Here is a 71,784-nt window from a genome sequence, read left to right on the forward strand (position 1 = left end):
TCTTGTCCCTAGAGATGAAAAGATGTGGGCTCAGTCAGTTAAGCGGCTGCCTTCCACTTGGGTCATGATCCCAGGGTCCTGGGATTGGCTCCCTGCTCAGTGGGGAGCCTGCTTCTCCCTCTCCTCTGCCCCTCCCCCTGCTCGTGCTCTTTTTTTCTCGCCCACTCTATCTCAAATAAATAAATACAATCCTTAAAAAAAAAAAATGTACAAAATGGGGCCCTGCTTTTCAGAACCCATAATCCAGAGAGGAAGGAAGACACCTCAACAACAATGAGAAACATGGTCGCAGTGTGAGAGGGGCTCTAAGAGATATATATAAAGAGCTACAGGAACCCAGAGGAAAAAGCATCACGCTGCCTGCTGAAGCAAGGAAGGCAGGCTCTGGAGAGGAGGGGACATTGTACCAATAACTATATGCTCCCCAGATAGAAAAAGGGAGGCGGAGTACTTGAGGCAGAGAGACCATCAAAGGCAAAAAGTAGCATAGGATAATTAGCGGCTCAGATACCGATGCCTACGTACCACGGCTTCCAGTACCATCTCTATAATCCCCACGACGACCCTGCGAGTAGGTATTGTTATTCACGGGCACATACAGCTCGTGCCTGTGTGTCTGTGTTCTCACAGTAACTTGCCCATGATGGCACAGCTGCTAAGAAATCAAGCTGGGATTCGACCCCAGGCAGCCTGGCTTCGGAGCCCACACTCTTAGCGACTCTGCTCAGACAGAGTGTTTGGGGCCACCGGCCAATAGTTCTTCATGCGTGTCACAGGCAATGAGACTGGCCATACAAGCAGGTATTAGGTCTGAATGGTCTTCCTTTCCTCATGAGGACTTAGCCGTTTTTGATTCAAGGACCCTGGACCTCTTGGGATTCAAAAATATACGAATGCCATCGTGTGCGCATGCGCCTAAGTGTGCGCACGCACTGAGGAGTGGCACCCATCTTTATAATGACACGTCAACGTTATTTGCTGTTGATGGAACCACATCTCTTTACTGTGGGACTACTGGGTGTCTTACACTTGGCAGGATTCTCTTGGCTTCAACGTCAGTATTTGAATCCTTGTTCATTTTCTGCATTCCCTTGCCAGACTGGGAAGCCCCGGGGGGACAGACCTCCTGTCTGCCTTCTTCCCCGCCATCCCCGGTACACAGCACAGTGCCTGGGACATGGTAGTTCCTCAATAAATATTTGTTGAGTGAATGATTATTTATGGAACGAATTCAGGGCCTTTGGTACATAACTTATGTAGTAAGTAAATGAATTAATTATGAGTTAACAAATCTGGTTTGGTCAATAAAATATGTCACACTCTTAAATCGATAGGATAGGAGGGAATAACATTAGGGTCATTTGAAGATGAAAAACGTAGACTTTATTGGCCCAGATGAGTGGTTTATAAAATGAAGGTGTACTTTTGGAAAAGCTTGCCTTCGGGCGTTTTGATTCAGTGGGTCTGAGGTGGTGCTTGAGCTTCCCAGGTGATTCTGAAGTGACCAGGTCAGTATGTGGGTATGGCACGTGTGAATCCCTTCCTATTCTGTTTTTTGTCATTTTCCGCATCTCACTCAGCTTATGCTTGAACTCCGTGAGCGATGGGAACTTACTACCTCACAAAGTAGGCTGCCCAACCCATTGTCACAACAACAGCAATAATAGTAACAAGGACATCAATACAGTGACCATATACTGAGCGCTTCTTATGTGTTAGTTTACTGCATATATGTTACTGAATCCAAAGGCCAGGCATTGTTTACCCCCATTTCACAGTGAAAGAAACTGAAACTGAAGTTTAGCTATTTGCTCAGTGTCTCAGAGGTGGTGAGGGGCAGGGCCGGAATTCAAGCCACCCTGGCTTGTCTGCCCATGTACTTCTCCGGGGCCTTGGAGCTGGTCCCAGGTGGTGGTGGAGGCATGGGTGGGGGTAACTCCTGGGGAGGAGGCCGAAGGGAGCCAGGCCTGCCACATCCACAAGCCCTGCCCAGGCTCCAGACTCTGCTCCGCCCAGCCCTCTGATCCTCCCCATAGAAGGTAAACCCAGGCAGGATCCCATGAGGGCTGCCTGGGCCTGGTGTCCTGCCGGTTTCAGTTTCTGAAGAGCCCAGCCCTGAACAAACACAGGCGGGGAGGAGGGTTCTGGAAGCCTTCCCAACAGATAGCAGATTAACTCCCTGCTGCCTGGGAGCCACCCACGGCGGGGGGTGGGGGGCGGGGGGGTGAAGGCCTGGGTTACCAGCGGGCAGCCTCCTGGCAGTCCTGCAGTCTCCACTGGCGGGCAGGGCACCCCTGGCTTCCCAGAACCACCTGAAGCCTGAGAAGGCACACAGTGACCTGCCAAGATGCCATGACTTCTGGGCAGCACAAGGTTCCAGTTCAAGCCAGGCTCGCTCCAGGACCTCTGGGCTTGGGGAGAAGAGGCTGAGGGGCCGCCCCAACCCCACCCTCCAAATATAGACGCATCTCCCTGCCTCAGCAGGCCTCTTCCCTCTCTCACGAGGGCGTTCTTGTTCCAACACGTTAGCAAACCTCTTTGAATGTTTGTTTTCTTTCTGAGAAAGAGGCTGAGGGACATTGCCAAGACCAACATGAACTCAAAACACAGGGCATTCTCTGTCTGTCGGACATTTTTCTGGACAGACAGACCTGGGTCTGAAAACTAGTCCTGCTACTTCCTAGCCGGTGACCTTTGTGTACATTTCTTAATCTCTCCAAAAAAAAAAAAAAGAGATAATGATACTTATCTTTAAGATATGTTCTGAGGAGTAGATTAGATAAATATAGATTATACATATTAAGTACTTAGTGCCCTCCATCAATGGCAATTAACATTATCATTAATTATATTATTATTACGAATGACTAATAACCCACTCAGGATTATTACTAATGCTACTGTGAGCATAAGTGTAAAAAAATGGGCTCAATTAAAAATTTTTACTAAGGCAAATAATTTTATAATAGGTAAGTAAAGAAAGAGGAACAACACTGGGTTGAGAAGTATATACACGTGATCTCATTTAGTGTTCAAACAGCTTCACAAGGCGGGTGTTATTATTCCCATTCTACAGAAGAGGAAGTTGAGGTTTCTGTAGGTTAAGTAACTTGCCCATGTCACGCACTGAGTTAGTGTCTGGTATCCTGGCCTCCCTTCTTCATGGTGCCCCCGAAGACCCACGACTTCACACCTGCCTGTCTCAGCAAAGATGCCTCTACCTGCAGGGAATGCCTTCCCTCTCCCCTACCGTCAGCAGCTTAGAGGAAAACAAGCCAGCTCTGGAAACGGGCTAAAGGCCACCTCCTCCAGGCAGCTTTCCTAATTCTCTCCCTCCTCCCCTTGTAGAACTAAATCCTCCCTCTCTCGTTCTCCCGGTGCTTGCAGCATGTGACTACACACTCTTGCGGGCTGTGTCTCTCCTCCAGGGAGCGTGCTCCTCTGAGGCAGACACAATGCACTTTTGTTTTTTTCACTTTAGGAGGGTCTCTATGTGGTTGTGGTTAAGGACCCAGGCTTGCAAGCCCAGGCTCAAATCTTGGCTTTACTGCTTGTTGGCAGTGAGGCTTGAGTAAGTAACTTAACTTCTCTTTCACTTCCTTTATCCATAAAACGGAGATTAACAATAAGATCAGCCTCCTGAGGTTGCTGTAAGGATTGAATGAGTTAGTATATATAAGGAAGATAGGATCCCCGAAGGTCCTGAATGTTGCTTATTAACAGAAAACAGAGACATTAAGAGAACACTACTGAACATGGTAGGAAGCATCAGGAGACCTAAGGTCTCATCAAGAATCTATCTGTAGCCTAATGGACTTAGTGGATTTGGGCCTGTAATTCCTCTCTCTGAATTTATTTTTCCTTCCTCAAAACGGGAAGTTTGGTTCCCACAGCTAGATGGTCTTTGTTAGGTGATATTCATTGGGATTGATGACCAGTTCTTGGCCTATAGGACTTTTCCTTGTGTCATGTTCCAGGGTGGAGGTCATACTCAGAAATAAATGACTGGTTCACCACTGGTTTCCTGGTTGACCCAAACATTCTTGAGCAGAGTGGTCTTTAGCTTCCAAGTGTTTGAATTTCTTCCAAATTTTTTTCTGTGATTGAGTTCCAGGTTTAAAGCATTATGGTCTGAGAATATGCGGGGAATAATTTCAATCTTTTGGTATCGGTTGAGACCTGATTTGTGACCAGTATGTCGTCTATTCTGGAGAAAGTTCCATGTGCACTCGAGAAGAATGAGTATTCTGTTGTTTTAGGGTGGAATGTTCTGTATATATCTATGAGGTCCATCTGGTCCAGTGTGTCGTTCAAAGCTCTTGTTTCTTTGTTGATTTTCTGCTTAGATGATCTCTCTATTTCTAAGAGTGAAGTATTGAAGTCTCCTACAATTAACATATTATTATCAATATGACTCTTTATTTTGGCTAACAGTCAACTTATGTAGATGGCTGCTCCCATGTTGGGGGTGTAGATATTTACAATTGTCAGATCTTCTTGTTGGATAGACCCTTTAAGAATGATATAGTGTCCTTCTGTGTCCCCAACTACAGTCTTTAGTTTAAAGTCTAATTTGTGGTTCACCATTGGAAGCACAAATCTCACCCACTGGCAGATGCCTGCACTAAATATGATGATTGCCAGCTTTTACTGAGCACATACTAATGCCTGGCATTGGGCCAGGTGACATCATGATCTTGTTTGTTTTTTTTTTTCTTTTTTCCTCAAGAACACTCTAAAGAAGGAATTATTATGATCCCTATTTTACGGCTGAGATAACAGAGGCTCAGAGGTTGTAAGTAGTTGGACAGGGAGTAGAATCCTCATTTGTCGGACTCCAATTCCCTACTGCCTGAAAGAAACCTCTCCAGAGCACGCCTGTTCAGATACCTCTGGGGACAAGGAGGCTTTTATCTTTCAAGTTGGTCCATTTATTAAGCATCCCAAGTAGCTAAAAAGTATACAGCTGCCATTTTCACATTAGCTTCATGACCTGGGACTTGGTCCCCAGGCAGACATGATTGGGTGGAGAATCGAGGGAATGAAGATTATAAATTCACCGAAGGAAAGTCATTGGGAACAGTTTCTGAGAGCGTGGCCAGAAGACAGAAGCCCCCCACTCTCACCTCTCTGGGCCTGGCCCAGACCCCTCATCCACTGAGTCCCATCTGGGAGTGGAGCTGGGGGATGCTAAAATATTCCAATCCAGCCTAGGTTGGGATTGGGCTGAACTAAAAACATCAGAAATTTGTGTCTATAATCACTAGTTGATTGAGATACCTTCCTTTGGGGGTGGTGTTTGAGGTACAGTGAGTCAGGGAACACATTAACAAAAAGTTTGGGGCAAGTCAGGACTACAAACCTAAAGGGAGAAATTGGATGCAGGATGACTGACTTTCCCTGGATTTGTTTGGTTTGTTCTCTTTCCAGAAACAAATATCCTGCTTGAATAGCTCCAGAGACTCATCAGTTCCAACAGGATGAAGTCTAACCTCCTTGGGTGGCATTCAAGGCCCTTCACTATCTAGTCTCAACCCACCCCTTGTCTCTTCTCCCACCACATTCCCAGGCACATTCCTAGCTGGAGAATTCCGCCCAGTTCCCTGGATATTCCATGCTTGTTCCTGCCCCCATGCCTTTGCATATGCTGTTCCTTCTGCCTCACTACACACCAGCAGATGTCACATCTAGATGACACCAGCCTTGTTTTAAAAGGTTTCGAATTTCCTCTTCCACTCCCAAGACTTTTCCAAATAGTCCCTGCACAGAGAAAATCTTCGTTGCCTCTTTGGAATTATAACTAAATACACAAATAAGCAAATCAAGGAACATCAGCTGGAAACATTGAGAATTAGGGCTCTGAATGGCTCCCCAAAGCATTGTGGAAAACCCCAAACTCCTAAGGCTGAATATCAGTGTGGTTCGGAAAGTCTTACATTGCTATGGCACTAATTTAAGGATGATACAAGAATGTGCTTTTTTAGTTTGAACAATTTGTTTGCTGTGTTGATGTTATGCTAGATTCTCACAGCAGGACTGAAAGGCATTGTTAGGGGAACTTCTACAAGTTGTTCAGGAAGTTGGCCAGGGTGGGGAAGCCTTCCCTGGGGCATTCTGAACATGCCATTTTTATGACAGGTTCCAGTGTGTAAAGAATGAGATTCAGAGCCCCATTTTTCTTCTTTTCTTTTTAAATTTAAATTCAATTTAATTAACATATAGTGTATGATTGTTTCAGAGGTAGAATTTAGTGATTCCTCAGTTGCATGTCACAGCCAGTTCAGAGTCCCATTTTTCACCATAAAATGCTAGCATGAAGTAAGGTGACCATCTGATCTCATTTGCTCAGGAAATTCTGATTTTAACCCAGTATCCTGACATAATTATCAGTACTTCCCCTTCCATTATCAAGTACCCCCGTATAGAAGATAAATCCTATGTCACTCTAGCACTAGCTAACCAAGCTAGAACTTGCCTACGTGGTTGCTTTTCTAAGGCTTTGCCATCTGTTGGACACAAGTCCCCTCTTTCAGACTCAGCCTTTGTTCCCTGCTCTGTGACAAAATTAATAGCTCACGTGTGCACGCTCAGGGCATTGCGTACTTACCTTCCTTCCCTTCTCCCATTAGACATTGGGCCTGCTCACCCAGGATCACAAGGCATTCTGGGTATCTCCCTGCACAAGTCCTGGACACAATAAATTCTTCACAAGAGGTTGTGGAGTGCCTTATTTTGGGAAAAAAATATTCTCTACGAGGTTTTTGTTTTGCTTTATTTTATCTAATCATCAAAAGAATAAAAAAGCTTTTATGAGAACTTAAGTCTTTAGATGAGAACACTGAACCATAGATATGAATACAGAAGTCTTCAAAAGGAAAGTCAAGAAATGTGTAGGAAGTGACAGAAAGTGCCCAAACATGACTTTTTATTGCTATTGTTAAATGTTAAAGCTACAGCAAGCCTCTTTGGCAGTCCTTTAAATTCAGAATTTGTATAATCATTCTATTTGTGCTCAAAAGAATTGGGAATTATTTTCACTCTTCTGTATCCTTCTGAAACAATTATGTATTACTTTTTTTTTGAAGGAGTATGTTTTTTCTTTAGTAAGCATTTTTTTTTTTTTTTTTAGAGAGGGAGAGAGAGAGCGAGGTGGGGAGGGGCAGAAGGAGGGAGAGAAAGAGAATACCAAGCTGGCTCCAGGCCGAGCATGGAACCCGACCAGGGCCCAATCTCATGACCCTGAGATCACCGCTTGAGCCGAAATCAAGAGTCGGATGCTTAACCGGCTGAGCCATCCAGGCGGTTGATAAGAAAAAGTTAATATTAGGAAAGATACAAATATTGAAACAAAACAAAAAAATCAGTTTTTCAAACCCTTTGAGAAATCATTTAGACAAACCCTTTTATTTTATATTCCAAAGCCAGGGGTAAGGGTGGGGTGGGTGAAAACTAAGAAACTAACAGAGGCCCAAAGAATTTAAATGATCCAGGGGAAGCCTCACAGTAAGTGGTAATGTCAATATCTGGACCCAGTTCTCTGAACTCGTGTCTCTAGATCCTTGCACAATACCTCTCTGATTCTTTTGGACTGATGGAGAGCTTCTGAGTGGGGACAGCCTTGTCTTGTCATACCTGGAGTTAGAATGTAAGCTTCACGCCTCAGTGAGACTTGCTTGGATGAAGTTAAACTCTGCACAGCCCCAGTGTAAAGGAGTCACGAAGAAAAACCATGTGTGGATAGGGTTGGCATCATGGGCTTTGGAGTCAGGCAAGCTGGGCTTCAGATCCTGAGCCCTCACTCACACCTGACCTTGGTAAGTTTACTTAACTTCTCTGAGGCTGAGTGTCCCCATCTTTCAAATGGGAATAGCAGCATGTTTCTTGCAGGAATTGATGAGGTTTAAATGAAATAGCGTTTGTAAAGCACTTAGCAGTTTCTGGAAGTAGTAAACATTCGATAAACTACAGGCATTTTTAGTATAATTATGATCACTACTCTATGACCCAACTTGTACTGAGGGAGAGCTTATGGATTCCAAATATGAACTATTGCAGACCGTTCTTTCTGCTCTACTGCTCAGCTGCTGGTCCCACAGGCAGCTTCACTTAAGTTTGTGTCTGAGGGGTGATGATTGAACTTGGAGTCATCTGTGGAGGAGCCTGCATTACCAGGCCCTCTTGTTACCAGGCATTTTCCTAGGTTCCTAGATTCCTTGATGTTGCCTTTTTTTTTTTTTTTTTTTTTTGGCTTGGGCTTTGCAAAACTTCCTGGTGTGTAGTTTTAGTCATCCTTCCTAGCCGTTTGCAAGAGTATGTCATGGAGCTAGAGAGAATAAAAAATGTCCTGACATGTCAGAAAAAGGGAAAGAGAAGGAAGATGGCTCCCATTTCATTCATTTAAAATGTTGGTTACTAGGTCCTCATTTTTAAATCTTATGGTGACTTTCTTTCTTTCTTTCTTTCTTTCTTTCTTTCTTTCTTTCTTTCTTTCTTTCTTTCTTTCTTTCTCTTTCTTTCTTTCTTTCTTTCTTTCTTTCTTTCTTTCTTTCTTTCTTTCTTTCTTTATTTCTTCTTTCTTTCTTTCTTTCTTTCTCTCTTTTTTTAACCTCCACACAGATATCTATTTATCATTGAAAAGAAAAGCAACCATGGTCCCCTGGAATCTACAAAAGATATCCACTCGTTCAAGCATTCGCCAACTCATTTGATCTATATTATCAGGTACCTACTGCATTAGGTACTGTGCTAGGCATAGACATGCAGGTTATAGGAACTGTTCATGGAATATGAACTCAGATAGACCTGAGTTCAAACCTCAGCTTCTTTCGGTCCTAGAGCTTTGGTCTTGCATGTGTTAGCCACTTAACCCTCTGATCCAGCTCCTTCTTTCAAATTCCCTATCTCAGCGATGACAGCACCATCATCTTCCTGGCCCTGTTCAGAACCTTAGAAATTATTTATTCTCCTCACTAACCCTCTCCCTAATGTCTGATCAATCCCCCAGTGATGCATGATCTAACTCCTAAATATCTCTTTGTCATTAGCATCACCTTTAATCCATTCAACAGATATTCATTGAGAGTCTGCTGTGTCCCAGGGTCTCTGCTGGACATGAGGATACCTGTCCCCAGGGAGCTCTCCGGCTGGTCAGGTGCACCTAGGAACATACACTTTCCCTCTGGTGAATGGGTGCAATGATACTAAAACCCCACTTTTACCACATATTTCCTCACTGCCAGACACTGTTCTACATGCTTAAGCATTAAATGATTTAAGCACAATAACCCTAAAAGGAGGTATTCTTATTATCTTTACTTTATAGATAAGGAAACTGAGGCAACAGAGTGAATAAGCAACTTGTCCAAGGTCACACAGCTAGTTAGCTGTGGAGGCATGATGCAGTGTCTTAAATGCTGGCTTCGTAGCCATTGCTGTTAACCACCATCAAACTCTGCCTCTGCTTGAGGGGATGGGAGAAAGTTTACAGGGTGCCATAAGAAGAGCTTCTAACCAGACTGAAGGTCCTTCTCTGAGCTGTTGTCTATCCTGAACCTTCAGTGTGAGTAGGGGTTAGGCAGAGCAATTCTCCCCATTCCCACTGCCATTACCCACTGCCACACCCCTAACCTCGACCAGCCTCTTCACTGGACCCTCCCCCTGTTAGTCTATTCTTCCCACCTGTACCACAGTGAGCTTTCTAACCAAATCTGATCATATCACTACTCTTACGTTTTAGAATGCCTTTCCACCATCTTCAGGAGAACGTCTAAACTCCTCTGTAGGAACACTGTGTAGCTTTGCTGCCAGCCTTCCCTGGTCTTGGCCACATGGAATAACTTGCGGTCCTCTGAAAGAAACATGCTCACTTTTGCCTCTTTTGGTGGCAAATCCCATTCCTTCAGCTCCTATGGATCCTTCCACACTCAGCCCCCTTTGGGGATGCCTTCCTAGATCCCGCTCCCCATTGATAGTGAAGTACAATCAATGGTATGCCCATAACCCCAATACTCTTAATTTAACTTCTCCCACTGAACTGGAACAAACCTCAGTCTAAGTTGGGTTTACTCAGTGCTACTACAGGCCATGGAGCAAGCCTTTCCCACCCTTTCTCCTCTTCTTGGTCTGAGTCCAGGAAGATTTCCATCTGTACCTTGTCTGCAAGCCAGACTCTGAACCTAGAGTTTGGAAAAACAGGCAAATTATATCCGTCCAGGTGTATCCTGTCTATATACTGAGCTGCAAGGCCAAGTTTGTTCTCAGAATAAAGTGCGTGCACACATGTGCGTGTGAATGTGTGTGCACACACTTTCATTAGCAGGGCAGAGCTCAGGATCATAAAGGCAGCCGTAGAGCAGCGGTGAGAGAAAGAGAGCTCTGGACTTGGCAGCAGAATTTTGAGTCTTAATTCTACTACAGTCACTTATGCATTGAGTGACTTTGGTTTATTCTTAACCTCTTTTAGTCTCCCCCTTGTCTCTAATGAGGGCAATGCATTTACCACAGGTTCACTGTCAAGATCGAATGAAATAAGGAACGTGAGGCAGCCGGCACAGGACCTGGTGTGTGGTGTAGACTCCGTAGATGTTTTCTTGTTGATTTTTCTTGCTGGGGCTACTACTAATAACCAATATTTTATAAGTGTTTTATATGCATTGGGCTTTATGCTAAGCATCTCATATGTATTCTATCATTCATCACAACCTTGAAAGATAGATATTATTGTCCCATCTTAAAAACTAGGGAATGGAGGCTCTGACAGCTTAAGGAGCTACCTTAAGGTCACCATAGAGCGGGTGATTAGGGAGTCTGGGCTCAGATGCATGTCTCTGTATCCTATACTGATGCTTTTGGGACTTCTGATGCAAATATGTCTGTTTGAGTCAACATTTCCTCCCTTATCCGACCAGGAAATTATACTGAAGACATAAGAAGTGGGGGGGGGGGCGGAAGAAGCTGAAGACTCAAGTAATAGAAATATAAGCTTAATTGCATAAGTACCCATGCAAACGTACACACTAAGAAAGATAATGTTAATTGACAGTGGTTTGTTAAGAAAAGGAGTAAGAGGAAGACAAGCACACTGATTGTGTCGTGGCTTAGAGTAATGAACTAATTAATAGATACTGTCCAAAAAGTAGAGAGAACAAAAGGTATTATATAAAGACATAATTAAACTAGTAACCACTACAACAGAAATACAAACCATCCTAAATAGCAGAAAAGCTACACATAAAAAAAAATCAAAATAGTTTATAGCAAGTGGCATAAATAAATTAATAAAAATAAGTAAGTAAAAGCTAGCTAGCCTTACTTCTAAATCCAGCCACAATGGGTAAGAAGGACTGGATTTCTTTTCCCACCTGAAACAACTAAAAATACCAGACAAAATATATGAAATAATGGTTTTCAAAATACTAGACCTCAAGAAGTGAAGGGCAATGATCCTTGAAAGACGAAAACAAATAAGGGGAGCCCTACGACTGCCCCAGATCACTGCCTTGAGGGAGTTTGCAGGCTGCGGCATGAGGGAGGAACTCAGGCAGAGTCTAAAAGACTCCATGTTGAAGAGATGAAGCTGAGTTCAGAGTGACAAAGGCAGATCGAATGCATAGGGCAGAGCACTGGACAGGAAAGAGCCACATGGAAACAGGACTTTGATGATCTGCACAGGATTTTGGTCAGTTCACACATGTGAGGAAGCCATTTGAGACTGGGGAAATAACTGTCCAGAAGAGCCAGAGGGAACCATACCCAACACATGCATTTGTAAGTAATTCATGCGTCAAAGAAGAAATCAAAGGGAAGTTATAAAGTATTTTGAACTGAATGAAAATGAAAACACTACATATTATAATTTGTAGAATTCTGCTGAAGAAATACAGGGAAATTTATGCTTACATTAGTAAAGATCTCAAATAAATTACTTCTGCTTTTATCTTAAGAAACTAGAAACAGGGCGCCTGGGTGGCTCAGTTGGTTGAGCGACTGCCTTTGGCTCAGGTCATGATCCTGGAGTCCCGGGATTGAGTCCCGCATCGGACTCCCTGCTCAGCGGGGAGTCTGCTTCTCCCTCTGACCCTCTTCCCTCTCATGCTCTCTCTTTCTCACTCTCTCTCAAATAAATAAATAAAATCTTAAAAAAAAAGAAACTAGAAACAGAAGAGCAAATCAAACTCAAGAAGAAAGGAAATAAGGATCAGAGCAGTAATCAATGGCATAGAAAACGGAAAAACAATGAACAAAATAAAAAAACCCAAAAATCTGGTTCTTTGAGAAAAAAAAAAAGAAATCAGTAAACCCTCAGTTGGACTGATAGCGAAAAAAAGGACACAAGGACACAAATGTTCAGTATCAGAAACAAGAAAGGTGACATCACTACTGATATTTCTTGTAAAGATTTTATTTATTTATTTATTTGACAGAGAGACACAGCGAGAGAGGGAACATGAGCAGGGAGAGTGGGGGAGGGAGAGGCAGGCCTCCCGCGGAGCAGGGAGCCCGATGCGGGGCTCGATCCCAGGACCCTGGGACCATGACCTGAGCCGAAGGCAGATGAGTAACGACTGAGCCACCCTGGCGCCCCATCACTACTGATATTAAAAGGAATATTGAGGAATATCATAAGTAACTCTATGCCAATAAGGGTGACAAGTTAGATGAAATGGATAAATTCCTTGAAAGATGCAAACTACTAAAGCTCACTTGAGGAGAAACAGATAACCCAAATTGCCCTATATCAAGGAAATTGAATTTGTAGTTGAAAACCTATCCACAAATATAATTTTAGGCCCAATTGATTCCAATGGATGCATTCTACCAAACGCATAGATGAAATACCAATTCTACACAAACTATTCCAGAAAATTGAAGAGGAGGGAATAGTTTTCAACTCATTTTATGATGCCAGAATTAACCTGATACCAAAACCAAACAAAGATGAGAAAAAAAAAAAAAACCGCCAAAAAACAAACAAAAACTACAGACCAATATTGCTCATGAACATAAGTGCAAAAATTCTAACTGAATCCAATCATATATAAAATTAATGATACCTATGGTGAAATGGAATTTATCCCAGGAATGAAAAGTTGATTTATTGATGACACTTATCACATTAACAAAGTATGGAAGAAAAACCATATGTTCATCTCAATAGCTGAAGTATCCATTCCTGATAAAAACTTCCAGCAAACTAAGAATAGAAGGGAACTTTCTCAACCTGATAAAGGGTATTTATGAAAAACCTTTGGCTAGCATTATACTTGATGGTGAAAAAATAAATGCTTTCCCCCTAATATTGGGAAAACAATGGTATGATCTCTCATCACATTTTATCAACATTACAATGGAGTTTCTATCCAGTGCAGTAAGGCCAGAAAAATAAATAAAGGGAGCCCAGTTTGGAGAGGAAGAAATAAAACTCTCTTTATTCTTAGATACTATGATTGTCTGTATAGAAAATCTGATGGAATCCAGAAAAAAAGCTACTAGAACTAATAAGTGATTTCTGCATGGCTGCAAGTTACAAGATCGACGTTAAAAATCCATTGTTTTTCTATACAGCAGCAACGAACAACTGGAAATTCAAGTTGTAGGAGAAAGCATTTATAATACCATCAAATAATGTGAAATACTCAGGGATAAATCTGGCAAAATATGTGTGAAACCTCTACACTGCTAACTACAAAACATGGCTGAGAGAAATTAAAGAAGACTTAAGTAAATAGCTATTTTAATTTAAGTAAAACTAATAAAATTCCTCACTCTTAATAGCCACATGTCAAGAGTCCAAAAGTCCCACATGGCTAGACGTAATCTTAAAAGGTAGTCTCTCTAAAAAGCTCACTATCACCACTACACTATACTGAAGGTGTTAGTCAGTGCAAAAAGATCAATAAATAATTTGAGGTATAAATAGTAGAAAGAAGATAAAGCTATGTTGGTTTGCAGATAATATGGTTGTATACCTGGTAAAAGCAAGAGAACAAACTAAAAGCCACAACAAACAAATAGATCATTCAGTAGAGAAGTGGCATACAAAATTAACAAACAGAAATCAATAGTTTTCATATATACAAGTCACAATTATTGAGAATAGCAGGTATAACACAAAAAAAATTCCACTTAAAACACCAACTAAAATATAAAATACCTAAGTGTTGACTTTATAAGAAATATGCAAGTGGATATAAAGAAAACTTTAAAACACTCCTGAACATCATGCAATAAAACTTAAATGAGAAAATATACCATATTTCTGAATAAAAAGCTGCAATATCATAAATATATCAATTTTTCTTATGTTAACTTTATAAATTTATCACAAGCACAATAAGAATGCTTTTTTTAAATAAAAAAATTCCCTTTTTTTAATACTAGACAAGCTGATTCTAAAATTCCTATGAAAAAAGAAGCCATAATATCCAGGTAAACTAGGGAAAAGTATACCAGTATTGAGGGTGGCTACCTCTAACAGATAGTAACATCTGATAAAGCATCAGTGACTTAAACTCTCTGGTATTAGTGCTTGAATTAGTCTAGTCCAATAGGTCCACATGCTACAACAATTTCATTTATAATGAAAGTGACATCTTGTATCTGGAGGGAAAAGATAACTATTCAGTAAGTGGTTTTGGGAAAAAATGAGTAGTGTTCCTGTTATTATGGCTGCATAACAAACCACCCCAAAACTTAATGCCTTCAAACTATGACATTTATTAAAAAAAAAACAAACAAACAAACAACAAAACACAAGGTATGATATGTATAGTGCTCACAGATTCTGAGTGTCAGGATTTCTGGAAAAGCTCGGCTGGACAGGTCTCCCTTTATGGGAGGTGTCTCATGAAATTGTAATCCAGTATTAGCTGGGGATGCAGTTATCTGAAGGCTTGACTGGGGCTGGAGAATCCACTTCCACGGTGGCTCGTTCACATGATTGGCAAGTTGCTATTTGCTGTTTGCTGAGGTCTCTCCTCTCCACATCAGGGTCCTTACAGTGTGGTGACTTGTTTCCCTCAGAGTTTCCCTCCTGAGACTAAGGTGAAAAATGCAGTACCTTCTATGACCTAACCTCAGAAGACACATGCTACCCCTGCCATCATCTTCTCTTGGTCAGTTACAAAGTTCCACACAGTTCTAGCTCTCTATGACACTGTCAGTGTCACACCGTAAAAAGAGAATATGGGATGGAATATGTATTTTGCTATGGCCATCTTTGGAAAATACAAAGTGTCACAGGGACACATTTGGATACATAACTTTTGTCTATCGGTATCTCATATTATGATTATGACACACTTATTCTAATATAAAAAGTGAATCCATAAAGTACAGGAAGAAAACATGGGAATGAATGAAAATTCCTTTGCGACCTGAGAATCTAAAATTATTTTAAATTATTAAAATGAATAAAATTAAAAATTTAATTCTTCAGTTTCAATAGCCACATTTCAAGGATGCAATAGCCACACGCTGCTGAGATTCAGATGGTGAGGAATAAGTGGAAGGGGGATGGATAGGCAGAGGGAAGAGCATGCGCAAAGCCACAAGGAACTGAAAGAAAGCTAATGAGGCTGGAGCTCCGAGGACAAGCAGAAGAGCAGTGCAAAGTGGGGTGTAGAGGTAGAGCATGCAGGACTGGGGGGGCCATAGGGAATTTGGAGCGGCATGGTCAGACTTCCTAATTAGCGGGATTGCTTTGGCTGCAGGACAGGGAAATGGAGGGGAGGGAGTGAAGGAGGCAGAAGACCAGGCAAAAAATACGGAATAGGAAGTTGGTGGCTGGCCTGGAGTCATCTGCAGAAACCCTTCCCCAATGTAAACATGTCAAACCACCCTTCTAGAATTGGGTTCAATTCCAGAAAGCCGACAGCAAAGTTGAGACTCTTGAACTGAGCATGAGCACAAGAAGATGGTGAAGGGGTTCAAGGCCAAGTGAAACGATGACCCATAACACCTGTGCTATTTAGCTTAGAGACTCAGAAACCAGAAATCGGTGCAGCTGCCCTCCCTCGGCAGGAGGAAGCTGCCAGGTCACAGAGGCCACCCTGTCCCTGGAGAAGCTCACAGCTCCCAAGGCCAAAGAGCGGAGGCTGAAGTTTTCCGGGCTTTCCCGAGGAGTTAGCAGGACTTATTTATTTTGAAGAAGCACAGACTTCCACCGCCGCCCCTCCCCTCACCCGTCATTCTTTTTATAAAGGCATCAATCGTTTGAGTCACTTGGGAATCAAACTGTTTTGGTCGAGAAAATTTCTGTGGGCGCCCGAGGAGGAGTTGGTGCGGCTGCTGTCAGGGAACGGGAGAACATATGGTGGTCTGTTGTGAATGCGGTCTGTTTTTTGTGTTGTTGTTAAACTTCCCCTCGTTAGCACTGGGGCTGTTATGTAAGAGCTTGAGGGTCCATATGGTTTGTTGCGTAAGACGCCAAGGAGGAACATGGCTCTCTGTTGCTCGGCTGCTCGTCCAATTGAAGGTTTGGGGAAACATGTGGCTATGGTGTCACGTTTGCAGGATGGAGGCAGTAGTTCTGGATCTGAACATCTGTTCTACCACTGGTTAGCTGGGCGATCTTGGCCAGGTGACCTAGGCTCTCTGAGATTTAAAGTCTCTGAGGCTTGATTTCCTTCCATGTAAAATGGAGAAAATAGTTACCAACTTCATGGAGTTGCTAAGCGGATACAGAATGATTAATATGAACTACAACATATTGTGTATTCAAAGTTTTCAGGATTGCATGCTTTAGAAATATTTCTTTTAGGGGCACCTGGGTAAATCAGTCGGTTAGGTGTCCGACTCTTGATTTCTGCTCAGGTCATGACCTCAGAGTTGTGAGAGCAACCCCCGTTTCAGGCTTCATGCTGAGTGTGGAGCCTGCTTAAGATTCTCTCCCTCTTCCTCTGCCCCTCACCCATTGCTTGGTGATCTCTCTCTCTCTCTCTCTCTCAAAAAGAAAGAAAGAAATATTATTTCTTTTAAACTTCATAGAAACCCCTGGAAGTAGCTATTATTATCTTATAAATCTTATATATATCTTATACATTTTTGAGTTGTAACCAAACTATAGGAGTTCACACTGAAAGGATACTCAGGCATTGCCCTGGCTCAGTAGAAACCAAGTTCATGATCAACTGGTGTTATCTGTGTAAGGGTGAAAGGCGGTTGTGGGGGCTTGAGGCCTATTCTGGACTAAACTGATCTTCCCATACTTCACAGTTGTGGAAACTGAGGCCCTGGCATGGAAAAGTGACTTGTTTAAAATCAAATAACAAATAGGTATCAGAAGCAGCATTTGATTCCTGGTCAGTCTGATTCAGAGTCCTGGGCTCTTGCCCTAATTTTCTGACCTACAGATTCAAGACAAAGCTTCTCCAAAAGAACAGAAAAGGCAAAGAGAACTAACACTTACAGAGCACCTTCCCTGGGCAGGACGCTCTCTGCAAAACACTTTACAAACATTTCCTTTCGTCCTCATTACAGCCCTATGATGTGGGCAACATTGGCCCCATTTTAGAGAAGAGGAAACAGAGTCTCAGAGCCACCATCTAACTTACTGAAGATCCCAGAGCCAGAGAGAGAGGCTGACCTGTAGCCTCATCCCCACCCCTGCTGGTGATTTGAACCCACTCTCCAGGGCTAAATAGTCATCCATTCAGATTCAAGAGTTAAGCATCCCTGCTCTTCCACCCACAGAACAAGCTAAGAAGCTTGAGGCAAGGGGCTTTACCTGTCTGGGCCTTCGTTTTTTTCATCCTTAAGCAAGAATAGGCAGCATACATTCCTCAAAGAACACTGTGAGGATTACATAAGTTCAAGTGTGTAAAGTGATGAATAGAGAGTCTGGCCCATACTAACTGCTCTTTGGATGTTAGTTAAAAACCAACAAATCCGGCACACGCGGCCTCCCTCCAGTCCCCGGAGAAGGAGAGGAGATGGTATGGCCCACGCAGAGCCCAGGGAGGCTGCAGCCAGAGCCGGCCTCCCTGAGCCTTCCGCCTTGGCGCGGTGTCTGGCACCCCGCCCAGGACTGAGGAGTCCCCATTCCTCCCTCCTGTCAACTCAGCAGAACAAGCTGTTTCAAGGGAAGGTGGTTCCCCTTGAGAAAATGTTCTCACACGCCCTAGAGGCTCTTGCCCTGCACGTCTCAGCGATCAGCCTGGACAGGGCCCGGCCCCACCCTGCGCAACCATTCTCTGCAAAAGTCTGTGTCCTGCCAAGCCATAAAAGGTAGTGTGTGGTCTGAACAGCTGTTGTCTTAGGACACAACAGCCCCCTTTGACTGTGGGATTGCTTTGAACCAGCTTTACTCCTGTACCTCAGTTTCACACCCTTGAATATGGGCTGGTCATGTCCGGTCAACTATTGGAAGGAAGGTTGGGAAAGGCCAGTAGAGATGCTGCCTTCCCTACCTCATTTCTCATGTCTTCCTCAACTGTCTGCAGTCTGATCTCTGTTCCCCTCCACCCCCACCACAAATGCCCTGGTCAAGGTTGCCACTGTAACTGTAACTACCTCCCACTCTTCCTCCTAGCCCGATCCTTGCCAATGTGTTCTCTTGATTAGCCTCCTCTCTCTCTCTCTCTCTCTCTGCCCACCCCTTCTTATTCTCCTCTCAGGGGTCCTTTCTCTGCTGCAGTCCTTGAAAGGTGCAGTTTCTCCAGGATTCAGTCCCCGACCTCCTTTCTCCTCACTTCACACTCTCAGGGGCACTGACCCCTGGCTTCGGGTACCATGCCCACATTCAGGACTCAGTGTATCTTGGAGCTCTCTCCTGCAGCCAGACCATCTCTCCAGGTGCCTCTGGACCTCTCCTCCTGGCTGTCTGTCAGCACCTCCAAACTCAACATGCCCCGAGCTGCACTTGTATGCTCCTCGTCCTGCCCACCTCAGAGAATTGTACCACCATTCATTCACTAAATTTGCAGAGGCACCTTCTGGGTGCCAGGTACTGTCCTCCATGCAAAGAGAACAGCAGGGAACAGAACAAAGGCCCTGCTCTCGTTGCATTTACGTTCCATCTGCCAAGCTGTCCAATGACCTGGGACTCATTGCAACTCCCTTCTTCCTTACCCTACGCTTGCAATTGGACACTGAGTCTTATCCGTTCTACTTTCATCATATCCCTTGCACTGGTCTCCCTCTTTCCAGGCCATTCTTGCTGCCATAGTTCAGGCCACTGCTTCTGATTTGGTTTACCAACCTTCAGTCTTGCCCCTTCTGATCCACTCCAGACTGCAACCAGAGCCGTGGTTTTTAGAAACACAAATCTGGTTATGCTACTCCTTTGCTTAAAGACTCCGGTGGCTCCTTCTCATCACCTTAAGGGTGAAGTTTATGTAGCTGGCTGAGTACCAGTCAGTCAGGGGTCTACCAGAGAGAGAGAACCGGTAGGAGATTAGGAGTCTACCTCTATCTAATCTATCATCTATCTATCTATCTATCCATCATCATCATCATCATCTATCTCTATCACCTATCTATGAAGAGATTTATTTCAAGGACTTGGCTCCTGTGACGGGGTCTTGCCTGCAGGTTGGAAACTCTGGGCCAGAAGCTGATGCTGTAGTCCCCGGGCAGACTTTCTTCCTCCTCAGGGAAACCTCAGTTTTGCTCTTAAGGGCCATCAATGGATTGGCTGTGACCTACCCCGATTAGTGAGGATAATCTTTACTTGAAGTCAACTGACCATAGTTGTTAACCATATCTACAAAATATCTTTACGGCAACATCTAGATTCCTGTTTGATTAAATAACTGGGAATAATAGCCTAGCCAACTTGACATATAAAACTCACCATCACAACATGATACTTTTGGACCTGCTCCATGCTCGTCTCCTTCACCTCTTTTCTCCCCTCTCTCCCCACCGCACACTCGAGGCACAGTCACCCCTTGCACGTGCCAGAGGGCCTCCTGCCCACCTGTCCTCACACAGGCCTGGAATCTTCTCCACCCCTTTCCTCGATAACTCCTATCTGCCTTTGAAACTACTCAGGTGCAGCCTTCCCTGCCCTCCCTGCTGCCCAAGCCCTGGCACTCGGAGCGGAGCACAGTGCCCCTGAGTTTGCAAACCACCACTGTGGCCATGAGATGGAGACTTCCCATTGGATGTGTGATCTGCCCCATTAGCCTGTGGACAGCTCCGGGACAAGAACTCAGTGGCTGTCCCTTTCCATCCCATCACTCTCAATCAACAATTGATTGAGATCCCAATCCCAATCCCAATCAACAATTATTTATTTACTTGTATGTAAGACCCCCTCCACGCCAGTTAGAATGTAAGCTCCAGGGAAGTGGGAAATCATGACTGTCTTGCTCAGTGTAGGATCCCTAGGACCTACCTGTGTACCTGGCACATAGTAGATGACCAATAAACATTTACTGAGTGAATAAACTGAGATTTATTTGAATGAATTGAAAAATAAATACTTAAGTTCTGGGCACTATTTGGGGGGGGTGTACATCATCATATCATATATAACCATCAACAAGGACAAGGGCTTGCTTTCACGGAGCTTATAGTCCAAGGAGGGGAGAGAGACAGCAACTAAATAAATATAACTAATCAGGATAGAGAAAATAAAAATACAAGATGACTGTGTAAATAAGTGAGGGGATATAAATGAATGATTGAATGGCTGGAAAAATATTTACATATATCTGGCTTCCTCAGGTGGAAGCATCACATGGGGTGAGGAGTAGTGGAATGAACACTGGATTCGGAGCAGGAATTAGAAAGGTCTGACTCTGTTCTTTGCTGCTGACATGTGCCTGGGTGAATAGTCTAGCCCCCTAGCACCTAGGTGTGTGATATCACCCACATGTGTGATAATGGCATGATAGCAACTGCTTTGTTTCTCTCCCAGGGCTGTTATATTGCAGGAGACAGCAAGCATAAATGAATTTAGTGACTGTGAAACTCTGTGCAGATGTTGAGGGTCATCGTTGATATTTTAATTGTTGCAAACAGAGCACTTTAGTTAATTGCATTGTTTAGTTGGAGACAGGCAGAAAGGAATTTTGGCATGAGACAGAGCTGGGTTTCAGTTCCATTTCAGCCACTTAGTGGTGAACCGAGGGACCTTGAACATGAATTATTTCACCTCTCTGGGCCTCAGTTTCCTGATCTGTAAAAATGGGGAGAACATTTGTACCCACCTCACAAAGTTATTGCCAGCTTTAAACAAGACAATCCCGTCCAAGGGCTTGGCATTGGGTTGAGCCCCTATGAAGGGCTCAGTTAATATTAGCTATTAATAGTCATTCTGTCAATCATTGGTGGCTGTTCATAAATGGAGCCATTCATGGTTCAGTTTCTCAGGTCTCACATTTCTGCCAGGAAACTTCCCGAGTCTTTATACACCAACACCTGTGATTATGCAAAACTTCATTTAAAACCACCATCAGCGTTCATATCCAGAACATAAACAAATGAAGAATTTGCCGTTCGATACCCTCCCTCCCAACTTTCCAAAAAATTATTTTCTGGAACATAGAGATGCACTCGTTATTTCTATAGAAAACAAGTGTTCTTGGTTTTATGATCATATAACCCTGGAACTGCCATGTTTTTTCATGTAATGCATTTACATTAGAAGCTCCATAAAGGAGTCCTTGTCAAGAGAAAACACAGCTGGTGCCCAATTACAGAGGTGACCGAGACTAATCGGCCAGAGGAGCTCTTAATTAAGCTGGACCCCAAACTACAGGAGAGACAGCTGCTGGGGAACCGACAGGGCCCCACGTGCTTCCCCAAAGGCAGTGAATGAGAAGGGCAGAAAGTTTTCTTCAAGGGGCAGAGAGTTGGTGATTTCAGTGACATCTGAATTTAAGATTTAAAGGCTGGCTTTGCAGAAGCTGACGCCTGATTTTGGCTCACTCCTTTCCATGAGAAGAAGCTCTTCAGACTCTATTCAGGTACCAGCTCCTGTATTATTTGTCATCACTGGACCCTGGGAAATTTCCAGAAGGGGAAATGGTCAGCTTCAGGAAGGCCTCCAGTGATCCATCTGCACTTCTCTTCTGCTGGGTCATCTTCAGATAACTGCTGTCTTCCTTACCAACCCGCCATCAGCACCCCACTCTCACCCACTCTGGCCCATCTCTGCTGCTTTCTCTCCTAAGGGGAAATGGTCAGCTTCAGGAAGGCCTCCGTGATCCATCTGCACTTCTCTCCTGCTGGGTCATCTTCAGATAACTGCTGTCTTCCTTACCAACCCGCCATCAGCACCCCACTCTCGCCCACTCTGGCCCATCTCTGCTGCTTTCTCTCCTCCTCCTCTCACTCTGCCCTCTAGACCCTGTGTTGCACCAAATACCCTTTCCTGAAAGCCTGACTGCTGTGTACCTATCTCCAGACCTTAAGTGGAACCTGTATCCCTTGCTCTCTCTCTGTGGAGATGCCTTGTTTTTTCCATATCCGCCTACCTCAGGGGCAAGAAGCAGGATCAATTTCTTCTTTGTCCCCTAGTGCTACTTAAGCCATAATCCTCTGCCCTCTGTGACACACACACACACACACACACACACACACACACACACTCACACATACAGCACACCAGGCATTTGGTAGCCACATATGGAAGGAGACGCCATACCCACTATGCACTGAATAGTTGCTGTGTGTGTCTATTTGTGAGGCAGGAGGAAGTGTGGTCTAGGGACTCTCGGCCTGAGGATCACCTGGGGACTCCTCAGAAATGCAAATTCTCGGGCCACTCCAAGCCTTTAGGGGAGGGGCCCAACACCTTGCTTTAAGAAGCACCCCCAAGGGGTTCTGATGCTCATCCATGTTGGAGAACCACTGGTGTAGCATTTAAGAGCACAGGCTCTAAAGCTAGTTTGCCAGAATTCAAATTCCACTTCTGACACACACTGGCGTGCCACTTTGGCCAAGTGCCATGCTAGATGCTTCTTTTCTTCATCTGTAAGGTGGGAATAAAACAGTCCGTCCCTATAGGGTGTCCCAAGAGAATCGAAGCAGCTATACATCTAGAGTGTTTAGAACACTGCCTAGCGTATAACAAGCTCTCATGACCGGTGAACTATTATTATGATTAGCATTGAATGGAAATTTTAATGGACCCCTGGTCCTTGGTTGTTTGCATCTGGTTGTGTTCACCTGTGACTTTTTGGTGGCTCTTCTCTACCTGCTTCTTCTCCAGCTTTCCAGTGTAGAGGAAGGTGGGCTTCCACACACACCTTTCTTAGAGGTCTTACACTTCATATTTCCATGTTTGACTATTAAAAAACAGCTTCTAAACCTCATCTCCTGGTAAAATGACAGCCCAGGAAGCTGCAATATGCTTCACCTGTGGCTTGTTATATCCTCCCATAGATCCCCATTCTTCCCCAGGAATGGAAGCTGGCTCCATCTGCCAGAACCTTTGACCTCAGTTTCAGGGACCTTCATCTTTACTCCACTCCAGCCACCCACACTCAGAGCCACACCTGGCTCTTATCTGGGCTGGCTACTCCTCCATCCCTGAGATCTCAAATTGCAGGGTCCCACTCGCTGACCCCTCCCTCCCTGTCGTCACTCCAGAGCTCTTCTCGTACTGGCTCTTGGATCCCCTCCTGAGGGCCAGGCTCTGGACCCTCCCCTCCTTTCCTTCCCAGTCTTTCAGACCTTCCTGTCTTCTCATTCTTGCCATGCCTCTTCTCCAGCCACACTGGACAGATAGCATGAGCAAGAAATAAACTTTTCCGTTTGTCAACCACTTAGAATGGTTTTTGTTTTTGTTCAAAATTCCTGCAGCATGACCTGTCTCATCCTTACTGAGGCACCTGCCTCCCCAGGTGGGGGTGAAGATGAAAGGAGTTTGTGTGAGTAGAGAGCACCAGGCCCAGGGCCTGCCCTGTGATAATTGCTCTAGAAATATTAACTATTACTCTGACCTCTAAAAACCATAGGGCCCATGGCCCTGCCTTGTGATGTGTCTGCAAATCCTCCATTGAATTCCTATACACTAGTGATTCTAAACTTCATCCTTTATCTTCCCACCAAACCCTCGGCCTTTGTGGGGAAATGGAAGCAATCAGGTGGAACTTTTCCAATCATTTCTCTCCAAATCTGCAAGTTTCAATCTCCTTCCTGTTTCAGAGGCAATTGGGTTCTGGGGTTGTGTTCCTGGCCACAGAAATTGGAGGGCAGAAGGAGTGGCTTCTAAGACTGGGAAAGGTTGAAGATTCACTCACTCATCCATGCATCCACCCATCATAGGTGATCCCCCACCACCTAGCAGGAAGGGGCCTGGAGCTTGGAGAAATGTGATTTGAGAATGAAGAGAAGACTGAGATCTAAAGGGACAACCAGGCCGGACCTCTCTTCTTTCCAAGTCAGCACTCCCCGTGCCGTCTCTTGCCTGCCTACCCAGGTAGATGGAGTGGCCAAAGGTGGGCAGTGGGAAGACTGGACTGAAGCTCCCAGACCAGGCATCCTGTGGACACCTGGGTATGTGGAGGGAAGAAAGAGAAGGCCAGTGAGGAGCCTGTGAAGAAAGCCTGAGGAAGGAGGTTGAGTAGGGACACCCCTCTGAGGGTAGTCTCTTGTTATTCTCCTGAGCTACGTGAGCAACTGACACACAAAGAAAGGCCTATGCACTTCCCCTGCCTCCAGGCAGGCTTCTTTGTAACCCCAGGCAGACAGACAGACAGACAAACAGGTGGTGATGTTTCTCCTTTCCAGACAGCATCCTCAGCAGCTGCCGCTGACTCAGCCTCCCCACCTCTGTCTGGGTGTGGTAGGCGGGCAGCTTGGTCCCCAGGGTTGACGGTGTACGTGGCACGAAGCGTCAACTCGCAGACATCTGCAGATATAGAGACCTTTGATTTTTCCCCAAGTCCCAGGACGTTTGCAGCTCTCTCTCCTTCACCTGTCACTCAGCCCCACCAGCCGGCTCTAAACCCCAACAGCCATCAGCCCCCTCCACGGGACACAGGGATGGAAAGTCTTTGGATGCAGCAGGTCCCAGCTGAAAGGGTCCTAGAGATGGGCCAGCATTCCCCTGGAGGAGAAAAAGAACCACCCACCCCTTCTGGAGAGACCTGGCAGTCTTGGCTGCAGCACCTGCTGAGCTAAGTAGGCACAGGGCCCCAGATGCCCTATACTTCAGGTCAAAGAAAATGCTTTAGTATATAATATCAATGTATTTGCCTTTATACGCATGCCATTGCAAAGTGTAATTACACACACACACGTGTGTATGTGTACATGTATGTGTATATTTATATTTATATATGGAGAAAGGGGCCCATGAAGCCACAAGTGCCGAGAGCCCACACAAGTCCCACTGCAGCCCTACTCTGCACCTCTTGGGGGCTGTTTCCGCAACTGGAAAGTGCGGGTCACGGTAGCGTCCACACCGTGGGCCACCACCGTGCCCGCGCTCTCCCTGAGCTAGCTCTCACCTCTGCACTTACAGGCTCGCAGAGTTGGAAAGGCTCCCATGTGTACATACATAACATCCAACTCCATGTTGCTTCCAGGCCTCTCACTGCTGATCACTTTGAGCTTCTACTGCTTTTCCCCATGCACAGCTCTCCAGCTAGAAGCTCTGAGCCTGGTGCTGACTATTTCTGGAACAAGCTGAGCCTCCAGTTCCAGCATGCCTGTGCACACTCAGGGCCCTTTCCTTCGAAAGTACCCCCTCTTCTCTGCCTGCTGGTCTCCTACTCACAGCCCCACTGCATAATTTGTGGGGTCCCAGGCAAAATGAAAATGTGGGGCCCCTTGTTCAAAAATTGTTAAGAACTTCAAGACGGCAAAAGCAGAGTATAAAACCAAGTTCTGGGCTCCTCTGAGCATGGGACTAGATGTGACGGCACTGATCGCACGCCCGTGGAGACAGGTCTGCCTCCTCCTCTTCTGAGGTCAGCCCAAGTATCACGGCTTTTTGCAGCTGCCCTTGCACCTGCAGACAAACAATAGGAAGTCACTAAATGAGCCCTTCTTACGTTCCAGGCACTGTGCCAAGCACTTTACAGCCAGGGTCTCGTTGAACCCTCGCCACCGCCACATGAAGTAGGGAGAACTTTGGTCACCATTTTGCAGATGGGGAAACAGAGTCTCAGTGAGCATGTGGCTGAACTGGCCTTTAAACCAAAGCCTGCCTGAGTCCAGAGCTCATGCTCTCACCATCTGGACTGTACCAGCCCTTCTGACCCCCTGGCCTCTAGATCTTACCTCTGCCTTCTAAATTCTGAAAGCCCCAGGCCCTGGCTTGCTCCCTCAGTCCCTGGGCATCCATCCTCCGAGCACTTCTGGCCCCCTCAAACATCCCAAGAGGCCAAAGCCCTTCTTCTCTGTCCAGAGTAACTTTCAGTTTCCTAGGAGACAGACACCTGGGAATTATCGGTCAGCCTTCTCACACTGCCTGTGACCCCAAGACCAGGCTGTTTGGTCTCTGTAGGGTTTCAGGAGCCCTGTGCCTTACCCCCAGTGCTCGTCTTAGTTTAGAAGCTCCTTCTCCTTTGTCAGACCTCAGAGTCCCCCTCACTTGCCGGTCTTTCACTCTAATCTCTCCGACACCCTGAGGCCATCTTGCCTTGTATCTTATTTTAATCAATCAATTAATTAATTTTTTAGAAAGAGAGAGAGAGAGATAGTATACGTGAGTCAAGGAGAGGGGGCGGGGGGTGCGGGGGAGAGGAGAGAGACTCTTAAGCAGGCTCCACACTCAGTGCAGAGCTGGATACAGTTCTTGATCTCATGACCCTGAGATCATGACCTGAGCTGAAACCAAGAGTCAGATGCCTAGCCAACTGAGCCACCCAGTTAACCTGCCATCTTGTCTTTAAAAAATGCAGACCTGATCATGTCTTCCCTCTTATAGATCCTTCTGTGGCTCCCCATGTCCCTCTGGTCCCTTAGCCTGGTACGTGAGACCCTGCCTCCCCTTGACTAGAATAGAAATGCTCCCACATGATCATGGCTGATTACTTATCTGAAATTCTCAGAGCGAGTCATGCTTTCTCATGCCCCCGTGACTGTGCACATGATGCTCTCTACCTGAAACGGCCTTCCCAGAACTCTTAGAAAACTCCTCCCGACAAGCTGAGACTCAGCCTCACCTCCTCCAGGCAGTCTTCCACACAGGCCCTTCCAAAGGCTGCATTAGGGCTTCTCCTCCTGCCCCCCATAATTCCCAGAGCCCTCCTCTGGCCCAGCACTAACTTGTCTCTACCCTAGGGTTCAGACCCTTTTGAAGGTAGGGACCGCTTCTAATTCATCCTGCATTGCTGGTCTCTGGCATTTAACCTCCTTGGGATCTAGAAAGGACTCAGTAGGTATTTTCTGAATAAAATCTACAGACGAATGACAATGGGGCCAAAATGCATATGACCCTGTTCACCTGTGTGGTGGCATCAGGGGCCCCATTTAAACACAGCTGCCCACAGCTCAGCTCTTCACCCAGCAGAAGACAGGTGTGCAGATTAGACCAGGAGCACTGATGGCTCTGGAAGAAAGATGGACAGATGGATGGATTACCTGTTGTGCTTGTAGCTTCTGAGGGGAGACAGACTTAGTGTACTTAGAAAATGAAGCAACTTGGTTTAAAAACTGAGACCTTAATTTCAGCAAAAAGAGTCAGTTGTATAACAACTTAATGTGATATGGTTCAGCTGTCATTTACACGGTCACATTACCATAAACACAAAATCTAACCAGAAATTATGCTGGAACTAGATTGGGAAGCTGGGGGAGGGGCGGTGGCTCTGTGGGGAAGAGTGCTCCCTCCTCCTCCTCCATCGTAGCAGGTCCATAGGGCCCATGTCAGACAGAAAATGAAGGAAGAGATGTTTAAACACATTATTTAGACATATGGAGCCGAATATTGGAAGCAATACCGGTCAGCGGCTGCCTCTGGGCAGTACGATTGGAGTGTGGAGGGGCATGGGGTTAGGGAGCAGGCCTTTTAGAACTATCCGACTTTTTGCACTTTGCACATGATATTGGTAAAACACACATTATTTTTTTAAAAACACTTGTCTGTAGTTTGGAAGGTAGGGATCTGTTGGGAAGCAGGCATCCCTGTCCTATCGGTCTGACTAATCTGAAACAGCACCATGGGCAGTTCACCCAAGCCCTCCAGCCCTGGAACCGGACTGGGCTGGGCCACCTGGCCTGCCCTCACTGACCCGATCCCGCCCTCCCATGCACCACACCTTCGGCTCCTGTAGACTGGCCTCCTCCCTTTGTTGTAGGCACGACATCTCCTACCTCTCGGCTTTTGCTCAGACCCTGCCTTCTGTGTCTGCTGACACCCCTCCTCCCTTCTGCCTCCCCGGCTCTTCCCCCACCCCCACGCTAAGACCTCCTGAGACAAGTGTGTTGTTCCTTTCTCCCAGGCCCGCTCTGTAGACATTGGGAGCTTTGGTTTGCTGTGCCTGCCCTCCCTTGAGCCTTTACTAGATTCAGGTAGGAAGGCTTGCGGAGCCATGTGCCAGAGTCACCCATACTATTCATAGCCTCTCTGAGTCTGCTGCTTCTTCTGAAAGTTGAGATCTTTGGGCCTACTTGCCAGGATGTTTGTGAGAGTCGCCTGATGGGCTGGTGTGAGAGAGACCTGCTGGCCACCAATTTCCAGTCCCCTCTTCTCTAGACACTTTCCCCTGACAGCAGCAGCAGGTGCAACACGCTAACAGCTCTCAAGTGTTTACAGGAGGCCGGCACTGCCCGGAGTCATGCATTATCTCATTTAATTCCCGCACCGGGGAATGTTATCCCCATTTCACAGATGAGGAGACGGAGGGCTGAGCCAGGGCAAACTGCAGGTGAATATACATGTCACACCCCACATCAGACCACAAGCAGCTCAAAGGCAGGGAGAACTGCACACCCATGTTCAAAGCCGTATCCTCCACAGCAGCCAAAAGCTAGAAGCCCTCCTTGTCCGTCATGGGTAGATGAATAAACCAATGTTGTATGTACGTTCAATGGAATATTACCCAGCTTCACAGAGCAAAGAAATTCTGACACGGGCTACAACATGGATGAACCTTGAGGTTCATGATGCTAAGTGGAATGAGCCAGTCACAAAAAGACAGATGTTGTATGATTCCACTGATAGGAGAATGAAGTCCCTAGAGTAGTCACATTCGTAGACACAAAGTAGAAACCCCTGGTGGTTGCCAGGGGCCAGAGGGCCGGAGGAATGCGGACTCATGTGTAATGGGTACAGAGTCTCAGTTTGGAAAAGTGAAAAAGCTCTGGACGTGGATGGTGGGGATGGATGCCCAACAGTGGGAACGTACTTAATGCCCCTGAACTGTGAACTTACAAAGGGTTAAGATGGTAAGTTTGGTGTTGTATACTTCACCACAAGAAAATTAAAAAATATATATGTAGTTAAGACAGAAGGTAGAATAGAGGTTACCAGGGGCTGGGAAGAGGGGGGAAGGGTGAGTCATTTTTTAATAGGTACAGAGTTCGTTGTGGAGAGGAAAACATTTGGGTATAGATAGCGGGCATGGTCACAGCACACTGTGAATGTATTTAATGCCACTGCGCTGGAAACGTATGAATGGTTAAAATGATAAATATTATATTGTGAACATCATACCCCCCAAACACGACAAGGCACAGAGCCCCTGTGCCACAATGATTTCTCTACACCCAGTGTCTCAAACAGGGCCTGGCACGTATAGGTGCTCAGGAGTGTTTGTCAAAATTGGAATAAGCTTCTGTTGCGAGAAGCTTTCAGCCTGGGAGGGAAGGACCACAACCAGGATTCTTCCTTGAGTCAGCTCCGTAGCCCGTTCTAGCTTCTTTGTGCTCAAAGTCCCACGGATGTGTGCAACCCCCCCCCCCCCCCCCCCCCCCCCCCCCCCCCGCAACACAGAGCCTGTATTACCAACACTGTAATAACATAATGAGAGAGCCGCTATTCGTTCCCGGGCATTTCAAATATACATCATAAGAACTAGCAATTACAGAGTACTTATTCAGTGCTAGATACTGTTCCACGAGTTTCCCTGCCTTACAACAATACCGCTGAGATTGTTAGGATTATAATCACCATTTTGTGCCTGAGAAAATGGAGACACAGAGAGGTTAAATTACTTGCCAAAGGTCACACAGGCAAATCTGAGCTGAAACCCAGACTTGCCCGTGGGCCGTCTGTTTTGCTTGGTGAACCTGATCTGGGTTTCTGCAGTGTGCTGTGCTGTCCCTGACGTTTCTGCATTCTCCCCAGTGCCCCCCAGGAGGGCAGAAAGAGCACCTTCAAGAGGAGGAGGGAAGTAAGGAGCGGGCTTTGGACGGGTACCAGCCCAGGCCTGGTTCAAGGCCTGGCTTGGTTTTTGTTGATTACGTGGCCCTGGACGAGCGACTTCACCTCTAATCCTTTGAGTTCTCATCTGTACCATAGCTGGAGCAACAGTAGCCATCTCACAAGGTTTTGTAGGGATTAAATAAATTAGTAAGTGCACACCTCTTAGGGTGGTGCTAAGGCGTGGGAAGCACCCATGAGGTGGGAAATGGGATCACACTCCCTGACTTCCTGGAATGATCTTGGGCAACTTCGCTTCCTCTCTGTGCCTTGCTGATCTCAGTTATGAAACAGAACTGCTAAAACCAACCCCACAGGTTTGTTGTGAGGATTAAACCAACACTGTGTTTTGTATTTATATCTATTTATAACTCCAGCTCATTCTCCAGAAGTATTTAAAGCAGCTAATGAGAATACAAGATTATTTTTAACTTGAAAATGCAGAATTTGGGGCAAACAGAAAGGGATGGCAAGGGGAAAAAAAAGAGAGAAAATGAGGTAATTTTTTTAAAGGGTCCAGCTGCCCTGGCATGTATTAGGTGCTCAATACATATTTAGTACTGTCTTCAGGTGGTAATATCTGGTCTTGGTGAGTCTGGCCACTCAAGATGCAGTAAGTTACAGCCAGCCTTGGCATTAGAGGTGAGAGGGACTTTACTCTTCTCAGGAAAAGGAAAGCAGAGGTGAGCTTTGGATGTTCAGGTCCTACCTCTCCTTTCAGAGCTCAGACTTTGTTTGCATTACACACTGGGCTTCTGAGTAAGATTTCACTTGAAGAAGGTGTTCCACCACTTAAAAAGAGTGAGAGAGGAGAAAAGGAGAAATTATTAAAAAAAGGAAAGGGAAGAGAAGGGAAGGGAAAGGAAGGGAGGAAGGAAGGAGGGAGGGAGGGAGGGAGGGAGGGAGGGAGGGAGGGAGGGAGGGAGAGGTCAAGGAGGGAAGAAGAAAAGCGCTGGTAAATTCCTTCAATTTAAAGAGACGTACTGAGGCTCAGAGGAAGGCAGCTAAAGCAATTGGCTATTTATATCTTTTGTAGGACTTTTCATGTGGAGAAACACATCAAACACAAAACAAATCCTTTATTAATGGATCTCCAGTCAGCAACCATTTCTGGGGCCCCTACTATGCTCACACCATCATGCTAGGAAAAAAGCTGTGAAAAGACACATTCGTGCCCCGGGACTTCACAGTCTAGAAGCGGCGTCAGAGGTCCAGAGACCAGAGTGAAAGGTGCCACCACGGGCTTGGCCCATTGATGGGGAAGTCAGCCCAAGCAGAGGGCCCAGGACAGCTTCACAGAGGAGGGTGTGCGGAGCTCTGTCTCCAGAAAGGAGTAGGATTTTGTCAGGCAGTCAGTGTGAGGAGAGCTTCACCCTGTTTTCCCGATCTCAGCACGCCCTGCATTTTCTGTCGCTACTTGTTATTACCTGTTTAACTGTCTTTGTTGCCAGGCTCTCAGTAACCTGTGGGCAGGAACCCCGTCCATTTGCCTCTGCAGCATCCAATGCCTCCAGCACAGGGGAAGGAAAGAAGGAGGGAAGGAGGAAGGCAACATGAAGAGCACATGCAAAAAAGCCAGTGGTGGGAAGCAATATGGTTCCAAGAACTTTGGGTTGTTCTGGATGGTGCTAGGCTTCCGCAGATGACTTGAGTCCAGCCAGACATTAACTGGTTTTATCCAGTGATGATGAGAAATCACGTGTCCTGATTTTGGATTCAGAGAAGAGGGAGCTCTTCAATGGTAGAGTTATGGTAGCAGACTTCGTGTTGGAGGAATCTGGAATCCTGGGTTTGAACGAACCTCAGGGCCCTTCGGTATAGCCATTCATCCAGCAGATCGCGAACAGCGTACAACGAACAGGAGAAGTTGTTCCTATGCCCCAGCAACCTGACAATCCTGGAATTGTGGTTAACAGCCTTAACTGTACTGCGGGGCATGCTACAGAATACGTCTTCTGGCTCTTACTAGATAATACCTGTCCAAAGCTTTGAGTGTTCACTTTGTGTGATGTGTTTGACTTACAATTAATTTCATAGACTCTGAAATGTGCTGGATCACAAGACACACCCCAGTTTTAGAGATGCCTAAATCAGTATCTTAGGAAGTATGAGCTCTGGTACAGTGATCCTTAATTTTTCTAATAAGTGACATGATACCATATTTACATTCGAGAAACTAAAGCTCAGAAAGGCTACCACCTGTCTAGCCTCAAAGGCTACCCACTTTGTCCTCAAACCCACGACTCATACTTAGCAGATCCATGTGGTTTCAAGGGCCCCTTCTCTACGCCCTCTCTCCCACCTTCCCATGGCCACCCTGAGATCAGGAGGTTGGTCCATCATCTTTAAAAGTCTTTCTAAGATTTCAGTCAATTTTGCTACCATAGGCAAAGCTCTGCCCCTTTCTCCTATTGCCACCGAGCAGCGTTACTGTTACTTTGCTGCCTCCTTCTTATATTTTCTGAGTGAGCAGACCAGTTTTCCCCATCATTTCATAAATTGCCAAATTAGCCAAGAGCTCCCATGCGACCCACCTCCTCAAGTCTGTCACTTGAGTGGAGCACACCTATTTTCCTCATAGACTTGGGCACCCCTCCAAGAGGTGTGGTGTGCTGGGTGCCTTGGGCACCCCTCCAAGAGGTGTGGTGTGCTGGGTGCCTCTTGTTTGCTCTTCCTCCTCCTCTTCTTCTTCTTTTTCTCCTGTTGTTGCTGTATTAATGAAAGATGAGCATGCTCACACCCCCGGCAAAAATTCTCTGCCGTCACCCATGTATGTCTGATACTGGTGGAGCAAAACCAGGGCAAGTCAGACTAGTCAGTGGGAGAAACCCTGGTTTGAAATCGCCCGGGGCCTTGTCTCTGGCTCGTGCTGGGGCTTAGAAGGAAGATGGGCCCACGCCAATCAGAGTGAAACTAGCAATATAGTGGATGCGAGGAACAGGTGGGGTCTGGCTCATTTATAAATACAGTTGCTAATTTTCACTGATACCCTGGCAGGTAGATGGAAGAGCTTGGTAGGTGCCTTGGAGTCATCAAGTGTGGTCCCTCATGGAGCAGAGGAAGATGGGATGCCCGGAGTCATGAAGGGGCTGCACTGAGGTCACACCGCTTGTGGCGGGAACCATTACTTACATACATTCAGTATTAAGACATATCCTATCGCTTCGGGCAAGTGCAGATGCTGGAAAGAGTGGCCGGCCTGGGCGACTTATGGAGGGTGCAGATTGCACTTGTGTGCCCGACTCCCCAGTGGGCTGCCACGGCCACTGCTGGAGCCGCTCAGCCCCCTCCCCTGGATGCCGCCGCCCTGGCTGTCTGCTTTGGGCTTCCGTTCAGAGGTTTGCATCAAGTTCTCCCTGTTGATACGCCCCTCTGACCTTGTGCTCTAGACGTTTAGGCTGCCCTCGGGCCTCATGAAGGAGCCCTTGCCTTATATCTGTGCTGGAGCCCTGGCTCCTGCCTTGTCCTTCAGCCAGTTTCCCAGAAGGCCAGGTGTGGTCCCTGCTTCCTTCATCCCGAGGCCTTTCTCCTCAATGCTGTGGGACCTGCTGGCAGGCTGCTTTTCCTGCAGCCGGGGATATACCCCCGGCACCTTGGCCCAACCCTCTGGAGTGGCAATGACCCCTCCGCCTGAATTCCACATTGGCACTACAGCCAGGGCATCTGGGAGTCACTGGGTCTGCCCCAGCCCAGGGTCTGCCTCTCTCCGATGGTCATACCCTGATCCTGGCACATAGGATGGCTTTTCAAGCTTGCCATAGGTTTGACTTTAGCTTTTGGAAAACTGTCTTCCCTCTTTCATTCAACCTGTGCATACTGGATGACTGACTCCCAAAGGCAGTCGTTCTCAACCCTGAGTGTGGTTTAGAATCAGCCAGGGAGCTTGATAAACAGCCCCACACCTAGCAATTCTGGTCCAGTGGCTCTGGGGCTTGGCTCTTGGGATCCGCATTTTTGATGCGACCGCTTGGTGATTCCGAGACAGGTGCTAAGAGAAAACATGTTGGAGAAATCTTGTTCTTCTAAAAGAACAGTGGTGGTTCATAAGGATAATAGGAATATCACAGATGCATATTCGATGCACAACGTACAAGGCAATGTTAGTTTGGCTACACCACCCTTGGATTAAAACAAAAACCAAACAAAACCAAATGTATCTCTGAACTAGTATAGAAAACAAAGACTCCGGAGTCAGAAATTCATTGTCCCCTGGACAAGTCACCTAAACTTTCTGACACTGTGTTCACTTGTCTGCTTACTGGGGATCTTAATTCCTACCTTAGAGCATTGAATGACATACTGTAAGTAAAGTGACCATTTTCACGCCCAGAAAGTGTTTGGAGAATGAAGGAAGAAACAAAAGAAACAAACAAAACATTTGCCAAGAAGTGGGTGCAGGACTTTCCATGCACTCTGTCCTCAATTTCTCAAGGCAGCCTGCAAGGAGGGGTACCGATTCCTCCACCTGGGGGTCCCCAGAGGTCCCGTGGCTTGTCCATGGTCACTAAGCTAGCTGCGGGGCTGGAATTCAGACTCAGGTCACTCTCACTTTAGAGATGGAACTCTGACCTGCTATGGCACTGTGCCGGTCAAAGACACAACGGAGAGCTCCTTTGGGATTTGCTCTCCATCCCCTGACATGGCACTGTAGAGAGATCACAGGTCTGGGAATGAGGATGGTGGCTGTTCTGGCTCCCCAGCTGATGGTTGTGTGACCTGGGGTAAGCTTCTCCGCTCTCTGGACTGAGGGGCCACGACTCTGTGTTAGGTCCGGACTATACAGCAGGCTGTTGGGAATACCCCCTGGGCTGCCCTAACAGAAGCACCTGATGAACTAGGGGGCAGAGGAGCAATCTGGCCCCTCCTCGTTCCCCACTGCTAGCCTCTGGCCCCACTGGGGGGCCCCACCTCTTCTCCCCTTCCGCTCTGGGGGCCAGCAAATATTTCCCAGGAGGTGAGGCATGAGTAGGAATTCCTGTGCCTCTCGGCAGAGGGTGACATCTGCTTCCAGAGTTGGGGGGGGGGCACTGCCAAGGACAGGGTGACCATAGATGGGTGATGGTCTCCCTTCGCAATGCCAGTGCCTGCCATGATGGGGGGGACACTGAAACACGGCAAACACCTGAAAACAACAACACAGGCTGGCCACGTAAGTCACTTACTCAGGCTCCTACAGAAAGAAGATTTACTCTTCCTGCTGGGAACATCAGAAACAACCAGACGGCCAGGAACTCAATGAGGTCAGAGCAGGGGCGACCTCCAGGCAGAACTCTTCCTGGCAGTGCAGGGCAGAGGGTAAGAGAGTGGGCTCAGGAGTGAGGTGTCCTTGGTTCCCGGTGCTCACTCTGCCAGCCCCTGGCTGAGTGAACTTCAGCAAGTCATTTGACCGTGGAGGGTCCGTTTCCTAATTTTCTAAATGTGGATAACAATAATACCTGCCTTGTACATTTAGATGAGTGAACAGACATGAAGACTGAAGTTTGCCCCTTGGCAAGTGTGCAGTGAACACCTGTTCTTGCCCAAGCCTCAGCTAACCACGCTGAGGGGGCTTGGCTGTTTCTTCCTTCGTCTACTCCAGTTCTCCAAACTTTTACTAGCAGCTGCTAACTGCCGGGTCGAGTTTTGGGCATTGGGTATACAAAGATACATAAAACATAATCCCTGCCTTAAGGTTTGCGGTCTAAAATTCCTAAAATCGTTGTTGACCTGACCACCCAAATATTAGTACCAGTAGTGATGATGCTAATAATAATAATAATAAACACTATGCCATTTACTGAACAATTCTCACATGCAACCTCAGTGCTGGACACTATATATACATTGTTTCTAACATTCAGTGCAATCCTTTGGGAAACTGAGGAGGGAGACTGAGGCGGGAGGAACCAGGGGTGGGGGGTGGGGGGTGGGACTAAGTTACTCATCAAAGATTCTGCGGCTCCAAATGGTTGAGCTGGGATTCCTGTCCAGGTGCTTCAGCTTCTGATGAAGCCTTCTCCTCCCTAGGCTGCCTCCACTGCACTCACCCCCAGTCTTCCCCCAGGGCATAAAGCTTTCCAGAAAGGCTGGCATTTTCACAGGATCTCGTTCAATCCAAACCACAACCCCGGGAGGTAGGGGCCTTTATTACCAGACCCATTTTCCAAGTGGGGGAACCCAGAGCAGGTGAAATCATTTTCAACCGTAGCTCAACTAGTGAGTTATAAAGACATTGCATGTCTTAAGATCAAAGAAAAGGCAGCTCCTAGGCTGCTGCTTGGTGAGAAGCCTTTTGCAGAGGCGAAAAATATGTGCAAACAAAACCAACAGCTTTCTTTATGTTCCCCAAAGTTGCTAAAAATGCCTGCGGGTTTGCACACAAGCAGACGCTGTGTTCACAATGCGGTGTGGCTTCTGTCGTTGGCTCAGGCAAGAAGAGACCTGGCAGGTATTTCTCACATCTTTGTTAAACACATACACCAGACAAGGGAAGGAGTTCCAAGGTAGTCCCGGGGTGTGGATTTCTGCCAAGTCTCCTTTTATTTGTTGTTAAGTCAGGGGGGAAAAAAAGACACCTCACGGATGAGTCCACGATCCCATGAAGTAACTGTGGTGTGGTGGGAAAAGCATTCCTTGGAGTCAGACAGCCCCGGGTCCTAATCTGGATTCTTTTACCTGTGGGCTGCATGACCTTGGCCAGATTGCTTAGCCCCTCTGAGCTAACCCCAGCTCTGCCCATCTGTAAATCAGGTAGTCCCTTCTGCAGGAGTGTAAGCTCCACGAAGGCAAGGGTTTTTGTTCCGTTTCTGTCTTCCGGGGCCTTAGAAGTACCTGGCACAGAGTAAGTACTCCTACTTAGTAGAATGAGTGAATGAATGAATGAATGAATGAATGAATGAATGAATGAGTTGCTCTCTTGGAGGGTGGTTGTCAGATTGAAAGAAGATTATGGATATGAAATTGCTTTATAAACTGCAAATTGCTATACAAACATGAGGATTTATTACTACACAGAACACGGTCTGGGTTCTATCAAATAAATGTATTCAATCAGCGATTGCATAGTGTGCTTTTCCTTAGGTCTGGCACTCGGTTCAAAGAAATATGAGACTGGCTTCCTTCCTCCAAGTGCTCATAGTTCAGGAGGAAGATATACAATCAAGTGCTAAAATACAGTACAGGTGAGCACAGGGTGCTGTGGGAGCAGATAGAAGACAGTGACCCATCCCACACTGGAAAGGGGTAGTAGGTCAGGGAACGTTCCAGAAAAGGTGTTCTGGGAGAGTCCCAATTTCGAATCTGTTGTCAGAGTTTTCCCAGCAAACTTAGGCCTTTGGGCCACTGGGTGTCCTTATGACACACTCTCGCCTCTCATATTGTCATTTTCATTATAGTCACTCCCTGACATACAATTTCTCTTGTTCCCACTTGACTCATTACACTGTTGGGCAAAACCTCAACTCTGGTCAAAGGTGACTCTCACCTACTCTGCTGTCGCACCTGTGCATTAACCATGGCCTGAGAAAAACATCCAAACAGGCTAATTACTCCCTGGCAAGCTGCTCTAGTTCTCCTCCCTAGGCATGCTCCCGTTCTCAGCGGTTTCAAACTTTCTCCTCTATCCTGCAAACTCCACACCTCCTCGCCCATCATGGCTTTCAGCTGAAGGGCTTGCTGCCCGCCTCCCTTGAGGAATAGAAGCCCTCAGAAGAGAAGTCCTAGCTGCTCCCAACCCTGTCCATCACGGTGCAGCCCCAGGTGGAGTGGTCTTCTTCTGCTCATGGGCAGAAGCCGACAGAGACTTCTGGAGACATAGGATACTCCTCACCCAGGGAATGGCCTCCACCCGTCTGGAGGTGTGAGAGAGAGAGTTCTCCTGTTGAATCACTGGGCACCTGGCTGGGTGAGGCTGGGGGTGGAGAGGTTATGGAGAAGGCAGAGAGAGCCTCGTGCGCCAGGGTGTCGGGGGGAGGGGGGCTCATGGAGGTGGGGGAGGCATCTAAGTGGACATGGAAAGACAGCAGGGCCTGGGATTGTGAGCAGGCAGCCCCCAGGTGGGAGAAGAGCGGAGGCCATATCTTCCAAAGGCGGAGCCCACATACATGGCCTGACTTAGAAGGCGGTCACCAAGAAGCACATTGAGAAGGGCGCTGGTTTCTGAAGAACATGACTGATGCTGCCCAGCGTGACCTCTGCTACGACAGAATTCTTCACACATCTATTTACTTCATTGTCCGTTCTTCTGACAAATCCTCACGAGAGCCTGTAGCGAGGGTCTCCGCTGGGTACCGGGCGGGATTCAAGCATGCAGAAGAGGCAGCTCCTTCCCTCACAATGAACAGAGGAAAACAAAGCCAACAGAAAATCCGTTCACTTATTAAACTTTGACTGCACGCTGACTATGTGTGGCCGGCAGTGAACAAAACTGTCCTAACCCTCCCTCCCCCACCCCTCCGCGCTGGCATGGACCTCACATTCCAGTGGGCTGCCAGGGAAGCAAATGAGGGAAGCACCCCATGTGTCAGGAGGGCGTAGAGCCAGAGAGAAAACTAGGGCGGAGCAGGGCAGAGAGCGTGGTGGGGTAAAGGTGCACACAGTGAAGTGGGGGGCCAGGGAGGGCCTCACTGAGAAGATGGCCTGGAGCAAGGGCGTGAAGGGGGAGCCCGTGAGCCCGTGCACAGGCCCCAGAGGGGAGCATGCCAGGCCCAGGTGGGCCTCAGGAGCAGCAAAGAGCAGAGTGAAGGGCATGGACGGGAGAGCAGCAGGGAAACGGGGCGCTACGGGGTGCCAGGGAAGGACATGGGTCCTACACGACCTTAGGGATTATTATACTGACTCTGGCTTTTATTCTGATTGTGACAGGAGCCACTGGAGGGCTTGAGCAGAGGAGTGACATGATCTGCCTCCTGTCATAACAGGAGTTCTCAGGGGACTGTGTTGGAAACAGCAAAGGGGGATGAAGACAGCGGCAGAAGGATCCTCGATGAAGACTTGTGACAATCCAGGTGAGGTGGTGGCGTCAGACAGGCGTGGCAGGGGTGATAAGACATGGTTGGACCCTGACCATCTTCTGAGGGGAGAACCAGCAAACTTTGCTGACGGACTGGAAAGCAGTGCGCGTGGGAGAGAGGAGTTAAGAATGACTCCAAGGATTTTGGACCTAAGCAAATGGAAAGATGGAACTGTCATTAACGGAGATGGAAAGATGGCAGAAGCAATTTGGGGATGTTTGCTGAAGTAAGACTGATGGTGAACACGTTTGATGCGAGATGCCTAAAGACAGCCCTGTGGAGGTGTGGAGTGGGAGAGGCGGGCTAGAGACAGACCCCGTGGAGTCCACAGCGTATAGCGTACGGATGGTATTTGAGCCCAGGAGGCTGCAGGACATCACAGAGGAGAGGGCCAAGCACTGAGCCCTGGGCCTCCTGTGTAGTGTTTGGCGGAGGTAGGAAGGCGGGGAGGAATCAGCAAAGGAGACTGGGGAGAAGCCACCGAGTTAGGAGGAGAAGCAAAAGGCTGTGGGTCCTAAAAGGCAAACTTAGAGAGAGCTTCACGGAGGAGGAAGTGGTGTGTCATGCCACTGCCTGGCTCATTAAGATCCAGCCTGGGGCTCGGTTATTGGACTGGTGGTGAGGGCTCACTGTTGACCTTGGCAAGAGCCCCTTTGGAGGAGGGCTGGGGTACAAGCCTGACCAGAGTGACTCCCAGAGCAGGAGGGAGGCAAGGATTTGGAGGCAGGGCATGTCTTCAGCTCTTTTGAGGAGCTTTGCTATAAAGAGGAGCAAAGATGCAAGTTGGAGGCTGGGGAAGGATGTGGGCTCAAGAGAAGTTGTGTGTGTGTGTGTGTGTGTGTGTGTGTGTGTGTGTGAGAGAGAGAGAGAGAGAGAGAGAGAGAGAGAGCATGTTTTCATGCTGATAAGAATCATTAAGCCTAGAGGCAAAAATCGATGATTCAGACCAAAAAAGAGAATTGGCTAAAGCGATGGCTTTGATGAGGTGAGAAGGAATGAGATCTGCCACCCAGTGAGGAGCAGGTGTTTGCTAAGAGCACAGACCTGCATCCATCCCAACAAAGGAGAGGTTAGAGCAGAGGGCAGGAGAGGCAGGGCAGCGCCTTCTCAGCGCCGAGGACAGAACAATAGAAACCCACACTCGCGTGGCCCACACTGTGTATGGGGCGCTGCTCTGAGTCATTTACATATATTCACTTCGAACTCTCATCGCAACCCCAGGAGGTAAATACTGTTGTTGGGCCCATTGTGCGTGAAGAGTACCGAGGCAGAGTGATGTTCAGAACACTGCTCAAAGTCGCACAAGTAGTAGGTGGCGTGGCTGACCGCTACTTGCGGTCGCAGTACCAGGGCAGGGATGACGCAGGCGTGGGTGGGTGAAGAGAGGCTGCATAGTTTTGGTGAGCCTAGAGCTAGCCTGTGCTCATGGGTTTCTCCCACAGAGGTGCCTGCTCATTTGTGAAGCACTGTTCAGTCATTACCCACTCCTGGAGTCGGCAGCCAGTAGAGGCAGTGGGTGGGGGCTAGTTCAAGTTCCCAGCTTGGCCTTGGTGCAGTCTGGAAGGACAGATTCCTCCCGCGGCCGTACGTCTTCCACTGACACCTGCAGGGAAGTATTGAGACATTTCCTCTCCTTTCTCTTAGAGACGGCCGTGGGGTTCTGAGCACCTGCAGGGCCACAGTCCTCAGGATTCCTGACTAAGGGAAGGGAGGCAGAAAGAAAAAGGGGGTAGCAACAGACCTGGTTCTGATGGTGGCTGGCTGAGAGACTGTGGCCAGGTCACCTCTGTCCTCTGGGCCTCGGCTGTAAAAGGCAGGAGAGGCTAGGATGATGTCTTGCTTCATGGACTCACGTGTTCCCTCAGCATACAAGTTATGGATGCTAGACAAGGACAGAGCACTAGGAATATGACAATGAGCAGAGAGGACCCATCCTGACTTTGTGCAGATTGTCATCTATGGCAGAGGGGAGGGGACTGAGAATCACGCGATTATAAACCGTAATACAAGCCTGGAAGGAACATTCTAGGGTGCTATGAGAGCACCTTTTCCTAAGCACTTTTGTAATTTTGGGACATCTGACTGAAGCCTGACCCATAAGACAGGAACTGTCTTTGGTCATGGTTCATTCATGCATTTATTTATTCCTTCGACAAATTTTAGTGAGCCTCTGTCTTTCGTAGCAGTGGTTTTGCATTTTGCATTCCCAAGGAAAGTAGAAATTAAGGCGAACAGAAAGATTTAGCACAAAATGGGACTGGGAACCAGTTATTTATTCCACCAAACTGAAGAGAAATTTGATACAAGCTGCTGTGTGGAAGGGACACAAGTGTGGAAGGGCAGAAAAGCACTAGGAATGTTCTGAGGTCCCACGGGAGCCGCACATTGAGGGGTGGGGAGTGAGGTGGACCAGGGTCTTGAATTTGGCCTTTACCACACAGGAACTTAAAAGACCTAAGGGGAATTTTGGAAGATTCTGTAACCTTAGTTTTCGCATCTGTATATGAAAATCACATTTCTGAGTATTATTCTACACTGGGCTAAGCACTGTGCATACATTACTTTTTTTTGGTCCATGCAACAATCTTATGAGGTGGGTTCTTCCCCATCTCCCCTCGAGGGGGAAACTGAAGCCCAGAAAGAAAGAGTGCCCCGGACATCACAGTATTGTAGGAGGCTCTCTTTTATTCTCATAGAACTTAGGATAGGTGGCTGACAGAAGCCTTGAGATCATCTAGCAGAGTGGTCTCCAAACTTTTCTGATTGCTCCTCTCTCTGTAAGTAATATTAGACCTGTCCTCACTCATCATATTTATTTAGAAACATAGCTGTGTCCCACCAGCAATATGAACAGCAAACACTGGTGAAGACCAACTTCTGGGATCTTGGATAAAATATACATAGATTAAGGATTCAAATCCATATAAATCAAATTGCTACTTGCCCCCCATTGAGTCACTGAGCTCTTGGAGACCACTCATCCAGACTGTTGTATATGGGAGGACAGTGGTCGCCAAGGCCATGAATCTTGTCCCCGTTGCTCAGTTAGGAGCAGACCAGTTGGGGAGATTTTTGCCCCCCAGGCAACACTGGGCAATGTTTGGAGATATTCTTGGTTGTCACAACTGGGGTGTGTGTGTGTGTGTGTGTGTGTGTGTGTGTGTGTGTGTGTGTGTGTGTGTGTGTGTGTGTGTAGGAGGAAGGAGGTGATTTCTGGCATCTCGTGGGTAGAGGCCAGGGATGGTGTTAAACACTCTGCAATGCCCAGAACAGTCAGCTCAAATGTCAGCAGTGCTGAGGGTGGGAATCCTGGTGGAGCCCCTGACACTTGGATTGAAATTAGGTAAGGGAGTGGTCTCTGCGGCCAGATGACTGAGTGTGCGCCTGGGCTCTCCCACCAGCTAGCGACTGTGGTCACGTTACTTAACCCCTGACCTCTAGTGTTGCAGCTGAAAAGAGGGTTGATAATACCACTGTGGGGAGGTGGTGGCGGAAAGGAGATCCTTCTCTTGTGAAAGGCCAAGGGCTAATTCTCATCTTGTCCTTCCACGCCCTCCTCCTTAGCGGTCTCAGCTTTGAGGTGAGGCTGACTGATTGCCCAGGGTGGCCAGGAAGGGTGGGCTGAAAGCCGTCAGGAGGGTTGGGAGCCCCAGAAGCAGTCCAGATGCGAAACATCCAGTCTAGGTAGGCTTGAAAACTTCCAGCGCAGGCTTGCAGTCCCTTCAAGAGCTGTGGTGGCATCCAGGTCTGGCGTGAGCTTGGTGTGCCTGTGGAAGGGGTAAATCCAGTCTGTCTACAACAGGGGTCTACAGCCTCCCTGCCTCCCTCAGCCCCCCTGCCTATCTGCAACTTGTTGTTCCACCACTTGGGAACCGTTCCCTTCCTTCCTTCCAGCCAGTGAACAAACTTGAGATGCCATGATGCAGAAACCACAGTCCTGGCCATCACTGACAGACGTGTAACTGGACCCTTATGATCAGTAAGCCAGTACAAGGGGGCACCAGGAGGGAGCTCGGTGGTATCTGAGAGTGGAGGGAGGGTTGGGAAGCGGGATCTTGGAGGGGGTTCCTGGAGCTGCAGGACCCCCCCCCCATCTCTAACTGGCTTAGATGCCTCCACTGCTGGACTGTCCATAGACTAGAGGCAACCTGTGGTCAGGGACTTCTACTTTGTTCCTGGATATAGCCTCAGAGTCTAGAACAGTGCCTGACACATCATGGGCCCTCAATACTTATTTGTGGAGTGAATAAAGAGTATTTTGAAAGATGACTAGAAATTTGCCAAGTGGCTCTGGGAGGGAAGGGAAGGGCATCCCAAGCACAGGGAATAGAATGAACAAAGACAGACTAATGATGAGAATTTTGAAGGACACAGGAGGAAAGATGAGGGTCCTTAGTCACCGGGGCCCATGGGATGATACTGGGGCTGCTCAGAGAGGCTCTGCATGTGCATGGCAAGGTGTTCAAAGTTATCTCAGGATTAGAGAATTTGGGGCAAGGTGTAGATTAAGAAGTAAAATATCTGGAGAGAGCACCACAGCATCCATTCAAGATTTATTGAGTACAGAAGTCCTGGTCGCTGTGCTGGGCTCCGTTCTTGAGAAGGTTATTGAGCTAGCCCAGGAGAGAGGCAGAGGGGGCAGAAACGGGCAGGGAACTCAGGAGACAGACGCACACATCACGGAGCACTTGCACGGGGGACAGACCACGAGGGAGAAGGACTGGTCAAGGAGGACTCTGTGGTTTTAAACCAAGGGAACTGCCCAAGTGCCGGAGTCATGGATGAAAACAGAAGCTATGAAAGGAAGAGTGTGAGTAGACCGGATGCTGTGTGACCTTGGGCCTGCACCTCTGCGAGCTTCAGTTTTTATTGCTATTATTAACATTACCGTGATTACATACCAGGCAGGTACTGGCAGCTCCACACACCCATTTCGTTGAATCCTGTAACAGTTCTACAAAGGAGATGTTATTTTACCAATGGGGAAATTAAGGCACAGAAGTTTCAGTGATTTGCCTGAGGTCATAAAACTAGTAAGGGTCTGGGACAAGTGGCAATATTATTGATCCCAGGACAATTGACCCCAAGCCCATTCATTTCTCCTTCCACGCAGCCCAAAGCTCAGGGGCTGGCCTCCCACCCACCTGCCTTAATCCTGAGATGGCCACACTGCCTTTGGCAACCATCCAGGGTCCTAGGCCCGAGTGGGCACAACAGGGCAGAAGCCCATTGGAATTGGAAACCCCCAATGTTGGTAGGACTAGTTTATTCCCCAGGGACTATTTCTTCAGTTGAGCCTTAAGAGAAAGAAGGTTAAAGCCAACCTTTGTGCTTTGGTCAGGAGGCTCCTTCTTGTAAGTGTGGAATCTTAGCGTAAATGAGCCTGGACTAATCTCTCAAACAGGGGTGATGTTAGTATATCCAAGCCTCATGAGGAAGATTAAATAAGCATTGTATGCAGAACACCTGCTTTGTACCTCTTACACAGTAAGTGCTTAATAAATAAAGGTACAAGGCAGTGAAGTGGAGTGGGGGGTGGGATATGTGGCTTCCTGGAGGTGGTTTGCCTGCATACAGACCCCAGCTCCATCTCAAATTCTACCACCCAGATGCCCAGCCATGAGATTTGGGGCAGGCAGGTCCTAAGCTCTCAGTGCCTTGGTTTCTTCGTCTGTAAAATCGGTATAATACCAGAATCTACTCAGGAGGACAGCTGTAGGGACTAAACAAGTGGAGATTAAAGGCATGCAGAACACTTAGAATGCGCTCTCTTACCTCCTTCCCCACTACAGGGGTGGATCCGGATCAAGCAGAATCCCAAAAGAATCCTGCCTCCTGTTCTCAGAAACGAGCGCCTGCTTGGAGAGCAGTTGCTGAACACAGGCTTGGACGAAGAGGAAGTGGATAGCTTGAGACGGGGCTTGGATTCATTCTTCTCTCCAATATTTCATTTGTACCATGTCAGGCACTTAGTGCTGGGGATGCCTCGATAAGTAAGAGATCACCATCTCCAAGGAGCTCAAGGTGGAAGACAGGCAAGACAGGAAGTGGAGAGCAGTTGCCATGGAGGCCAGAGGTCATTCCAGGGCTGCCCAGAGGAGGGCGAGTTTAATCCTGCCCGGAGGGGTGGGTGGGCTTGTGTTCTCCCAGCAAGCCTGGTCCATTAGGTAACAGGTGGGAGAGAGTTAGGAATTCTAGTTAGGAGAAGAGTATTTGCAAAGATAACTGAATGTTAGCATAATCCCTTGCCCAGTTATTTGCATTCAGTAAGAGGAAGCTGTGGGTTTTATTACCAAAATGACTGATGATGAAAATGATGAAGATAATGACGTCCTTGGGAAGGGCTCAGCATGCGGAGGTGGGGGAGGGAGAGCCATGGGAGAGGAAACAGAGAATGGGGTGGGCACAGTCTGGGTCAAAACAACCCCAATGAGCCAGACCCGGGAGCTCGGATTTTATCCTAGGGGCAGCAGGGAACCTGGGGAGGATTTCAAGCAGGAGAGGCAGATGATGGGGTCTGTTTTAACAAGATCGTACTGGAGGCTGAGTCGAGATTGGGCGGGAGAGAGAAAAGTCTGGGGACACATCAGGAAGGTAACTGGCAACACTGTAGCTGGCCTCAGTAGAGGGCAGGCCCTCATTTACCTGGGACCTGACCTGAGCTGCGCCACATCCAGGTCTCGGGGCTACCGACTTGAGAAATGCACGCGGTGGCCTTGATCGAAGTGTCTGTACATCATGAAGGGAATGACGTCCGCTGACTTCTCAGCTGTGTCCAGGCATGAAGGTCGGCCACCTAATCTCACTCTTTTCCAAGGCCCCGGGGAAGCCGGAGGGCCAGGATCCTGGGCCTGGGTGTGGTAGGCCGAAGAATGGCCCCTGCAAACACATCTATATTCAAATCCCTAGAAGCTGTGAATATGTTACTCACGTTACCCGACCTGATAAAAAGGACTTTGTAGATATGATTAAGATAAAGGTCTTGATGTGGGGAGATGATCCTAGATTTTCCAGGGCCTCATAAGAAGGGGGAGGCTCAAGGGTCGTAGTCAGCGGGAGGAGATGTATGAGCAGAAGCAGAGATCAGAGAGAAGGTAGTACGTTGCTGGCTTTGACGACGGAGAGAGGAGTCTTGAGCCTGGGCTGGTAGGCACCTCTTGAGAGTAGAAAATGCAAAGAAAGGGACTCTCCCCTTGGGCCTCCAGAGGGGACCAGCCCTGAGAACACTTGGCTCCAGCCCAGTGAGACTGACTGGGATTTCTGGCCTCCAGAACTGTAACAGGGTGAACTTAGAACAGTTGTTCTAAGCCACTGAGTTCATGGTTATTTGTTATAGCATTGAGCTCACACAGGAATCCAGAAGAGGATGGTCTCCTTCTCCACTTAAGGTCCATCTCAGGGCTAGGACTAGGTGGAGGGAGGTCGTTGAGGAAAGCTCCGAACCAGGTTTGTTGACAGCCTGGAGCCGAGGGTGAATCCGGGAGTAAATGAGAGTAAATGATGGTGTGAACGCACAGCTGGATTGCAGCAGGATAGGAACAGAATGTTTGCTTGGGGCCAGCCTCTGGGCCAAGTGCTCTGGTGTGTTATCTCATTTCAGCCTCTCACTAACCAGGAGGGAACTGAGGCACAGAGTTTCAGTAACTTGCCTGAGGTCACACAGCAGTAAGAGGCAGAGCTGAGACCTGCACCAGTCTGACACCAGAGCCCCTGCTCCTTACCTTGCACTGGCTCCTAGGAGGAGCAAGTAGGTGGGGGATGTGCATTATTGGGGTGTCTCTTGAGTGGGAAGCTGTGTTGCCAGCACCCCAAACTTCTGCTTCCCCAAGGTGTGTCATATGTTCCCCTTTCAGGATGGTGGTAACAGAAGGGGAATTTCCAGGGCCTGCAGTTTTCTAGGCAGTGCCGTGTGTGTGTGTGTGTGTGTGTGTGTGTGTGTGTGTGTGTGTAATGCTTGTGTGTAATCACGTTCTGCATGGTGTCTGGGGCAGCTCTCCGAGTTGGCCTCATTCAGATCTATGAGAAGAATTCCTAGTTTAGCCACTTACCTGGCTGAGTGGCCCCAGGCAAGTTATCCAACCTCTCTGTGTCTCAGTTTCCTCATCTGGAAAATGGGGATCACTTACGCAGAGTGCTTACAACAAAGTTTGGCAAAGTTGACGGAGAATTGAGTGGGAAGGTGTCCAGCCAGATTCTGAAGTCACCAGATAAGTTAATGGTTAGGTTGCTCCTCCAGCAGCCATATCTGAGTAGAGAGACCAGATGGTGGCCAGAGAAGACTGGATTGGGACCCCCACTCTCTCCGTGTGACCTTGGCAAAGCCACACAACTTTGTCTTTAAAGAAGCCTGGGGGTGCCTGGGTGGCTCAGATGGTTGGGCATCTGCCTTTGGCTCAGGGCCTGATCTCAGGGTCCTGGGATCGAGCCCCATATCGGGCTCCTGGCTCGGCGAGGAGTCTGCTTCTCCCTCTGCCTCTCTCCCCTGCTCATGTTCCCTCTCTCTCTGTCACATGAATAAAAAAAATAAATTAAAAAAAAAGATGCCTGAAGGGTTGCTGGAGGGTCAGTGACAAGGGAACGCCAGGTCCCCTGCGTGTCGCTGGTGCTCAACAGGCCACAGCTGTTATTATTGATGGTGGTGGTTGCAGTGTTTGGTCTTGGTTCCGCCCCTGCCTCCCAGGGGCTTTCAGAGACAATACTGTGCTCCCAGAAGTGCTTTGGTATAATGAGGGGGGGGGTGGCTAATCAATCTGGGCATAGTCTGGTTCTGGCACCACCTGACTAGCTGGTGACCCTGAACAAGTCCACGGCTCTGTCTGGGCACCTCTGTCCCTGTGGGAGCAATGAGCCTTCTGGCTCTGACTGTACATCTAGAATGCCTGGCCCCTGGAGGAACCTGGTTCATTTTCCTGCTGAAGTTCAAAGAGACAGTAATGATAATACCCAGCATTTCCAGAACAGGGACCACTCAGTTGGCTCAAACTGGATGCAGGACCCTTTCCGGTTGTCTTTCCCTCTCCTCAGTCCTTTTCCCCAGACATTGCATAGGAATTCAGAATCATAAAAAGAGAGAGTTTGGTCACATCTGGTTCCACCTGTCCTTACAGGTGGATGGGTGGAGGTGGAGCAAGGCAGCCAATGCGGGGGGAGGAGCTAAAGGAATCCCCGCCTCCTGGGAGCCGTGGGCTGAGCCTTCTCTCCGCTTGACCGTGCCCTCCCCTAATGACCACGGCCACCAGGTGCAGGGGATCAAACAGTATTCCACTTGGTGACCTCACTAGGCCACTGCATCGGAAATGACTAGCTGGTTTCACCGTGGAGGAGTGGGGAGACCTTGGTCTATTCCTGGTTTGCTCAGTACCACACACGCATGCCCTGACCTGCTGACTGCAGAAGTCCTGCTCCACCACCACACCGCATCCCACCCCTCCTGTTCCTGGCCCGTCCCACTTCCTGTCCCCCCACAGACCCTGTGCTTTGGTCCCCTCACCCTCAGTACACGTCTCCCACCCCTGCCTCACCTCTCCAAGCCCCTTCTTTAAGGTCCTGTTCAAAATTCCCCTCTTCCCTCCTCCCTTCCACAAACACTTCCTGGGCAGCTTCTGTCTCCCTGTCTCCGTCTGGGACAAAACTCTCCTCGCCACTCCCCCGGCACTGCCAGAAAGGACAGAGTGGCTATGAAGGGTGGACACTGACACTTGCCCCGTGCCATTTACCTGTGCAAAACATTTTACATGCATTACTTCATTTAATTCTCGTAGGGGCAAGTACGGTGATTACTCCATTTTGCAGATGGGGAAACTAAGGCTTAGAAACATTAGGCAACTCACTCAAGGTCACAGAGCCAGGAAATGGCAAAGTGTGGAGTTAAACTCCAGTCTTTCTGAGCCTAAAGCTTGTGTTCTTTGCCACCCGGTTTGGCCTCCTGTCTTTCAGCCTGGACACCCCTCACAGGCCAGACCTATCCCTTCCAGGTCTCCTCTCCCATGGCCCCTCCTGTCATTCACTCCGAGTGACTCACCATGCACGCTCGTTCCTCTGAGCCTTTGCACATGCTACTCCTTCTGCCTGGAACACCTTTCCCTTTCTTTCGTGCCACCAGAAGCCTGCCCATGCGTGGATCTCAGTTCAGCAGCCCTTGCTCTGGAAGTCCCTCCCCGAGGCCCTGCCTGCTCTGGCCTCGGGTGGGTGGAGAGATTCCGCCTCCTCTTTGCTCCTGCAGCACTGGCTGTGGTTCTCCTTGTGTGGGCTGTAGTGCGCGCCAGGCTCTGGGTGGCCGAGTCTGTGCCAGCATCCAACTGCTTTCGCCACACATTTACCAGGCACCCGTTACATGCCAGGCACTGGCCTGGGCCCTTGGGACACAGGGGTAAGCCAGACAACTGTGTCTCAGCCTTGGCAGGGCTTGCAGCCTGGTAGGGGAAACAGGTCAACGCTCAGAACCATATGGAGGACTGAGTTCTGCTGTGGAGCAGGACAAGGGCTAGGCTTTGTGGAGCAAAAGCAATAGTAAAAGGAGGGCGCCTGGGTGGCTCAGTCGTTAAGCATCTGCCTTCGGCTCAGGTCATGATCCCAGGGTCCTGGGATCGAGTTCTGCACCGGGCTTCCTGCTCCTTGGGAGCCTGCTTCTCCCTCTGCCTCTCTCTCTCTCTCTCTCTCTCTCCCTCTCTCCCCACCCCCCGTCTCTCATGAATAAATAAATAAATAAAAAATCTTTAAAAAAATAGTAAAAGAAGGTAGATTTAATCAAGCCATGAGGGGATTAAGGAGGAAGACAATTCTCCAGGTAAAGAGAACAGCCTGTGCAAAGGCCCAGGGGTAAGAGAGAGCTGAGTGCTTAGGATATCAGAGATTGGCAGAACTGGAAAATACAGTGTCCAGGACCAGGGTTCCAAGACCACTCTGGAGAGGCAAACTCCAACCCTTTGACCACAGAGGGCTGCATGAATCCTGCCTCTCCTTCCCGCTCATCTGTGTGTTCCAGCTAGCTTTGAGGACAGTCTCGCATGGTAATTGACAGCCTGGCTTGCAGCCAGCAAACTTGGGCTTGACAGTAACCTCAGCAAGCTGCTTAACCTCTTCTGGGTCTTCCTCTCATTCTTTAAGTAGGAATAATATCCACCACCTCCTAGGGTTTGGAAGAGGCCTGTATCATTTAATAGAGTGAGCATGGTCTCTGGCACATAGGTAGAGCTTAATTGTGTGATTATTGCAGTGATAACAATCGATAACATGTTATATAGCATGCAATTGTTAGCTTACTCTTATCATTATTCTATGATTGCATCTGAGTCATCTTTGCTTCTCTTATGGGTGGCACCACAGGCTCCCGTTGCGTGCCTAGGTCTTGGTCCTGGGGAGGAGCAGGGAGGATGGGCAAGGTCCAGGATCATAGGACAACTCCCTCCGCCACTGTGCAGGGGCCAAGGTATGAGGTGTCTGGCCGTGTGGACTATTCTGGCAGGTGTGCTGGACACAGAATCTGGATGCTATGTGGACACTCCGGCCTGGCTGGGAATGCTGCCTGTCAGCCAGGCTCCCTCTTCCCCTTACATGGCATTCTCTCTTTCTTGGGAAAGAGCTGACCCTCTTAGGGCTGGCTATTCTCATTCTCCCTGCAGGATGCTGGGATGCCTGCTGCGTTCGTAATTCTTTATTTGTGGTCATTCTCATCCAATTAATTTTCTGCCCTCTCTGCCTGCTCGTAGCCCTAGAGGGCTAACTCCTAAGAACGATATCACCCACATGCCCTTCGGTTCTAAATTCTAGCTGGATTTAGAGGGCCTAAGGGCAGCTACTGCTGGAGAGTGCAGTGTGGGAGGAGACAGAGGGTAGGGGTCCATCCCCCTCTCCCTCCCCTCCTTTCTTCCATAGTTCTGGCATTGGCTCTGACAGGCGTGGCCCCTAGAGCATATTTTTTCTATTCCCCTGACCCCTAGAGCGGTACAGGCTGCCTGCTGCCCTAGCCTGGGCTGTCTCCACCTATCTTGCTGGTTTCCTAACCCTGCCTTCACCTCCAAACAGAGTGTTGTCATTGGATTCCTTGCAGCTCAGCCCTTCTGGGTGCATTTGGCTCATGCTATGATTCCCATCAATACTCTTACGGAGGCTCTCCAGAGTCCTTCAAAGAGACCCTGCCCTAACCAAGAGCAGGGCACTGGTCTGGTCCTCTCCTCGCCTTCTCATAACCTGGGTTATCTTCTAAGAGGACAGGTGGAGTCTCCGTTTGGGCATCTGTTTTGGAGGGACTGGAGCTGCCTAGCTTCCAGAGGCCCCGCTGGTCTGCCTGGGGGGCTGCAGAGGAAGCCAGGGCCCCATCATGATGAGCCTCAAGGGCCATGGGGAAGATTTGGTGTTTTATTGTAAGAACAATAAGTCCCAGGAGATTTTAGGGCTGGGGGTGGGGTGGTGCCATAATCCGATTTATAATTGTGCAGGATTTATCTTCTGAGTGGCTCTGGAGGGCTGAGCGTAGACCCAGGGAAGATATTTGGGAACCTAGTGTGGTTGTTCCCATGTGACATTATGGCACTGCCACCACCAGAGACCTCTGCCACCTCCACCATAAAGCCTCAGTGGATCACCCTTTCCTATTGTGTGCATAAAACTGTCACAGTTGGCCTCTTGTGACCTCCTTCTTTCTGGGATGAGTTTCTTGGCCTCAGGTCTGCTCATTCCCCTTCTCAGGGTCCTAAGCCCAGCAGGGGGCTGGCATCCCTGAACTGGTTGGTGCGCTCTAGTTCAAATGTAAATGCCTTTGAAGGCACATCCTATGATAACATTATCAACTGTTAGCAGAGGTCTAATATCAGATCAGCCTGCAGCATCTCGTGAAGCAAGGGAAGGAAGCAAACATCTGCCAAACATCTGCTCCGTGCTGAGCGACTTCCCCATACGGTGCCCTGTTCAATCTATGCACCAGCCCTGGGAGTGGGCAGGACTGTCCCCATTTTACACTGTGGAACTGGAGGCTCAGAGAAGTCCTCTCACTTGGATCAGTCACCCAGCTGTGACTGACAGCTGGATGCAAGCCCAGCTCTCTCTGTCTCCTAAAGAGGTGAATGGAGAAACATGCTATCAGATGAACTGGGCAAATCCTGCTGAGGAAAGTGGACGAGGAAAGGTATATATATTTTTCAATTTTTTTAAGGTTTTATTTATTTATTTATTTATTTATTTATTTATTTGTCAGAAAAAGAGAGATTGTGTGCGCACAAGAAGGGGGAGTGGCAGGCAGAGGGAGAAGCAGACTCCCTGCTGAGCAAGGAGCCCGATGCAGGACTCGATCCCAGGACCTGGGATCATGACCCGGGCCAAAGGCAGATACTTAACTGACTGAGCCACCCAGGCACCCCCAGGAAAGGTATTTTGAAGAACAGGAAAAACAGTAAAAATTCAGCAATCATGATATCTAGCTTTACACACTTCATAGACATCAACTATCACCTGCTGGCATGGTAGGGGAGGCACCCTGCTGAGTCTCAGTTTGTCCGTATTAGCAGCCGGACTTTGCACACCCACTTCCCAGCTGCTACCCAGGTTCAACATCCTTCTTCCAAGAAGCCTCCTGGACCTTCCAAGTCCTGGACAGGTGCCTCTTCTATGTGTCTGTGTAGTTCCTCGTAATTGCCTACACATGCCCGCACACACATGTACATGCACGCACAAATATGTGTCTGTATATATACAGAAAGCCTCGGGAATTCTGGAGCCACCTCAGGGAAGGCCTGGGAGCTTGCTTCTATGCAGAAGGTTGCCACAGGGGAATGGCCCTGAGTAGGAAGGGCCGATGGGCAAAAGCTCTGGAGAGACCATTTTCAGACTCTCTTCAGAGTCAGCCTAAGGAAGAACTTTCTAGTCATGAGAATTTCTCCAGGGGGCAGTAGGCTGCCTGGAGAACCTGCAGGCACAGGATGGGAGGTAGCCGTGGGGAGACCTCACTTTGTGGGTAGAGGGGAGTGGGGGGGGGGAACAGGATGCATCCCGACAGGCTCTTTCACTTCTGGGATCGGAAGCTCAGCTACCTTGACAGAAACCACCATAGAATAGTTCCCTACAAAGTGCTTGGCCCATCCCGTACTTGAACTCATACAATCTTTGTGTCAGCTCTGCAAGGTAGGTGTAAGCCAGTTGATGGCTGTGGAAACAAGGGTCAGAGAAGTGATGTAACTTGCCCGGGAGGAAGCGGCAGAGCCAGGATTTGAACATAAGCTGTGTGTGACCCCAGAGCTCTATCTGATAAGTCAGCTGTCCCTACTTCCCCAAGGATTTAGGTTCTTAAAGCCTTGCCCAGGTCACCAGCTACAACTTAGTTCATTTTATTTCATTTCCACGTGCCTCAGTTTCCCAGTGTCCTTACCTCTTTGATGTTGGAAGTTGACCAGTAGGCCAGGCCATCAGATGACAGTCTGGTCTGGAAGAGTGGAGGCTTGGCCTGGGTCATGGCCACTTCCCAGACTATTTGGTCCCTTTGGGGCCTCCCTTTGTCTCCTTCTAGAAGGAAGCCATTGTTGACCAGCTTGTTACCTCTGGACGTATTTATGGATCCACATGGCCTGGGAGCAGGGAGCAGGTGACATGAAGCATGACAGCCACAGCTGAGAGGTATCAGAAAGGCCTGTGGCTTTAGTTTCAGGTCTGATGAAAGGAAAGGAAAAACAAAACAAAAAACAAAAACATAAGCCCAAACCCAGTAGGCTGCTTGCCAGCAGTCTGAAACATAGTTCAGGCCAAAGCCAATGTCGGCCAAGAGGGAAATTACAGGCCTGAAATGAGAGACAAGTCTGCAGAAACCTCCTAGGGTTGTGTTTGGCGTATGTTTGTTTGCCCGCATGTGTGTTCGTGTGGACCTGTTTTTCAAAGCATGTGTCTCTTTTTTATGTATGTATTTAGCCCTGAAATGCTTTTTACAAAACAGTGTAGAAACTGCACTTTAAACTATTTTACCGCTGGATGATATTTGGGGCAATTCCATTTAGTTTAGTTAAAGCCTGCTGGTATTTACTGACACATGCCAGGCGCTGTGTAAGGCCCTGGGGATCTAAGGATACAGATGTGCTGCCCTGTCCTGAAGGAGCTCAGTGTCTGTCATAAGAAAAGAGACACATGCGAAAAGGAGGAGCCCAGAGTACCCTCCCCCCCGGGGGGGGATCATTTCAGCTGGGTGTAGCTGGGACCTAAAGGAGGGGAGGTCTTCGTTCTTGGCAGAGAGGGGGCCACCAAGTGTCCTCCCAGGCAGACAAAGGGGGAAAGGGCCCTTGCAGGTAAAGAGAAGAGAGCTCATGGGGGCGAGGGTGAGGGGAATCTCATCTGAAGGCCAGAGATATGTGACTTGCCCCAGGTCACACAGCTGGAAAGCAGCAGCCTGAGGATTTGAACCCAGCCTCTGGTTGCTAGCCACCTCTGTCAAAACTCCTGAACACCAAAGCCCTACGACTTGGCAGGAAGACTGTATCTAGTGTCTTTCAGCCCTTCCCATCCCTAAGGGCCAGCTGAGTCAAGTTTTACATCCCCAGTAAGGTTACTTTAATACCTTAATTGATTTTATAACTTAGAGTAAGTTAATACTATGATACAACTGAGTTCTTGGAAAATATATGCCTTGGTATTGCTAGGTATCATTTAACAGAGCTATGCATTTCTCTCCAACAAGATAAACAGACATACGCATTTATTTTTTATAAAATAACAGTCTGTGATTTCTATGTCATGACTGTGCTCAACAAAGGAGACAGGAGCAACGAAACCATCTTTGAGGGTAGAGATGACTTTAAATTCCTTTTTATTTCCCAACAAGGACTCAAGAAATACTTGCAGAGCTGGCCTGGCTTGGCTGTACTTTTTTGTGGAGTGTATTAGTCAGATATTGCCACAATAGTGCTTGGTAACAAACCACCCAATGCTCAATCACAACTACAGGGATTTTTTTCTCACGTATGGGTTTGAGGGTTGGCTGGCTTGGGCTCAGGCTTCAGATTTGGTGGGGCTTCGGGTCAGGTTTGTGTCTACTCTGTCCCATTCTGGTGACTAGGCTGAAAAGTAGTCTGTGGTTTCTCTTCTCATAGTAATTGAGCAAGTGAGTAGACAAGAACATGAAACAGAAAATGCCTCTTGAGGTCTCAACCCAGAACTGCCATGCTGTCCTTTCCAACCATATTTCTTTGCCCATGACAAGTCAGATGGTCAAGCCCAGTATCACTGGACAGGGAAATATATCTGCCCATTCTACTGGGAGGCCCTACAAAGTCAAATGGCAAAGGGTATAATTCTAACCTAAGGAGAGCATGAGGAATTGGAGAAAGGTGCTGGGCTTCAGAGGTAGACTTAATTCTTTTTTTTTTTTTATTAAGATTTTATTTATTTTTGAGGGAGAGAAAGAGAGAGCATGAGCAGGAGGGAGGGGCAGAGGGAGAAACAGACTCCCCACTGAGCAGGGAACCCAATGCAGGACTTGATCCCAGGACCCTGGGATCATGACCTGAGCTGAAGGCAGATGCTTAACTGACTGAGCCACCCAGGTGTCCCAGAGGTAGACATAATTTCAAATTTGAGTTACCATTTACCTGCTTTGGAGACTAGGGAAATCACTTAACCCCTCTGACTCTCTTTCCTTCTCATACTGGGTACTTATAATATGCCAGTCACCAAGCTTAGCATTTTAGGAACACTGCTGTACGTAAGGTAGGTAAGGTAAGTTTCCGATGAACTTCACCCAAGGAATAGCCAGCTGATGTGACTGGCTACCAACATCCAAGTTCCAAAGTTCATTGTTGGTTAAAAAAAGTAAGGGTTATTATTAGCAGCGACGGGAGGGCAACCACACTTCTCAGTCACATGTCTTCAGGAGGCAAGAACTGGAAGCCAAGCCTGGATGGTATTGGTGGTGCAACATGTTTTGTGTGGAGGCAAATTTCCTAATTGCCATGGCTGTCAGGTGATGCTGAGACCTCTGCTCCCCAGATATCTTTTCATTCTGAGGCCAGGTGCTCTGACATCACTGGGGAAGGACCGCTGGAAGCTTTGCTCAAGACTTGATTCATGTGTCGTGGAAGATACCAGCAAAAGTAAATCTTGGATCGGACAGACCTGATTTGAATGAAGACTGAGCTTCTGACTGGCTGGGTGGCCTTGCCCCCAGCAATGCTGTTCCCTCTGCTTGCAGTACCCCTCTTTCTCAGAGACAGTTTTCTGCCTCCATGTGCCTTCATCCCGGAGGCCCTCCCTGACGCTCTCCAGCCCTTTGCCCCCTCAACACACTGGACACCCCCAAGCCCTATACCTGGGTTATCTTAATTGCTTGCTTGATTCCTCTCTCTCACTAGAATAAATACTCTGGGAAGGCAGGCCCTGGCCCTTGTTTCCCACCGAAATCCCACTTCCCACCATTGTGCCCGGTACATAGCAGGCCCTCTATGAGCATTTCTTTATCTAATGAATTCAACAATAAATCACTTAAAACGGGCTATTGCTTCGTAATCATCAAAATGGATTCATTATTGTCTGTGCTATGGAAGCCACATGACTCTAAACCCTTGCTACTCAAAAGTGTGGGCCTCGGACCTGTGTGCTCTGAAAACTTGCAAGGAAAGCAGCATCTCTGCGCCACCCCCCTCTCCTGACCTACTGGATCAGAAGCTGCATTGTAACTAGATCTCAGATGATTCACATACACACTAAAGTTTGAGAACCACCACTCTCTACAGCTTTAAGTGACTTTGAGAAATCAAATCTGACTGCACAGTCTTGCCTTGATGTTTTCAAAGACCACCACAGCCTCTAAAGCCGGTTGCACCGGTAGGAGCTGCTGATAGTTTGAACTGGGCAGAACTTCGTTATGCTGTGCATTTTACAGATGAGGAAACTGAGGCCCAGGGAGCTAGTGATGCCCCCACTGCCCCACAGCTAGTGAGCAGCAGAGCCTGATGCTGTCTTCCAGTCCAGGTTCAAATTTAGAGCAGAGGAACTCTAGATGAGATGCCAAGTGCCTTGATTCCCCCGGTAAGTGGCAGAACTGGGGTCCAAACCCAGTCTGGCTCATTCCCAAGCTCTGAGATTCCTGCTTCCCCTAGACCAGCTCCAGTGCCCTCTTACTAATAATGGAGGAAGCAACTTGCCCCAGGTCACACGGAGAATTAGAGGCTATGCTACACATAGTGTCTCTCCCTGAGACCATACCACCTGTCTGCTCTCTGCCATGCCATGGGAAGGGGCTTCCAGAGAAGGGTCTCAGGGCTGACAGCTGATCCCCAGGAGACCCGGGCTTCTTATGAAACTGAGTGAGCCACTTTGGGGGAGGCTTCTGGCCCCGCTTAGAAGCACCGTTTCTGTGTTTATTCTGGTCTGCCTCCAGGGGCAAGATGATAAAACAGAGGGTCACTTTGGACAGCAACTGTCCCTTGCATGCCAGTCTGTTCCCTATGTTTTCCTTTTGCTGGGGGAGGGGGGGTGCTTCTTCATAACTGGGCGGAAACCCATGAGACAGGCACTGGAGGGAAAGGGAGATTATCTACAACTCAAGCTGCAGAAAAGGAAGAGTCAAGGGGACAGGGATGGTTTCGACGTTCTCGAAGATCGGGTAATGACAGTCTTAGGAAGATTCTTAGAAAGCCTTAAGCAATTGCAGCCAATAGCGGTGGCCAACCGGGCCTCGGTTCTAGTCTTGCTCTTGGCCTCTTTTCACTGAACAACATTATACCTGTCGTGTAGCAGTAATGACACTGACTTAGGATTGTTGTGATCTTAAAATGAAATAGTGTGTTTCCTATGCCTGGTCCAGAGAAGACAAGCAGTAAATAAAAAGCAGGGTGTGTGTGTGTGTGTGTGTGTGTGTGTGTGTGTGTGTCTGTGTATATGCATATGTGTCCCCTTACCTCCTCATTTTCTTTTTTTTAGAGGGGGGTGTGGGGAGGGGCAGAGGGAGAGAGAGAGAGAGAATCCCAAGTAGGCTCCCCGCCCAGTATGGAGCTGGACTGGGGCTAGATCTTACAACCATTAGATCATGACCATGACCTGAGCGGAAATCAAGAGTCAGATGCTTACCTGAGTGAGGCACCCAGGCACCCCTGCCTCTTTTTTGACCTCCTCATTTTGTAGACAGAGGACTGAGAGCCAGAGACAGAAGTTGTGATGTGCACAGACACATGGGAGTTAATAACAGAGCCCAGAGTTGAACCCTTGTCTCCAGCCTCCCAGGCCAATGTTCTTTATCTCACATTATAATAATAAGGATGAAATTTGTTAACTAGATTCCTAACTTCTGGGCCATGGAAGCATAAAAAACAATTTTCAGAGAGCATACAGAGAATACACGAAAATAAAATCATTCTTCAAGCATTCCAGCATGTAAGAAGACCATTTCCGATTGACCAGGGCAGTGGGCATGTGGTCGGACTTGATCCTTCTCACTCAGGGGACAGCTAGACTCAGTGATGTCCTCGCGCTGCTGTCCACTTCCAAGACTGAGGAGTCTCAGCAAGGTGTGAGCCAAGAGAAAGTCAAGGGCGGAATACAGACACACTTGCATGGGCCCTGCAAACAGCTGGGGCCAGCTTTATCTATGAGATAAGGGTTGTGAATGTACCTTATAAACCACGAGTTAACTTCAGCAATTCTGCTGTTATAAAGGAATATTCCAGAGATGACTTTATCCCTCACCAGTCTCTGGGACCACGTGAGAGGCTGAATCTTTTACAAACACATTGGTAAGTTATATCACATAATGATATACTGATGTAATTTGTTAAGCATGTCACTAAATTTACAGTTCGAGGAAATCAACACTCATAATTAAGATTCAGAGGTAGGGCCATAAAATCCTTCTTTGCCTTCTGAACCATCAAGGCAAGGCCCAAGCATGGCTCCTGTCAGCTCACTGACCTTTAGGTCTTTGTTCAGATGACACCTTCTCAGTGTGGCCTTCCCTGGTCACTCTAACTAAGATTGCAAACCTGTCTCCATCATACTCTATCCCCTTTCCGTCCTGGTTTAGTTTTCACCTTCACACTTGACATCATGTAACACGCTACATATCTTGCCTTGTCATTGCCTGTGTCCCCCCGCTATCTATTTAGCAATACTCCTATGCTCTAAATGCTTTGCAAATACCAGCCTATTCAGTCCTCATAACAGCTATAAAGGGAGACACTCCTATTTGCCCCTCTGTACAGATGAGGAGATGGAGGTACAGAGAGGTGAGGCAATGTGTCCACAGTCACACAGGTTGCCAGCAGCAGGATTAAGATGTGATCTCAGGTGTGTGGCTCCTGAGTCGTCACTCACGCCCACCACACCGTTCCACCCATAAGGTGTGAATACACAAAGGCAGGGACTTGCCTATCTGATTCCCAGTGCTTAGAATAATGCCTGGTGCACCATGGCACCCAAGAATTACTTGTTGGATGAATGAATGATTAAATGGACTTATACTATTCCATTGAAAGCCCTTCATTCACAGACGCTATGTTTAGATAGCCACCATCCATGCACCAAACATCTGGATTCTAGGAAGGCAGTGGGGCAGGGGAAGGAGCACAGGCTTTTGGGTCAGGTAAGAAGGGGATCACAACCCTAACTCAGTCAGCCATAGGGATAATGTTAACTGAGCTGTGTGACCTTAACAAGTTCACCTAACCTCTCTGAGCCTTGGTTGCCTCCTCTTTAAAAAGGAAAGAACAGTGGGTTCCTCATAGAGTTCCACGTTATAGTGAAAGTTCAGTGCAAAGGGCCAGGCACAGAGCAGGTACTCAGAAAATATTAGTTCCCTCCTGCACTGGAAGGATGGAGAAAAGTGAAGTGAAACTCCATCTTCCTTTTGCTGAGCAAGCTTAGTTTTTGCGGAGTGAGTATCTTAGGGTCAGGGGATGGGGAATGCAGAGGATCCAGAGATGGAAAAATTTCACTTTTCCCTTCTACAGCGGTTAAGACTAGAACAACTGCAGTTGGTTCAATAGCATATTTCATTTGATTTTCAGATAAAGTCATATTGACGTCACTTTTTTTTTCTTCTGTTACCTTATTAAATTTGGTTGTCTCTAACATAAAACACTGGCTCCTCAGAAGTGGTTTCCACTGTATTATAGAGCAGTCAGGAGGATCTCAATCTATCTCCCACCAGAAAACAAAGTCTGCTTTAAATTAGAACAAAGTTGCACATCTGAACAAGTTAGAACAAGTTTCCCATTCCTCCTAATTTGTAGGCTGAGCTTTTAAAACTCTAAATATTTGTCTTACTCTTAAGACTGTTTTCTTCAAGTCTTAGTCAGAGACTGCTGTGAAACCAGCTAAGAGTCCTGGGCTCAAGCTACTTTGGGTTGTGGTGCGTGGAGGTTGCTTCTGCTATCTGGATTTGGCAAGTGCCTTGACCTCTGATTGCACTGGAAACTTCCAGAAACTGCTTTCAGACAGAGGTATCTCCTTCTGTGTGGGGAGGTTCAAGGTCCAAAAACCTCTGGCACGTGCTCTGTTCTCTTTCCCGGACTCTTCTGCTGCTCACGACAGGAGCACTGCGGTGGCAGCCATGTTGAATTCCTTCTAAATCTCTGCACACGCTGTTCCCTCTTTTTGGAACACCCCTCCCTCACCTTCTCTGAACTCTGAGACCTACTGAATCCTCAAGACTTGGAGTAGTTCTCCCTCTGGGAAAAGGGCTCCAAGGGGCCTCTGGTAGCCAGCCCTGTGGGTTCCCCCCCCCCCAACAATTAGCCCCTTTCTTATCATCTTTAAATGTTCTCATTTCTCACTGGGATCTCCTTCAGAGTTGGAGCAATATTATTCATCTAAATATCTTCAGGTCCTGGCATGGGGCTGGGTCTCTAGCAAGTGCTCACTGATTAAGAGGTTTAAAGAAAAGCACTGGAGTTTGAATGTTATGCTGACATGAACAGGGAGCTGGGTCCTTAACACAAAGAGCAAGCAGTAGGATGAGGGGCATATGGACTGCTCTTTAGAGGACCCCTCCGACCAGTCTGGTTCAGCCCCTATTATTTTGCACATGAAAAAGTAGTTTAGGGACATCACTGACACTGCACGCATTGCTGGCAAAGCCAAGGGCTCCTGGCTCTCAGTCCAGTACCCAGCTTGTGATATCAGGATGTCCCTCGTCCTCCTGAGAACGAGCTGCAGCAAAGACACAGCTGGTGCAGTGGGGAAGGGCATCGAGGGAGAAGATACTGGGAGTGGACGAGCATCACTGGATGCAGCCTGCCATCTTGGCAGCAGGCGGCCTGGAGCACTGAATGATGCCAATAGGTAGGAAGCCTCAGGAGGGCAATGGGGAAGAGCTCAGGGATGGAGACTTGGGTTCCCAGTCCAGACTCATTGTGCTGAGTCAGCACACAGGAACCAGGAAAATGTGTCACAGAGCCGCCCCCCAATATCAAAGTCTTCTGGCTCCTTACAGCTGGGCATCTGGCCAGTTGTTAAGAAAAAGGGACATTGCAAAAACTCTAGTCGGAGGAAGTGGTTTGAGTTTCCTGCTTGAAGGAGGATGCTTCATTTAAATAGAATTCAGTAGAACTAAGAGGAAGGAGGAAGTATCCTAAGCCTTCCGCCTGGAGCTGGAGTCTGTTTCTTGTAGAGAAGAAGGATTCAGAAATGCCTCCTAGGGAACCAGAGGGAGGGTTCCGCCAAAGAACCTCAGCCAGGGTAGGAATGGATTTAACATAACATGTTTCCACCTCTACCTGTTTTGTGCTAGGTTCTTACCTCGGCTAGTCCTTCTGACATTCTCCCCAGATTCTGGTGGAAATTCAGGTCCTCAGAGGGTACATGATTTGCCATGGAAGACAGCAAGGCAGGGCTTGTGTTTGGATCTACTGCCCCAGACTGCTGGATCCAGGTGTGCTCCCAAAGCAAGCTGACGTCCCCCGAGCCCTTGGGGCCTCAGTCTAAGTAAGCTCCTGTCGTCTGTGAGCTGGCAGTTACCAGGCCTGTGCCCAGGACCTCCCCAAGGGCCAGGGGCCGAGCAGATGCTCAGATATAATGGCTCCCCTGTGCCAGGATCTTTCTGCGTATTAGCTCATTTCCTTCTCACGCCGCCCCAGGGATGAGGTCAGTTTTATCATCCCCATGTTTGAGATGGGGAGACTGAGACTCGTGAAGGGAAATCATTTTCTCAGGATATATTGTTTGATCACCTTTTAAAAATAAAGGTATTTCCTGAGTATGGTATAGGGAAGATGTTTTAGGATACTTCAGAGCAAGAAATATCATATTTATTTGTATTTCTAAACCAGATAAATCTGGCTTGCCATCCCCCCTGCATTTGGCAGAAGATTCCATCTCAGCTATACGAGGTGGAGTTTGCCCCAAACCCTGGAGGCTTATAAGGGATGGAGTTTAGAGAAGAGTCTGTCTCTGGTCTTCAGCTCCAGAAAGTTCTAACCACAAAGGTGACTTTAATGAAGCTCAAGCTTCAGAGCCCCTCGCTTGCAAAGCCCCCTCTGAGAGGGACCCTGGAATGTGCCCGTAGCTCAGATATTATTATAAAATTTGCAGAAGTATGATTTTTTAAGCTCAGTCAGTGAAAATGCTGCTTCTTCCATTTCCCACCCCATGTCCTCCATCACGCTTCCTCTGTTGGATAAGTTGGAGTGGTCATAGACATTTTATATTTGTAATTATTTTTCTTAAGGAAAGCTTCCCCCTCCCAAATTGCGTATGCTCCAGACCCCACAAAACCTAGGTCTGTTCCTTCTGTGCTCTTTGCACAGCTCTTCCTGTTAAGTCTTATGGCTTTTTCTTTGACCCTTTCAGAGGTTCTGCCCCGTCCTGGGTGAGGGGTGCTATCCAGGAGTGGGATGCAGGTCCTCCTTGTTGCAGACCAGCAGCTGCCACAATTTATTTTGCCATCTCAGAGAACCCCTGCCAGAGCCAGGCCATTCCGCCTTTTCAACTTGAGTACCAGTGTTGGCCCACTCTTCCTGCTCCAGAGTGATTGATCCCTATTTAACTGGGGAAGTAGCAGGGAGAGGATGTATAAGGACTTCTCAGACCTTCTTAAAATCCACAGCCAGCAGACACTTCTCCTCTTGTGGGAAAAGGCATTCCATGATAGGTGAGCAAGCACATCAAAAATTAAATATATATATATTTTTTGCCTCCCACCAGGATGCATGGGTTAAAAGGGAGAGGGCTTCCTGGAAGAAGTGGCATTTGAGCTAAGCTGTAAAGAGCAGAAGCGTTTCTGCCGGGTGATGGGGTGCAGAGGCTGTGAGTGAAAGGGCCTCTGAAACATGGATGCTTTTGCAAATGTGTTATCACAAGTCCAAGAACAGAGGAAAAGCCAGCCGGGAAAGAGCAGGCATGGTGGATATGGTTGTTTTTATTCTCTTAGATGAAGTTCGAAGCAAAGGTCTCTGATACCTCCTGAGGAGAAAACATCCGGGTTGTTTTCCTGCCCAGAGGAGAGTAAGCAGGATGACTGGAACCTGTGGCGGCCTCCACCAGACACACAGACTGCTGCCTGGCTGGCCCAGGGACACAGGGCAATGTGGAATTGGCTGGAACTGGGAGCCACCCTGGCCTCTGGACTTGGGACCCTGAGGAAACACCTCTGTCAGGAAAACCTGTCCCAGGCACTTGGAATCTATATCTCAGGTCAGAAAATATGCATAGCCTTTGACCCAACAATTCTGTTTCTGGGAATACAATGAGAAGAAATAGTTGCCAGTATGTGTGATGATGCACATATTAGGATGTTCGGCGTAGTGTTGTTTATAATAGAGCAAAATCAGAAGCACCTTAAGTATCTAGCGATGGGGACAAGTTAGGAAACTTACCGTGCATCTGTATGATAGGAAGACCTTAGCCATTAATAATCATGTCACAGGTATTGACATGGAATATTCAGGATATTTGGCCAAATGGAAAAAAAAACAAACAAACCCTCTAAAGCAGTTACATACTGTCTGCTCTCAGTTATGTAATAGATGCTGTTCTGACCCTTCCTGAACACTGACTGTGTGCCAGGCATGGCGCCAAGCATTTAAAATATATTAATGCATTTACTCATCAAACAGCTTATGAAGAAGATATTTTTATTATCTTTATGTTACACATAAGGCGACTGAGACACAGAGTGTTTAAGTAATTTGCCCAAGGTCACACAGCAGTAAGTGGCAGAACCTGAATGTGAACAAGGCAGTCTCCAGAGCCCATACATAAAGCACTAAACTGGCCATGCTCTCTCTTTCTGTGTCTGTGAGCATTGGTATAGTTTTCTCTCTCTTTCTCAGAGGACTTCCATGGAAATGGTAGCCGTTCTTTAGGTCATCTCCTCCTAGAACAGGATACAGCAATGATTTCTTGATGCAAGTGAATGTTGCAGCTAGGGCGTGTAGGCGCTGGGGGACATCTACACACTGAACATGGAGACCACGCCATGTGCCTATTTGAATCCTACACAGACCAGACCTACCAATTCCCCAAGTTGCTGATTCAGCAAAGCAGGGATTCAGTGTCAGTTCTTTGCAGGCTTTGTTCTAGGTTCTGAGAATTCAGCAGTGAGCAAGACAAGGTACACAGAAAACTTCCATCCTAGCCGGGGAGGCAGAGAGGGGACCAGCAAATATTAAGAAAACTATCAGCATTGTTGAGAACTTCAGTGAGAATGGTGTGATGGGGTGGAGACGTGCATTTAAGGGCTTAAATGGTCAGGGAAGGTGACCTTTCAGAGGCGGCATTTTGGCTAACACTTAAACAGCCTGAAGGAGCAAGGTTATCTATCTATCTATCTATCTATCTACCTAATCTTAGAGAGAGATAAAGCAAGTCTGGTAAAATGTTAACATTTCGGAAATCTGGGTGCAGGGTACATTAAAATACTTTGCATAAGTGTATCATTTCTGTAACTCAAATAAAATAAAAGGTGGAAATATATTAAAATAAATATATTAAAAATAACAGTGACTGCTCAACATATAAGGAAGCAGTCAGAGGGCTTGCTGAGGAATGACAGCAGCAGGGGAGGACCCCAGGGGGTAGGAAGATGCTGATGCCTTTGACTGAAGTGGGGCGAGGCTGAGGTTTGGGGAGCGAAAGTCAGCATTCTTTTTTTTGGCACTGGGATGCCTGATAGTCACAGTTAATAAACTATCACATACATTCATCTTCTCATTGGGTCTCCCCCCGTCTGCCTGTGGGTTAGTTAGGATTGGGATGATGTTTCTTTTCCAAGAGTGGGAAAATGATTTTGCAAAGTCTCATGGTAAGCAAATAGCAGAGTTAGGGCCAAAGTCAGGTCTTCTGAATCCACTAAACATAATACTCCCAAGGTTTGAGTCGTAAGAGACACTGCACATATATTTTCTGCTGCTTCTAAGACTGTATAGACATTGAACAGACTGGCAAAAAAAAAAAAAAAAAAAAAAATCCATCCACAGAGGATTCGTATGAGCTCAATCTTAATAGCAATACTCTTTTTCAGAAAGTGCTAAGGATCCCCAGTGGCCCAGGAATCAGTTTAATCCCCAAAAGTACAACGTTATGGGCTGCAACTTGACTTGTCTTGTTAAGCTATTATTCCATTTATTATTATTCTGAAGTAAAATCATTTGTCCACACACAAAGATAGTTATGAGAATTTGCATCCAAAGGAGCCCGTGCAAGAGAAAGGGCTTTGTGGTCTTCAACATTCTGCTCTGGACAAAGCTTGGGACTGAGGCTTGGGCCCCCCGTTCATTGTCTTCAAGCACACTGCCAACTCTTCCAAGTGTCTTTGGTGCTCACACCTTGTGACTGACTCCACTTCTGCTAATTTGGAGACCAGTTTTAAATTAGAAGATATAAGAAACAAAACAGAATGCAAGAGCTTAGAGAAAGGAAGGTGACTTTATCAACAAAGTAGCACCTACCAAGGCCCTATGGCCTCATTTAATTCTTCCAACAATTTCTTGAGGCAGCTGATGGCTGGTTTTACAGAGGAGGAAACTAAGCTTGAATCACCAGCACTTTGAGCCCATACTGTCTAACACCAAAATCTGCATGCTTTCTGCCGCACCATGTGGCCAGATTGACCCTCCCTGCTCCCAAAGACAAAAGCTAACCCCATCACAGGGTGTAAGAATGAGTTGCCTTGGAATCCAGGCTGTTTGCAGATCCTTACCAGCCTAAATCAACGATCTGAGTTATTTCACTGGGATGGTATGCATGCTTGATTTATGTTGGCACAGAGCAAGCTATAAATTGTGCCCATGGACCCATTGAAGGCTTTTCTCACATTGAAGATGTTTATAGAAACAGGAAACATGGCCTCTGCATGAATATACTGGTCCTCTCTATGTCAACATCATCATAAATAGACGTATCCAGGATCTCTGCCTGGGCTGTTTTCCACAGACACTCAGCAAGCCCATGAGGTGGGTCATTATTACCAAGGAGGAGGAAAGAGGCCCTCCCTTCTGTCTAGAACTTATCCTGAGGAGAGGCCCATTAAAAATTGCCCCACCTCCTGCCCCACCCTTTCTCTGTTGCTAGCAGCAAGGTCTTCTCCTTTTTGACGTCCCTCTCCTGTTTTTACAGCTTTGATCTGCAGGCTCCTGACCTAGGAACTTAGAGTTGTAGAGCTGTTCACTGCTCCTGGAAAAGTGGGTCCACCCTGTTGACTCAGGACTCTTCTACTCTCATTGCCCTTTCCAGTTGGCAGAGCTGTTCTGCCCTCTATCACAGTGGACTCTCATAAGGGTCATGGGATTGCTTTTAGTATTCCCATTTTGCAGATGAGGAGAATGAGGCACGGGAAGGGAAGGATCTGTTATTTGGCTTTGAATTCATCACAGTTTAGTATTAAACTTTGCCCTTCTTGAGGAACTTTATAGTGGTTGTAGGTTATTTCCACCATAGTCATCAATATCTGTATCCGTGAGAGGCCTGCCAGAAAACAGCCAGCACACTTATAAAGGGTTCAAATTGAATAGCATTTATAAAGACACTATCGCAGAGATGTAGGCAGGGTTAGGGACTGGTCCCCAGGAAGTCACAATAGTGGGGAGACTTTAGCACCTGTTACAAGCTGAATTGTGTCCTTCCCAAAATAATATGTAGAAGGCCTAACCCCCAGTACTTCAGACTGTGACTGTATTTGGAGATGGGAGTCTTTAAAGAGATACTTAAGTTAAAATGAGGTCATTTTGGTGGGCACTAATCCAATATGACTGGTGTTCTTACAAGAAGAGGAAATTTGGACACAGACTACGCAGAGGGAAGGCCATGTGAAGACAAGAAGAGAAGGCAATTACAAGCCAAGGAAAGACACATCAAAAGAAACGAACCTTGGGTGCCTGGGTGGCTCAGTTGGTTAAGCGACTGCCTTCGGCTCAGGTCATGATCCTGGAGTCCTGGGATCGAGTCCCGCATCGGGCTCCCTGCTCAGCGGGGAGTCTGCTTCTCGCTCTGACCCTCTTCTCTCTCGTGCTATCTCTCATTCTCTCTCTAATAAATAATAAAATCTTTAAAAAAAAAAAGAAACCAACCTGGTCAAAATCTTGATCTTGGACTTCTCACCTCTAGGACTGGGGGAAAAGAAGTTTCTGTTGTTTAAGCCACCTAGTCTGTTGTGCTTTGTTATGGCAGCCCTCACAAACTAATTCAGTGCCCTCTAAGCTTGAAAGAGGGAGGGGAGGAAAAAATAGCTCACGTCTCTCTCCTCCCAGCCTCTGATCTGCTGCTAGGGTTTCCCATGGGCTGAACCCTGCTGAAAACCTGGAAATATAATAGTATATGATCACATCAAGAGCCCTGGATAAGGGCTAAGTACATTCATTTAGTCAACGCATATTTGCCAAATACCTACAATGGACTAGGAGCTAGTCTGAGTACTGTGGATCCAAAGATAAATGAGATACAGTCCCCTGCCCCCTAGGGGCTCTCAGTGCAGCATGGACGGCAGACCCTGCTATGAGTTCTACTCTGTAAAACCCCACTTTACAAGGCAGTCTACAATAGATGCTTGCTGTTTGAGCATGGTGCTATGCAGCCCAGAGGAGGGGTCACTCACTCAGCCAGGGAGGTGGGAAAAGCACCACAGAGGATGGACATTCTGGCAGGCCCTTGAAGGACACGTGAGGTTTTACAGAGAGAGGAAAGGGTCGTGGTGGGCTGAAGGACATGCAAAGACCCAGAGAGGCAAAAAGAGGAGGACCTTAGTTAGAATCACTTCTTAACTGTGATGAATCACAATGCTAAGGACTACCTTTTGAGAACTTGTGGCCACATGCACAGGGTTCTAGAGTCTTGGGTTGAAGCTCCAGTGCTGGCATCTGCTCCCCATGTGACCTTGAACAAGTCACTTGACTCGTCCAAGTTTCTGTTTTCTGTGTGGTCAATCAATCCACCAGCCCTGCTGGGTGCTTCATCTGTTCCAAGCTCCAGGGCTGTAAGGGTACATGGTGCTGGCCTTGGGAGTCTCTACTACAGCAAGGGGCAGACCCTATACTGAGCCCCCTTGTGCAGATGGAAAGGCTCCCAGTGCTGTGCCCAAAGTGCTCTGGAAATACACAGGTTAACACACTGCCCTGCACTCTACCCAGGGACATGACAGGAGTCTGGAGAAATAACAAGAGCATATGCTTATAAGCTGCTACTAAGTTTGGGTGGCAGTTTTGTTATATAAGGGTTCTTAGTATTCTCATTGCTCTCCCTAATCATCTCTACCTTCGTACCTTGGCTCACACCAGGTCTACCTCCATGCCTCTGACTATTTAAATCCTACCCATCCTTCAAGGTCAAGGTCCAGATCCACCTTGCCCAGGAATTCTGCCCAGAACACCTCAGGCCACAAAGGTCTATTGCCCTCCTCTCAACCCCGCCATGTCTATGGGCTCATTAGGCATTTATCCATTAGTAAAAGACAGTTCTGTGTTCTTCTAGAACTGGTGCCTGGTCCAAGGCTGTCTGGATCAGAGACTGCCAGGGCCAGATGGGACCTCAAAAGGCCACCATCAAGCCTCCAGTCTCACCCGTCCTAGCTGTCCACGTGGCAGCCGGAGTGATCACCCACCACACAGGCTGGAGCATGCTCCTCTCCTGCATAAAACCGGGTGACTCTACAATTTATTGCCCAAACAGTGATACTTTGGAGGGCAAAAGTGAATGCTATTATTATAACGCTAGGACAACAGGCCTAAGCAGGGTGATACCAAGGCAACCAGGGCAGAAGGTCCCTGTGTAACCTATCACTCTGGTACCGCAGCCGGCCTGCCGTGTTCCAGCATCTACTGAACAACTTGTAGTTAACCAAACGTCCCTTGCTTGTTCTGACCCCTATGCTTTGCACATGCTGTTCCCTCTGCCTGAAATGCCGCCCTCCTCACCCTGTCCATTTCATCCTCAAGTTTCCGGCCAAGGGGCGTCTCCTCTGTGAGGCCTCCCAATGCCCGGAATGGAGGGAATTGCTTCCAGCATCCTTTGCTCTGTCTTCTAGCACACAGCTGTAGTCACCTACGAGCCCATTGGCCTCTCTCCCTAGACTCTGAGCTCTCAGAAGTTACGTCTCAGGCACCTTTGTGTCCCCAGGCACTTGTCCAATGTCTGTGTGTGACGCTCAGTACGTGCTCAGCGTGTATTAGTATTATTTTACAGATAAGATAGCTCATCTTTGCATTCATTGCTCTGTATTGCCACTTCATTCTTATTCTATTTCACTTTTGATGTGTAGGTTAGATATCCTGATGAAGGCAGACTTCTCAAACATATCCCATCATGAAGGTCGAGGTTTATATCAGGGAAGCTGCTATTGCTCCAGATTTACTTCATAATCATAGCTTATAGATACCATATGAACCAGGCCATGCTTATTCATCCCAGAATACCAAGAAATTATCAGTGCCTGTCTCCATAGGGGTTGCTACTCAGTACATAGTCATGGAATGTCTTAGATCGGGCCCCTTGGCTTTCTGTGGCCAATCACCCCAACATGCCCACTTTTCTGAGCCTTTTGATCTTTTCTTCTCTGTCCTGGTGTTTCCACTTCACTTAGGGTGGGCGCTTCACGTGATCATCTGCAAGATCCCCATAGCCAACCTCCTGGCATATTGGGACTGTCTCTCAGGATCCTTGTCGTGTGTTAAATCCTGTTTCTGGGGAAAGTGCTCGTATATCAATAAATGTTCTGTTTTCCCACTGTCTATTGCCCCTGGATTCAGTCCCGTGCACGGGCACCTAGCACCTGCCAATGCAGATGGGCTGGGCCCTGTGGCTCCTTTAGGATATAGCCCTTCCTAAAGGCCCAGCATGTCCATGGTGGGATTATGGGGTGGCTTGGTCCTAGTGTTTGGTCTGGTGGCCTGGAAGGGAAGTCCTGAAGCAGACGTGTGCTACCTTGTTGGGCCAAGTCCTCCGTTGTCATCTTCAAGCAGGGGGGAGATTAGTCCATAACTGGGAATATTGGGCCACTTCTGCAGCCCAGAAGATCTAGCACAGCTGGAGGGGCAGGGTCCCAGGTTCTCAGGTGCATGAACCCACATGTGCTCATCCCATATCTGAGGGTCCCACTCCTTCCTAATCAGGGCCCTGACCTTAGTCACAGCAGGGTGGAAAATGATACTTTCACTGAATCTCTGCTACCCTTTTAATTAAATGCAGGCCCAGTCCTCAGATTTTCTGCTCTCCAGCTGCAGGAGAGGAGAATCTCTTGATATGCTGCCAAGGAGGCCCTCGCCTCTGACTTTCATAGTTTGTCTTAAATTAGTGATTAATCACTTCCAGCCTTTCATTGACTCTCTCCAATACATCAATCACACTCAGTTGAGCCATCTCTTTCCATAGTCTTAATAATGACTACTTTCCCCCCAAAGCTCTCGAACATCCCCCCAAGCACCAGCCTGTGCTTTCCTCTTACTGTGATCCCACCCCTGCTCACCAAGAGCAGAAGCCCTCCCCATCTCAGGGCTTCAGCATGCCAGGTGCTCTCAGCACTCTCCCTGCCCCATGATGGGATCCAAAATCCCATACAGCGCCATGTTGCTACCAACAGTCTCAAGTTGGGTGCTCTGGGAAACAGACTCTGAGGCAGGGATTTGTATGCAGACAGTTTAGGGGTGAGTGCTTCTGGGAGTACCACCCATGAGGGAGTAAGCAAAGCAGGATCGGGTGGGGGAGAACTAGTTAGAAGGGGCAAGTGGGGTTTGGGCTGGGACTCTAGGTGGGTTGGCCTTCTAAGTTACCACAAATTGAGGGAAGGGGGCCAGGCTCTGAAACGTCCATATCAATCCTTTGATGAAAACGGGCTGTCAGAAAGCAGGAGTGGCTTTGCTTGAGGCAGCACCCTCCAAGTGGGTGATTCTTGGAGAGGAAGTCAGCTGTGAACTCTCAGTAGCCAACACTCCTGGCACCTGGGGAAATGCCCTTAAGGGGGCATCTGGGCAGTACATCACCACATCCACTACTACGAATGAATGAATGAACGAATGAATGAATGGATGTTCTGTTTCTCTTTCTAACTAATCTGAAAATCCTTAGAAAAGAGGTTCTTCTATTCTGTGGCTTTTGCAGACCCGGTGGTGCTGGCTGCCTGGTGTTATACTGTGTATCTGG

The 71,784-nt window shown here is 47.7% G+C and overlaps 2 long non-coding RNA genes across 3 annotated transcripts; one reads left to right on the forward strand and one right to left on the reverse strand.

Annotated features, from left to right (window-relative positions):
• Positions 1 to 38,827: 38,827 nt before the first annotated feature.
• On the forward strand, positions 38,828 to 45,166 carry LOC113935150. Of its 2 annotated transcripts, none has more exons than XR_003523916.1 (3): positions 38,828 to 38,956; positions 39,110 to 39,252; positions 45,051 to 45,166. It is a non-coding gene; the product is annotated as an uncharacterized LOC113935150 (long non-coding RNA). The 2 variants fall into 2 exon arrangements; XR_003523917.1 differs by lacking the exon at positions 45,051 to 45,166 and adding an exon at positions 43,153 to 43,238.
• On the reverse strand, positions 41,522 to 49,451 carry LOC113935145. Its single transcript, XR_003523913.2, has 4 exons — positions 49,280 to 49,451; positions 45,034 to 45,413; positions 44,160 to 44,212; positions 41,522 to 43,025 (listed from the first exon to the last, which is right to left on the reverse strand). It is a non-coding gene; the product is annotated as an uncharacterized LOC113935145 (long non-coding RNA).
• Between the last annotated feature and the right edge of the window lie 22,333 nt (positions 49,452 to 71,784).

The sequence above is a fragment of the Zalophus californianus genome, chromosome 4 (assembly GCF_009762305.2).
Source record: "Zalophus californianus isolate mZalCal1 chromosome 4, mZalCal1.pri.v2, whole genome shotgun sequence".
Taxonomy (NCBI): Eukaryota; Metazoa; Chordata; class Mammalia; order Carnivora; family Otariidae; genus Zalophus; species Zalophus californianus.